We start from the raw sequence: 72089 nt of genomic DNA on the forward strand, positions 1-72089 counted from the left end.
CATAGTTAAAAAGAGGGGGGATAAGGCATGCCCCTGCACCTCTAATGCGTTTCACCCAAACGAGGGCTTTTTCAAAGAGTGACATTAACCCGTGTGCAGGCGACTGATATACCGGAAGTGAACCGGAAGTGACGTCATCCAGCGAATGGGCTGTAAGTATGCTGCGAGCTGCATGATGGGTTGTCAGACTCGTGGCTTGGCGGCGCTCACACATAGACTGCCACCTCCAATTGAGGAATCTTCCACCATATCTTTCAATAGTATACATTGGACATATCATTAACTGTGCTCCCCCATCCTCTTTTTGTATCACATTGCCACCAAGGATCCTGGATAGATCCTGCTGGGATTCTGAGTCACAGGAGGACAACTTGAGAACATTTCTTCCAGGCTGTATTATATTTCTTTTTATATATTCTACATACGCCATATAGAGATAGCGCCCGGGCACCTTTCCTAATCCACAATCCTAGCGTTGAGTCACGCAATGGTTTTCAAGGGGAGATTTTGTTTGCAAGGGGAGTAATGGGTCTCAATGTATTTGAGAATCCAACCTGATTCCCAGGTACATTTTTGGGGTATCCAGCAACTCTGGTACCCCGCTACCTAGACACATTCTGACAAGACTTTCTCATAACCCCCACCCCCCCACTTGAAACTCATAGCCCAGCAATCTCTGCTTGCTGGCACACCTGGAATGGTAAAGAACAGAAAATTATTTATTGTCGCATACTTTCATACTAGGAATGGTCCACTGCACTATAGCTTCCACCTTCTGGCTTAAGGTGCCAACCACCCACTCTGTGCTCTAAATATAACAGTTCTGCCAAACTCACCAGACACTTTGCAGGTTTCAGTGTCAGCCCCACTTCCCTGATCCTATTCAGCACTGCTGCTACATGTTCTAAGTGACTTTCTCACAAATTACTAAATACAGCAATATCGTCCAGGTATGCCCTTGCGTAACCCTGCATCCCTCCAAGTAACCGATTGACAGGTGTTGGAAGGTAGCTGGGGCATTCTTCATTCCAAATGGCATCAGTAAAATCTCATAGAGACCACTTGCAGTAATGAAGGCTGACTTCTCCCTAGCCTCCTGGTTCAGGGGGATTTGCCAATACCCTTTAGAAAAATCCAAATACTTTGCACCCGCAAGCTCATCTAAGAGCTCATCCATTCGAGGTATGGGATAAGCATCTGACACCGTCTGAGCACACAGAACTGCGTGTTTCCATCCTTCTTAGGTTCCAGGACTACCAGATATGCTCAAGGGCTCTGAGACAGTACAATTACCCCTAGGGCCAGCATCTCCTCTACTTCCCTCTCTATACTGCCCTTCACATCTGCTGATGCTTATGCAGTGGTATCTGATCACCACTAGATGGTCAGTAATACTGTATGTGTTCTGCTGGCTTGTCCTTTAACAGAACTCTATGCTGCTCTAATATAGCCGTAGCGGCAGCGGAAGAGCCGCGATTCTGGCAAAGTGCCGGAGCCTTTTCTGAGTGGGTGGAGGGACAGGGTTTATCCATGAGGACCTTGGACCCGTGTCCTGCACCGTTTGCCCTGTGCCGAACCCGGGCGCTGTTGCGGCAGTTGCCCAGAGCTCATTGGCCAAGATGATGCCGGCGGCAGCCCCTCCAGTCCCCGTGCAATCGGGACCTACGAAAGCGGCGATCTCTGCGGGGACCAGCGAGGTAAGCCAGACCAAGTCGCAGACTGACCCTGACTTATTGTTTCCTATGACTGTACTCCTTTATTCCCCTGTAGGAGTGACCTGTTGGTGGCAGGAGATAGGGCTACCATGGGAGGGGAAGGAAGGGCAGCTTGTAGGGTTGGCTTTCCCATTACCCTGGTGGACCATCAGGGGGCTCTCGGTTTAGAGCCCCACTGTTGTCGTCTGGCTATGGGCTTGGGGTATCAAGGGCAGTGGCCAAGGAAGGTGTTTCTGCTCCTGTGCCCCTGGGCTCCTATCCGGTAATGGGGAGGCAGTGTCAGGGAGGTAGGTGCACTCAGGTAGCTCCTGTACATAGGTTGGGATTGCCTAGGGGGGGGGCTGAGTGGAGGTGGGCTGCAGGGAGATAGGCAGCAGGAATCAGTAGCAGTAGCTGAGAAGTTGAGCATAGGGGAGACTAGGCAGGGAGGCACTGTGGAGCAGGGGGAAATAGAAGGTCAGTGGGGTGTGAGGCAACTGATAGAAGCTAGGGATGGGCTAGGAAGGCAGGAGTTCCCTTGTTCTGACTTGCCAGAGAAGACCCCCATGACAGATTCCCCAGTGTTTCCAGAGGTAGGGCTGTGGTTAGGTAGGCAGCCAGGAGCAGTAACCAAGGCTAGGGGGGTACAGCAGAGGGTTCTGTCCCCAGGTCAGCCAGAGCCAGCTACAGAGAGTAAGGGCAGCATAGTGGAGGAGAGAGGAGAGATGCTGGCCCTACTGATGCAGCGGCCGTTATTTTAACACTTCACGCGGTGTGTAGATCGGAATACCCATTCGATGGCGCGTAATTTGATCTAGTCGTGCCGAGTTAAACACGCGGTTTGATTATCATTTTGTCCGGATTAGAAAATGGCATTTTAGCGTGTTCTGCAATACCGTCATGAAATTCAAGTGGGCAATCGAGAGTTGTTGTCATCAAAATCCAATAGCAATTCTATGTCACGATTAATATGTTGGCTGAAATCGCTGAGCTTCCTGCCACGCATGCGCAAATTCCAAAGCCCTTCTACTGTAAGCTGTCACATTTCATTCATGTCTGCGGTACTGTAGTCCAGTACAATCAAATCATTAATAATAGACATCCCGCTTATTGTTTTCTACATGACTTTCCTTGGTTAAAGTGAACTGCTTATTTAAAAAAAAATGCTGATTCGTAATGCTGCAGTCCATTAACAGAGTGAACCAGGGTTCGATTCTTGCCTCAGATGTTTTTGTTTTTCAGATGTTTTTTTTTTTAATTTTATTTTCATTTTATTTCCACTTTAATGCAAATAGCCGAGCGGCTTTTTACAGTATGCTCGAGTGCGAATAGCAAAGCAGTATCTATTTTCAAATGCTTTGCTTTGTGGTTGCATTAATATTCCCAAGCCTGCTCTCACCGTTCTGCGCCTGCGTGTAATTCTCTTTGGTTGGAACCTGGGACCTTCTTCATTATTAATGCGCATGCGTGTATAACTTCCCATTCATTTGGAAGTTAGTTCAAGTTTTAAAAATATATACTGTACTGTATGCCGTGATTTTTTTTTTTGGTTATCGCGCCATGGCATGGTTTTACAAATGCAGTATATATTTTTGGGGGTTATCACCATGGGCTTGCATACTATAGCAATTATGGATATTATGAGAATCAAACAGTACTGTTGCTTTTTAATTCCACACTAGTCCTGTATGTTCTTTCAGAGGTGGATGGCATACTGTAGTACTGTTTTTTTTTTATTTGGGGGTGTGAGGAGCAAACCATTATGATGACCTGTTGAGAATACTGTACTGTATGTCTTTGAACTACAGCTTGGAACTTCATACAGCTAGCAGAGCTCGCACCCCCTCCCCCCTCTTATCAACACCTCTGACTAACCATGCCACGCATGCGCGCCATAAGCCAATCAAAGCTTCTTCTATTGTGCTGTCCCAAGTAATCTTGGAGTTCACCGCTTATCAACAACCCAACAACAGAGCCATTAACGTAAATGTACTGTTGTGTGATTATCATGAGCTGGGCAGAAGACATGTTGGATAATCCTTAATGCCGGAAAAAAGTATTTTTCGACAGCATTTTGTTGCATTATTAACAGAAATTATTGATTAAACAATAAAAAATAATAATTTTTATAAAGCATTTTTTGTCTTTATATATATTTTGCATAGACTAATGTTAAGTGCAATGCTTTGTTTGTTGAACTGTTCATAAGAATTTTAGGTCTGCAAAGGGGGTTTAAAAAATAGATTTTATTTTTTAATGCATACAGTAATACAGTATAAAAAAACATTTTTTTTTTGGCAAACACAAATTTATATACAGTAACTACTGAGAGAGATGGGAGAGAGGGGGTTTGTGTAAGATACAGACTGGTTTGTACAGTACATGAACACCGTACTATTATCTTACACACACCCTCACCCTTCCTTGCTTGCTTGCGGCAGTCCTGAAAATGAAAAGGAACAATAAATGCAGACATGGTTATTATAAGGGCCATACTTACCTGTATCATACTTACCTGTGCCTTATTACTTTCCTGAAACCTGGCCATTACGTTGTATAACAATAGGCAACACAGTCGCAATATGATCAATATAGTTATTACATCTGGCTACTGTGAGTATATTGTTCCAGAAATTCAGTATCCCCTTTTCCAATTCTTCCTTTTAGGACGGTTTCCACACTTTTCTGATATAATCCTTCAACTCATGCCATACCATTTCGATGGGATTAAAATCTGGTGATCTGTAATTCAGTAGGAGGGGAGGAAAAAGGTGAATTACATAAGGAGATATACAGTAAACTATGTAAAACAATGCAAAAACGTTACCCAACTTACTCCGCTGGCGTCTTAACCCAGTTGATACCGCTGGCAAGAATGTGAGCCGTCGACGCTGTGTGTTTTGGATCATTGTCCTGGAAGAACCGGTGACCAGATTTGGAAATCATTCTTTATGTATTCAACAACATGTGTAATTATGTGATCTTGGAAAAACGCTTTATTCATGATTCCTGGAAACAAGAAAAAAAATGTAACATTAGGGTACAAAATACTGAATACAGTACAGCTGTCCAGTGCGTAAGGCCACAGCTTGTGTATTTGTGCATTATTTTACCCTCAAAGATAATGATGCATCCTGGTCCTTGTCTAGAGATGGCACCTGACACATGCATCTTCACTGGGTGCTTGGGACGCGGCTTCAGAGATAGGCGTTCTATTTTGTAGAATCCAAAACGGGTAAACCTCTCAAGTGCTACAGTTGTCTCATCTGTAAAGATGACATCATTGAAAGTTTTTCCACTTTCAATCCATGTTCGAGCCTGGTCCACTCTTTTATTTTGTTGGCTTCCCTTATCATAGGATACGGTCTGTAATGACAAGGAAAACTGTTAGAGCCACAAAATGCTGGACATACTATACAGTACAGTATGATACTGTATTAGGAGGGAGCCTAACATACAGTAAAAAAAGAGGGCATGGGTGACGTACTGTATACTGTACTTACTTAAAACGCCCATATTTCCAACCCAATTTCCGTCTCATCAAATTGATACTGGTCTCTGATACTTTTATTTTGTGAGTAGCCTCTAGTGCATTCTTTACCCTTGTGGCACACGTCTCATCATTCGCATCACACATTTGGTCCACCAGAAGAGTGTTTGCCCTAATGTGTAAAGAAAACAAGAACAATTTGTTACAGTTGGCAAATTAAGCATCCCAATAGCGCACAGATTTCTTATTGTCTGATGTTTCTGCTGCACTTACTGTATTGTATTGTGAGTACACTTTGGGCGCTACAGTATGATTATATTAAATAAATAGCCCCTCAAACTGCAGGATTATTAGTTCAAAGAAAACAGAATCTTGTGACTGATTGTAAGAATGGCAAAAATGTTATACTGTTCAGTCAAAAGGTACTGTAAATATTAATAAAATATTGAACACAGGCATACTAGTACTGTACAGTTCAGTACAAGACGTTTGTAGAGTTATGGAGGACAATACAGTAAGTACTTACTCAGTAGTGACAGTCGGCTTTCTTTGGACGTTTTTTGCCTTCCCATGTGCATGATAACTAACAGTGCTTTTTGTTAAACTGAAGCCCGAAGCAACTAACCGTTGGATCTGTAAAATGCGGTGTCCATTCTGGTACATATCCTTTATTCTCAAGCTGAGATCTTTTGAAATCCTTTTCTTTGGCATCGCTGCTGATAGAAAAAAATTGCAAGCACACACAGAGCAATTCGATGTTAATTCGATGTGTATTGAATGTGCATTGAATACACAAAATGGATGGTGTATTTATACTTTAATTTAATGTGCCTCAACGTCACTCGATAGGATTAGTACACAGTCCGCCCACTTTTAACACCTGCACCCTGTGTCCATGCCCGCGAAAAAAATTACATAAAAGGTGAGACAAATTGCATAGACTCTCACACACTGATCTCTATCTGAACTTGCTCCTGTCCAAATACTGCATTGTGCATTCGTCCGTCAGTTTCCATGGATCGCCCACGATTCTACGAATGCAGGAACCAGCTTGGTTCTGCCGTGCCGGCCAAGCGAAAGGCGGAAGCTGTTTCCCTGCCAAAACCTAAGCGAAAACCAAAGCAGAATAAAGAAAATGTTCCGAAGGCTCCCAAGGTTAAGACCCCTGGGCCTTCTTTTGTAAGGAAGAAGATCTGCGCACTTAGCACTGTGCAAGTCAAGTGGAATCCCGATTCTCTCCTTGCACCCCCCGGCTCACTTGCTCCACAACCCATCCCCGACGCTGCTGCTCTCCTGGCACCCCCCGGCTCACCTGCTCCACAACCCATACTGACGCTGCTGCTCTCTTGTCAACCCCCGGCTCATCTGCTCCACAAACCATCTTTGAGGATGCTCTCCTCCTGACAACCCCCGACCGACCTGCTCCACAACTCATTCTCTATGCTACTGCTCTCCTGTCAACTCCCAGCTCATCTGCTCCACAAACCATCTTTGAGGATGCTCTCCTCCTGGCAACCCCCTGGTCGCCTTCTCCACCACCCACCTATGAAGATGTTTACAGTACGGACCAAAAGGTTGATCTTATTTTGGAGACCATGTTGAGTATGGATATGCGCATGGAGAAAATGGAAAGCAACATGGAGAAGATGGCAAGTAACATGGAGAAGATGGCAAGTAACATGGAGAAGATGGCAAGGAAGATTGTGGGGATGTATTCTCGAGTTCCTGTCCCTGTCCCTGTCCCTGTAGGTTCCACGCAGGAGCAGGAGGGTGGCCAGCATGACGTTACCTTCACGCTTCCCTCATCACAAAGCATCCCATGCTCACCCCATCCATCAGAATATGTGAATGAGTATGCCTTTGAGGACGAGGTGACAACCCCGGTAAGGCCACAACAGGAGGAAAGCATCCTCCCACACCGCCTAACCTCGACCGCTGCCAGAAGTACCCCAGCACCACCCAGGCTTCCAGCGATGCCGGACATCATCTTGACCGACCAGACCCAGCAAGACAGAGAGAAATATAAGACTGGATCTGCTGGTATAGCCCAGAAATTTGCCCAGGCAATATTTAAACACCATGTCAGTTTTGAGATGTACAGTGGTTGGACCCACAGTGTAAATTCTGAAGTAAATAAAAGAAAGAGCGCTCTGCCAGCAAATTTAAGAAAGACTATTCTGAATGAATTGGAGCGTTATGTCTGTGTTACCCCTACATTTATGAGAGCTGTGAGAAACACTATAAATGGCCTGTTGAGGCATACAAGGGCTCGTTCTTTGAGTGGCATCCCTCTTGCTGACGACTTTTCCCAAACTCTACAGTAGTACAAAAGTTTTTCATCCCCCCCCCAAAAAAAAATGACAGTAGCATTGTTTTATTGTGTAATGTGTTTAATCATTTTTAGTTTGTTTTTTGATATTGTCTAATCATTTTTTGTCAATCAGGCACAGGTAAGTACTGTATGTTACTGTATAGAATTTTGTTTGTGCAAAAAAAAAATGTTTTTTTTTAAATACTTACTGTACAGTATATTGTCTAATCATTTGTTGGCAATCAGGCACAGGTAAGTATGTTACTGTATAGAAATTCGTTTGTGCAAAAAAACAAAAAAAATTAATAGAAGGTGTTTTTAATGTGTTGTTTTTAATCAAACTAACCATGTGTGTTTATTTACAGTATACGGGATTTTCAGCTGCTGCAGTGCAAAAAAGGAAGGGGGGGGGGGGTAAGATCATAATACTGTGTTTACTTTAAGTACAAGCAAGCCTGTATCTTACACAAACCCCCCTCTTCCACCCTCTCTCAGTGTTCCAGTACAGTACATTTTTAGAAATCCTGTTGGGGGATAAAAAATGTTTTTTTTTTTTTACAAATCTTTTGAAATGTTGTTATTGTTTAATCTTTTTTTACCAGTAATTACTGGTAATTTACCAGTAATTACCAGTACTTGTTTCTTTCTACCGTATTTTCAGAGCTGCAGCCCCCTCTCTCCCCCTCTCTCGCAATGCCATAACGAAGAGAAAGACCACAGCAACTGTTTTTTTGTATTACTGTATGCATTAAAAAATACAAGTATTTTTTGACCGAGCCCCTATTGCAGACCTGAAATTCTTATGAACAGTTCAACAAAGCATCGCACTTCACATACAGTACCAGTACAGTACAGTACAATACGGAAAGAAAGGGCAGTTTTCTTAACGGTTATTAAAAAACATGTCCAAATGAGACATACAGTACAGTACCAGTACCATTAAAAGAAAACAGTATTTACTGTTGCACAAGTAGAAAGCATTCAATAATAAGTAATACATACAGTATGGAATAAAAGATATACATTTTTATTTTTGGTGTTTAAAGGAAAAGTTGTGCAATGAAACGTACTGTAAAACAGTAGTGGGGATTGGGATTGACGAATCTTGTATGGGTTAAACCCCACTTTTCTTCTTTTGAGATTGCCATGATCAAACATACTGTGAAATTCTGGCATGACACCCCAATGAATGTTTGGACTGGGGCTCTCCCTGGGATGTTTGGCTGAAGAATGTTACAATGCCTGTACTGTATTAAAATATTAAAAAATGTGAAAATTATGTTACGGTGTAAAAGAGTATAAAAATATATACTGGCCCTTTTGATGGTTTTTTTGGCTGGTGCTTGACCTTGAAGAAGGGAACCCCGTGTCCTTCTTAACGTGGCAAATGGAAGTATGAAGACATTCAGCGCAAACCTCATGGACCTCACGAAGTTGATGGATCAGGATAAAGTTGAATAAAAATGGAATAAAAAATGGAATAAAGCACAGTATTAATGCATATCATCCACATGTGCGGAGGATGGGAGGGGGGGGGGGGGAGAGCGGGTGTGGGTGGAGGATGCGGTGGGAGGGATGAGAGTGGAATTCCACTAAATACAATCAATGAAACATAGACATATAGTTTCAATGACTCACACGGGCTTGTGTGAGACTTCGCCCTCAACGCAGACTGTAGTTTGGTAAATGCAGACTCCTAAGATGGAGTCACAGTAAACATAAAACTCACACGGCCTAATGTGAGTTCTTGCCCTCAGAGGGTGATGTCAGTCTGTATAGGTGATGTGGGATCGTCACAGCAAACAATCTCCCAATAGGTGTGGTGTGTGAGTGGCTCCTCTCCCCGTTGCCCAAAGACCAAAAATGTGTGCAAAACCAGGGTTAGCAATATAACAAGTCTTTATTGGTAACAGGTGTAATATGGACATAAACAAGCATGGCTGTTAAAAAACACATAAACGTTATAAAACAAGGTAAACAGAATGAATAAACAGAAAGCACACTCACACTTAAAAGCAACTCTTGTTGCCCAGCATCAGCCGCGCAGCTTGATCCTGCAAGATCTCCTCCTCCGTTGCTGTTCTCACTGGCGCGTCCGGCAGTGGAACAGGAAGAGAGGATCTAACCGGATGTCCTGCGGTGGCTGGGTCCCTCTCTCAATGAGCTCCGGCAGGGAACAACGCGTTTCGCAGTAAGCTTCATCAGGTTCCTGCCGGATGCTCATTGTATGTAGTTTATATAGGCGCTGTGTATCAATTAATTAATAAAACATTTGATTTCCCATAAACGTTGTCTTATTCAATTTAGATGCTGGAATGGAACCCATCTTCCCTAGCCTTAGGTATCAGGGACAATCGAGTGAGTTTGAACCTTTCTAAAAGTTAATTCAGTACAATAAATATCAAGACATTTAATATATAATTTAAAGCAAACTTAAATGCGTAATTTGAAACATTATGTGGTGAGTGTCATAATTGTTTAGAGCGCACACAGCCTGAACTCATGATTCTAAGAATGAATAAACCTAAACGCTGTAACACTTATGCTATCAGTGAACTTTTCCTCATTTGTTATACAATGCTGCCCTCATGTGGCTGAGCTCGGAATAAACCTAAACGCTGTAACACTTATGCTAACAGTGAACTTTTCCTCATTTTATATATAATGCTGCCCTCATGTGGCTGAGCTCGGAATCTACATGGATTTGTTCCCTAATGATGATTCATGTTAGTAACAGCTAGCTGTGAGAATGTGAGCAGTAAATCAGTCCCTTTTAATAGTGATGTGACTACCCAAGTTAATACACATAGATTGTAGTTAAAATTAAACATACATATTAATTAAAAATCTGAAAATATAAATAAATTTAAATATAAATAATTTGTTACAGATCATCTAAAAATACAATTTTATACATCAATATAATTTATAATGATAATCTTGTTGGTTAGTTGCCCCGCTGATATGAGTCAATTTGGTCTGAAAGAGCTGGTTCAAGGTGGATTCCCATTGAAACGTGAAATCCTATTAAAAATGATGGGGAAAAAAAGTGGGATATGGGGATGGAAACGGATCAGTGTGTGTTTAAAGGAAGGCTGCAATATCGATCTCTACATTGAGGCCTGTGGGGGCCAAGCTTTTTAATTTATAGATCCAAAACGTCTCTTTTCTTGATAAAGTTGTCAGTCTGTCCCCACCCCTCCAATGCGGTGGGACTACTTCGATGCCCCTAAATTCAAGGCCAGATGGATCTCCTTGGTGGTGCAGTGCAAAGTGTTTGGATACACTATGTGTCATGAGTTTTCGTCTAATGTTACCTAGGTGCTCCAGTATGCGTACCCGTAGTGGTCGGCTGGTACGCCCTACATATTGGAGTCCACAGGGGCAATTGAGAAGATAGACTACGAATTCAGATTTACAGTTTATAAAATGCGTAATTTTGAACTGTTCCCCTGTTGCTTTGGAACTAAACTGAATTTTCTCTTTTGTTCCCTGTTTACAGGCTTTACAGGCGTTACATCTGTGAAAACCTTTTGCTTTCTGTAGCCAGTTTGAATCCTGGCCTGTTTTCTTACTTTCTGGCTGGAAAAGGCTAGGTGCTAGTCGCCTTTTAATATTGTCTGCCCTCTTATAAATCACCTTGGGTTTCTCTGGGAGGTGTTCTTTCAAGGTGGGGTCTCCCTGTAGGAGATGCCAGTGTTTATTCAGGATCTGTTGAATGCTACCAGCATCTTGACTGTATTGTGTTAGGAAAGCGATATTAAAATCCTCCCTAGGTTTTGGTGGATTGTTTTTTAGAATTTCGCTACGTTTAAGCCTCCCTACTTCTCTAATCGCTGCATCCATTTTTTCATTATCGTAATTCTTTGCAATGAAGCGGTTCTTTAGAATATTAGATTGTTCCCTGTAGATGTGATCATCGCTACAGTTTCTCTTAATTCTACGAAACTGTCCTGGTGGTATATTTTTCAGCCACTTCTTGTGGTGGCAACTGGTATTAAGCAAGTAATTGTTGCAGTCAACTGTTTTAAAGAAGGTTTTTGTCTTGAGTCTGTTATCTTCTATGTAAATTGTTAGATCTAAGAAGTCTACCGAATTATTTCCGATACATGTTGTGAAAGCTAGGTTCCTCTCATTGTTGTTAATATAATTCAGAAAGTGATTTAAGGTCTCACTATTGCCTCTCCAAATAAAAAACACATCATCGATGTATCTCCGCCATAGTACCAAATCTGCACTGAATTCGTGTTCTGACCAGATCGTATCGGTCTCCCAACTGTCCATAAACAAATTGGCATAACTCGGTGCAAATTTTGTACCCATGGCTGTTCCACACTTCTGTAGGAAATATGTTCCATCGAAATTAAAAAGGTTATGTTTAAGAATGAAATTAATACTTTCTAAAATAAAGCGTCTTTGATCTACGTGTACGGCAGCATCATTTGTTAGCGTCCGTTCGATGGCCTTAATTCCATCATCATGTTTTATGGATGTGTACAATGAAGTCACATCGCAGGTGCACATTTTAAAGCCTTCTTGCCAGTCCACCTGTTCTAGTATATTTAAGATTTGTGTAGTGTCTCTAAGGTAGGATCGCATATTCGTAACGTATGGCTGCAGAAAAAGATCAATGTACTCCTACAGTCGAGACGTGAGTGAGCCTATCCCAGAAATAATGGGTCTACCTGGTGGTGCTTTAATGTCCTTATGGATTTTGGGTAGAAAATAGAATATAGGCATAACCGGAAATTTCACATTAAGATACTTGTATTCCTTTTTGTTCAGGACTTCTGTTGAGCTGCCCCTATCTAGCAGAGTGAGGAATTCTTCACAGAATTCTTTGTGGGGATTAGTCTTCAGACGTGCATAAGTGATGTCATCCGACAGTATCCTCTCTGCTTCACCCTTGTAGTATTCCGTATCCATAATGACTACCCCTCCCCCCCTTTATCTGCTTGTTGAATGTAATGGCCTTATCTTTCTCTAAATTTTGTAGAGCGATTTTTTCTTTCAGGGTTAGATTGTTTTTTGTTATCTTTGTAGAACCTGTGGTTAGTCTATCAAAGTCCTCCTGGATTTTCTGATGAAAGACTTCTAGGTTATGGCCTTTCGCCCAGCTTGGATAAAATTTGGACTTATTTTTCAGGTTTGACTTCATTGTACACATCCATAAAACATGATGATGGAATTAAGGCCATCGAACGGACGCTAACAAATGATGCTGCCGTACACGTAGATCAAAGACGCTTTATTTTAGAAAGTATTAATTTCATTCTTAAACATAACCTTTTTAATTTCGATGGAACATATTTCCTACAGAAGTGTGGAACAGCCATGGGTACAAAATTCGCACCGAGTTATGCCAACTTGTTTATGGACAGTTGGGAGACCGATACGATCTGGTCAGAACACGAATTCAGTGCAGATTTGGTACTATGGCGGAGATACATCGATGATGTGTTTTTTATTTGGAGAGGCAATAGTGAGACCTTAAATCACTTTCTGAATTATATTAACAACAATGAGAGGAACCTAGCTTTCACAACATGTATCGGAAATAATTCGGTAGACTTCTTAGATCTAACAATTTACATAGAAGATAACAGACTCAAGACAAAAACCTTCTTTAAAACAGTTGACTGCAACAATTACTTGCTTAATACCAGTTGCCACCACAAGAAGTGGCTGAAAAATATACCACCAGGACAGTTTAGTAGAATTAGGAGAAACTGTAGCGATGATCACATCTACAGGGAACAATCTAATATTCTAAAGAACCGCTTCATTGCAAAGAATTACGATAATGATAAAATGGATGCAGCGATTAGAGAAGTAGGGAGGCTTAAACGTAGCGAAATTCTAAAAACCAATCCACCAAAACCTAGGGAGGATTTTAATATCGCTTTCCTAACACAATACAGTCAAGATGCTGGTAGCATTCAACAGATCCTGAATAAACACTGGCATCTCCTACAGGGAGACCCCACCTTGAAAGAACACCTCCCAGAGAAACCCAAGGTGATTTATAAGAGGGCAGACAATATTAAAAGGCTACTAGCACCTAGCCTTTTCCAGCCAGAAAGTAAGAAAACAGGCCAGGATTCAAACTGGCTACAGAAAGCAAAAGGTTTTCACAGATGTAACGCCTGTAAAGCCTGTAAACAGGGAACAAAAGAGAAAATTCAGTTTAGTTCCAAAGCAACAGGGGAACAGTTCAAAATTACGCATTTTATAAACTGTAAATCTGAATTCGTAGTCTATCTTCTCAATTGCCCCTGTGGACTCCAATATGTAGGGCGTACCAGCCGACCACTACGGGTACGCATACTGGAGCACCTAGGTAACATTAGACGAAAACTCATGACACATAGTGTATCCAAACACTTTGCACTGCACCACCAAGGAGATCCATCTGGCCTTGAATTTAGGGGCATCGAAGTAGTCCCACCGCATTGGAGGGGTGGGGACAGACTGACAACTTTATCAAGAAAAGAAACGTTTTGGATCTATAAATTAAAAAGCTTGGCCCCCACAGGCCTCAATGTAGAGATTGATATTGCAGCCTTCCTTTAAACACACACTGATCCGTTTCCATCCCCATATCCCACTTTTTTTCCCCATCATTTTTAATAGGATTTCACGTTTCAATGGGAATCCACCTTGAACAAGCTCTTTCAGACCAAATTGACTCATATCAGCGGGGCAACTAACCAACAAGATTATCATTATAAATTATATTGATGTATAAAATTGTATTTTTAGATGATCTGTAACAAATTATTTATATTTAAATTTATTTATATTTTCAGATTTTTAATTAATATGTATGTTTAATTTTAACTACAATCTATGTGTATTAACTTGGGTAGTCACATCACTATTAAAAGGGACTGATTTACTGCCTCACATTCTCACAGCTAGCTGTTACTAACATGAATCATCATTAGGGAACAAATCCATGTAGATTCCGAGCTCAGCCACATGAGGGCAGCATTATATATAAAATGAGGAAAAGTTCACTGTTAGCATAAGTGTTACAGCGTTTAGGTTTATTCCGAGCTCAGCCACATGAGGGCAGCATTGTATAACAAATGAGGAAAAGTTCACTGATAGCATAAGTGTTACAGCGTTTAGGTTTATTCATTCTTAGAATCATGAGTTCAGGCTGTGTGCGCTCTAAACAATTATGACACTCACCACATTATGTTTCAAATTACGCATTTATGTTTGCTTTAAATTATATATTAAATGTCTTGATATTTATTGTACTGAATTAACTTTTAGAAATGTTCAAACTCACTCGATTGTCCCTGATACCTAAGGCTAGGGAAGATGGTTTCCATTCCAGCATCTAAATTGAATAAGACAACGTTTATGGGAAATCAAATGTTTTATTAATTAATTGATACACAGCGCCTATATAAACTACATACAATGAGCATCCGGCAGGAACCTGATGAAGCTTACTGCGAAACGCGTTGTTCCCTGCCGGAGCTCATTGAGAGAGGGACCCAGCCACCGCAGGACATCCGGTTAGATCCTCTCTTCCTGTTCCACTGCCGGACGCGCCAGTGAGAACAGCAACGGAGGAGGAGATCTTGCAGGATCAAGCCGCGCGGCTGATGCTGGGCAACAAGAGTTGCTTTTAAGTGTGAGTGTGCTTTCTGTTTATTCATTCTGTTTACCTTGTTTTATAACGTTTATGTGTTTTTTAACGGCCATGCTTTTTTATGTCCATATTACACCTGTTACCAATAAAGACTTGTTATATTGCTAACCCTGGTTTTGCACACATTTTTGGTCTTTGGGCAACGGGGAGAGGAGCCACTCACACACCACACCTATTGGGAGATTGTTTGCTGTGACGATCCCACATCACCTATCCAGGCTGACATCACCCTCTGAGGGCAAGAACTCACATTAGGCCGTGTGAGTTTTATGTTTACTGTGACTCCATCTTAGGAGTCTGCATTTACCAAACTACAGTCTGCGTTGAGGGCGAAGTCTCACACAAGCCCGTGTGAGTCATTGAAACTATATGTCTATGTTTCATTGATTGTATTTAGTGGAATTCCACTCTCATCCCTCCCACCGCATCCTCCATGACACCCCAATACCCGCATATCTCCTCGGCAGGAGGGGCAATACGAAAAAAACAATCATCGCTACTTAAGGTTCTTCTTATCGCACGCTTCCACCCATGAACGTCAGTTGAAAACTTGTAAAAATCGTAGTTCAATATAAAATATTCATATATTTCAGATACTGTACAGTCGCCATCTTTTCTGCTGCAGCATTAATCGCTGAATATATTAAAAACGCATAACTTCAGTCAGGTTTTTTATACGTCTGTGGTGCAGCCATAATGTCCACTCAGCAATTGCGCGGGGAAAGAATGTTAAAAAAAAGGCACATATTGAGGGGGTTATGCACTAAGCAGTGATACGTGATTTTAAGTGAGATAAAAAGCCATTATAGCGTGATACTGCCTTCTATCAAAGCAGTGATAAGTGATATTAAGTAGCCATATTAGCACGATACTGCACTGTTATCACTGCTTTGTGAATCTCACAGCTGGCAGTATCACGCTATAAAGGCAGTTATCTCACTTAAAAGCACTTTTCACTGCTTTGTGCATAGCACCCAGAAAACCCACTTATCACTGCTTAGTGGATGACCCCCCGAGTATTTTAATGCTTTTTATTAAGAACGCCTAATTTGATAACGTCTTCGAAAAAACAAAGTCAATTCACAATGGGCCACTATAAATTTGTACAACAGTATCTGTTTTAAACACCTGCATCCTTACAAAGTAGAGAAGCAGTGTAATGGAACACATTCCAAATCAATCCAATTAATTCATTGCATTCATTTCTGCCACCTGGCGGATACGCAAAGAATAGCAGCCAAATTATAATTCATTAACTCTGCCACATGGTGGATACGAGAAGAATTGCATCCAAAGAAACAATAAACCATTAAATTAAACAGATCTGCCGTGTCCGGTTGCCCGGTGCCGGATTGCGTGAACGCGGCATGACTAGTGATAAAACGAAAAAATGCCGAATGGAATACAGCAGTCAACACGAAAACTGATTTTTGATTTGTGATGTGTTTGAATAACGGCCGCTGCATCAGTAGCAGCAGAGGTGGTAGCAGGTGCTTATCTCCTGGCCTTCAGGGTTGAGAGGGCAGGAGCAAAGCATCTGGGTACCAGGAACCCCAGTACAGGTTACGGGGGGATTGCCTTGTCCCAGGGGGCAAAGGAGAGGGTAGTAGTCAGCATCCCATGTGGTTTCTGGAACACAGAAGTGATGCCACTCTGGATAGGGACTGCCCTAGAGCCAGGGAGGAGAGGCATAAGGATAGCAGAGCAGTTACAGGAGGGGCACAGGGCCAGGGCAGTTAGAGTCCCTACAGGATAGTGACATAGCCCTTTTACAGACTGGTTTGACGGAGAAGCAACGATCTGTGCTTGTTATCTGGTCTCCCGCTGGTACAGAGACATGTCAGTCTCTGGGCAACATGCAGCCTGGTCTGCAGAGGTGCCCCTTCATAGGGATTTTGGTTCACCAGGCACTGGGTGGGGGCAGAGGGTGGCAAAGGAGAATGTCAGCGGCCACATTGGAGCCCTGCTTAGCAGGACCTGGACTTCACAATCCAACATGGCCAGGACAGTGTACTGGACAATGCCAGAAGACAATTTTGCCTGGAAAACCCCTCTGGACTTATGAGCTGTAATGAGGCCAGTAGTGTCCCAGTGCCAGGGTGGGAATCTGGGCCACAAGGCACCCATTGAGAAGGGGAGGTGTGATGGGGGAGGGGTGCTACACGAGTAATAAAGGAGTCACCCCCATTCGGCAGCCCCTTCCACCGCCTGGGAAGTTAGTTAGTTAGTGTACAATGAAGTCACATCGCAGGTGCACATTTTAAAGCCTTCTTGCCAGTCCACCTGTTCTAGTATATTTAAAATTTGTGTAGTGTCTCTAAGGTAGGATCGCATATTCGTAACGTACGGCTGCAGAAAAAGATCAATGTACTCCTACAGTCGAGACGTGAGTGAGCCTATCCCAGAAATAATGGGTCTACCTGGTGGTGCTTTAATGTCCTTATGGATTTTGGGTAGAAAATAGAATATAGGCATAACCGGAAATTTCACATTAAGATACTCGTATTCCTTTTTGTTCAGGACTTCTGTTGAGCTGCCCCTATCTAGCAGAGTGAGGAATTCTTCACAGAATTCTTTGTGGGGATTAGTCTTCAGACGTGCATAAGTGATGTCATCCGACAGTATCCTCTCTGCTTCACCCTTGTAGTATTCCGTATCCATAATGACTACCCCCCCCCCTTTATCTGCTTGTTGAATGTAATGGCCTTATCTTTCTCTAAATTTTGTAGAGCGATTTTTTCTTTCAGGGTTAGATTGTTTTTTGTTATCTTTGTAGAACCTGTGGTTAGTCTATCAAAGTCCTCCTGGATTTTCTGATGAAAGACTTCTAGGTTATGGCCTTTCGCCCAGCTTGGATAAAATTTGGACTTATTTTTCAGGTTTGACTTCATTGTACACATCCATAAAACATGATGATGGAATTAAGGCCATCGAACGGACGCTAACAAATGATGCTGCCGTACACGTAGATCAAAGACGCTTTATTTTAGAAAGTATTAATTTCATTCTTAAACATAACCTTTTTAATTTCGATGGAACATATTTCCTACAGAAGTGTGGAACAGCCATGGGTACAAAATTCGCACCGAGTTATGCCAACTTGTTTATGGACAGTTGGGAGACCGATACGATCTGGTCAGAACACGAATTCAGTGCAGATTTGGTACTATGGCGGAGATACATCGATGATGTGTTTTTTATTTGGAGAGGCAATAGTGAGACCTTAAATCACTTTCTGAATTATATTAACAACAATGAGAGGAACCTAGCTTTCACAACATGTATCGGAAATAATTCGGTAGACTTCTTAGATCTAACAATTTACATAGAAGATAACAGACTCAAGACAAAAACCTTCTTTAAAACAGTTGACTGCAACAATTACTTGCTTAATACCAGTTGCCACCACAAGAAGTGGCTGAAAAATATACCACCAGGACAGTTTAGTAGAATTAGGAGAAACTGTAGCGATGATCACATCTACAGGGAACAATCTAATATTCTAAAGAACCGCTTCATTGCAAAGAATTACGATAATGATAAAATGGATGCAGCGATTAGAGAAGTAGGGAGGCTTAAACGTAGCGAAATTCTAAAAACCAATCCACCAAAACCTAGGGAGGATTTTAATATCGCTTTCCTAACACAATACAGTCAAGATGCTGGTAGCATTCAACAGATCCTGAATAAACACTGGCATCTCCTACAGGGAGACCCCACCTTGAAAGAACACCTCCCAGAGAAACCCAAGGTGATTTATAAGAGGGCAGACAATATTAAAAGGCTACTAGCACCTAGCCTTTTCCAGCCAGAAAGTAAGAAAACAGGCCAGGATTCAAACTGGCTACAGAAAGCAAAAGGTTTTCACAGATGTAACGCCTGTAAAGCCTGTAAACAGGGAACAAAAGAGAAAATTCAGTTTAGTTCCAAAGCAACAGGGGAACAGTTCAAAATTACGCATTTTATAAACTGTAAATCTGAATTCGTAGTCTATCTTCTCAATTGCCCCTGTGGACTCCAATATGTAGGGCGTACCAGCCGACCACTACGGGTACGCATACTGGAGCACCTAGGTAACATTAGACGAAAACTCATGACACATAGTGTATCCAAACACTTTGCACTGCACCACCAAGGAGATCCATCTGGCCTTGAATTTAGGGGCATCGAAGTAGTCCCACCGCATTGGAGGGGTGGGGACAGACTGACAACTTTATCAAGAAAAGAAACGTTTTGGATCTATAAATTAAAAAGCTTGGCCCCCACAGGCCTCAATGTAGAGATCGATATTGCAGCCTTCCTTTAAACACACACTGATCCGTTTCCATCCCCATATCCCACTTTTTTTCCCCATCATTTTTAATAGGATTTCACGTTTCAATGGGAATCCACCTTGAACAAGCTCTTTCAGACCAAATTGACTCATATCAGCGGGGCAACTAACCAACAAGATTATCATTATAAATTATATTGATGTATAAAATTGTATTTTTAGATGATCTGTAACAAATTATTTATATTTAAATTTATTTATATTTTCAGATTTTTAATTAATATGTATGTTTAATTTTAACTACAATCTATGTGTATTAACTTGGGTAGTCACATCACTATTAAAAGGGACTGATTTACTGCCTCACATTCTCACAGCTAGCTGTTACTAACATGAATCATCATTAGGGAACAAATCCATGTAGATTCCGAGCTCAGCCACATGAGGGCAGCATTATATATAAAATGAGGAAAAGTTCACTGTTAGCATAAGTGTTACAGCGTTTAGGTTTATTCCGAGCTCAGCCACATGAGGGCAGCATTGTATAACAAATGAGGAAAAGTTCACTGATAGCATAAGTGTTACAGCGTTTAGGTTTATTCATTCTTAGAATCATGAGTTCAGGCTGTGTGCGCTCTAAACAATTATGACACTCACCACATTATGTTTCAAATTACGCATTTATGTTTGCTTTAAATTATATATTAAATGTCTTGATATTTATTGTACTGAATTAACTTTTAGAAATGTTCAAACTCACTCGATTGTCCCTGATACCTAAGGCTAGGGAAGATGGTTTCCATTCCAGCATCTAAATTGAATAAGACAACGTTTATGGGAAATCAAATGTTTTATTAATTAATTGATACACAGCGCCTATATAAACTACATACAATGAGCATCCGGCAGGAACCTGATGAAGCTTACTGCGAAACGCGTTGTTCCCTGCCGGAGCTCATTGAGAGAGGGACCCAGCCACCGCAGGACATCCGGTTAGATCCTCTCTTCCTGTTCCACTGCCGGACGCGCCAGTGAGAACAGCAACGGAGGAGGAGATCTTGCAGGATCAAGCCGCGCGGCTGATGCTGGGCAACAAGAGTTGCTTTTAAGTGTGAGTGTGCTTTCTGTTTATTCATTCTGTTTACCTTGTTTTATAACGTTTATGTGTTTTTTAACGGCCATGCTTTTTTATGTCCATATTACACCTGTTACCAATAAAGACTTGTTATATTGCTAACCCTGGTTTTGCACACATTTTTGGTCTTTGGGCAACGGGGAGAGGAGCCACTCACACACCACACCTATTGGGAGATTGTTTGCTGTGACGATCCCACATCACCTATCCAGGCTGACATCACCCTCTGAGGGCAAGAACTCACATTAGGCCGTGTGAGTTTTATGTTTACTGTGACTCCATCTTAGGAGTCTGCATTTACCAAACTACAGTCTGCGTTGAGGGCGAAGTCTCACACAAGCCCGTGTGAGTCATTGAAACTATATGTCTATGTTTCATTGATTGTATTTAGTGGAATTCCACTCTCATCCCTCCCACCGCATCCTCCATGACACCCCAATACCCGCATATCTCCTCGGCAGGAGGGGCAATACGAAAAAAACAATCATCGCTACTTAAGGTTCTTCTTATCGCACGCTTCCACCCATGAACGTCAGTTGAAAACTTGTAAAAATCGTAGTTCAATATAAAATATTCATATATTTCAGATACTGTACAGTCGCCATCTTTTCTGCTGCAGCATTAATCGCTGAATATATTAAAAACGCATAACTTCAGTCAGGTTTTTTATACGTCTGTGGTGCAGCCATAATGTCCACTCAGCAATTGCGCGGGGAAAGAATGTTAAAAAAAAGGCACATATTGAGGGGGTTATGCACTAAGCAGTGATACGTGATTTTAAGTGAGATAAAAAGCCATTATAGCGTGATACTGCCTTCTATCAAAGCAGTGATAAGTGATATTAAGTAGCCATATTAGCACGATACTGCACTGTTATCACTGCTTTGTGAATCTCACAGCAGGCAGTATCACGCTATAAAGGCAGTTATCTCACTTAAAAGCACTTTTCACTGCTTTGTGCATAGCACCCAGAAAACCCACTTATCACTGCTTAGTGGATGACCCCCTGAGTATTTTAATGCTTTTTATTAAGAACGCCTAATTTGATAACGTCTTCGAAAAAACAAAGTCAATTCACAATGGGCCACTATAAATTTGTACAACAGTATCTGTTTTAAACACCTGCATCCTTACAAAGTAGAGAAGCAGTGTAATGGAACACATTCCAAATCAATCCAATTAATTCATTGCATTCATTTCTGCCACCTGGCGGATACGCAAAGAATAGCAGCCAAATTATAATTCATTAACTCTGCCACATGGTGGATACGAGAAGAATTGCATCCAAAGAAACAATAAACCATTAAATTAAACAGATCTGCCGTGTCCGGTTGCCCGGTGCCGGATTGCGTGAACGCGGCATGACTAGTGATAAAACGAAAAAATGCCGAATGGAATACAGCAGTCAACACGAAAACTGATTTTTGATTTGTGATGTGTTTGAATAACGGCCGCTGCATCAGTAGCAGCAGAGGTGGTAGCAGGTGCTTATCTCCTGGCCTTCAGGGTTGAGAGGGCAGGAGCAAAGCATCTGGGTACCAGGAACCCCAGTACAGGTTACGGGGGGATTGCCTTGTCCCAGGGGGCAAAGGAGAGGGTAGTAGTCAGCATCCCATGTGGTTTCTGGAACACAGAAGTGATGCCACTCTGGATAGGGACTGCCCTAGAGCCAGGGAGGAGAGGCATAAGGATAGCAGAGCAGTTACAGGAGGGGCACAGGGCCAGGGCAGTTAGAGTCCCTACAGGATAGTGACATAGCCCTTTTACAGACTGGTTTGACGGAGAAGCAACGATCTGTGCTTGTTATCTGGTCTCCCGCTGGTACAGAGACATGTCAGTCTCTGGGCAACATGCAGCCTGGTCTGCAGAGGTGCCCCTTCATAGGGATTTTGGTTCACCAGGCACTGGGTGGGGGCAGAGGGTGGCAAAGGAGAATGTCAGCGGCCACATTGGAGCCCTGCTTAGCAGGACCTGGACTTCACAATCCAACATGGCCAGGACAGTGTACTGGACAATGCCAGAAGACAATTTTGCCTGGAAAACCCCTCTGGACTTATGAGCTGTAATGAGGCCAGTAGTGTCCCAGTGCCAGGGTGGGAATCTGGGCCACAAGGCACCCATTGAGAAGGGGAGGTGTGATGGGGGAGGGGTGCTACACGAGTAATAAAGGAGTCACCCCCATTCGGCAGCCCCTTCCACCGCCTGGGAAGTTAGGGGTTAACCAGAAATGTACTGATAATACATATGTTCCCCTGCTTCATAACCAAAAGGTATATCCTTGGTTATCCTATTCCCACATTTAGAGGGAATTCCTGTATTTTTATTCCCCTGCCTCAGGGCAAACTGTGTTCTATTTGATAGAAATATATATGGGTACAATTATTGGTGTTTGTACCTTTGCAGTGTATGTACCAACCACATACACTGGGATCCAGACGGAAGGGAAAGGGTTAATGTTAATTTGGTGTTTACAGCCCTTTGTTCCTTTTCCCGCCTTTGCAGGCTCCATTTTGCAGTCTCTCCATAGGTCGCCATTGCAGCCCCATGTAACCTTATGGAGATTCCGCCGATTTGGGCCTGATATCGCAGACGACCTGCAGGTGGCGCCCGAAAGGAGAAGCAGCGGTTCCCCATTGAAAATGAATGGCATAATGCATTTCAATGGGGATTCCTCGATGCCGACCTCTGGAGACGAGCTGTCATCCAGCCAGACCGCAAGACCGCAAGAGTGGAAACAATGTCTAAAAAGAGCTTTGATCAGGTCCCGGTCAAGTTCACGGCCAATTGGTGAGAACTTTTGTTCTAGGGCACCCAGGAATAAAATTATTTTTGCCCCTAGATCCTAGGAACCCCCTCACTTGACCCCAATAGGGTCCGACAATTAATTGCTGCGAGAAAGGGTCGCGCCGGCCATGAGAGTCCTACCATTGACCGTAATGGCGGAGAAAGCCGCGTGGCTTTCAAACACTAAGGGCCTCATGCAGAGAGCAGCGCAAAAAGTGAAAGCGGCATTAATTGGCGGATTCTGCCTTCAGAAAGGCAGAAACCGGCAAGTTTAAAAAAAAGCGCCATTTTTTTTTCCTTCAAATTCGCCGCGCGCCTGGAGAGTTTAAAATCTCTCCAGTTTTTTTCTCTGCCGTATGCAGAGAGCCGCGATCGCCATCTAGTGGCTGTTCGCGCCAAAAAAATGGCGCGATTTTCAAGATTTTCCCTCTCCACCAAGCAGCTGGCGCTCCGCGGCCGGTAGAGAGGGGAAAAAAAAAAAACGCGATTTTTTCCCCAGTAGTTTCAACAGCGCTTATAGCGCTGGTTGAAACTCTCCATATGCAGAAAGGCTTGTAAATGCAGTTTTCTGCCCTTTCTGCATATGGAGATAAAAACTCTCCAAAAAAGGTAAAATTTTTCCCCCTCTCCAATTCTGCATAGCGCTGCTCTCTGCATGAGGCCCTAAGTGTAAAACAATGTAAACTGAAAACCCATAATTCCGGCTCCGTGGGGACCAGAGGGTTGGATTGGCAAGGATGTAGTCACTGCTCTGGCATGACTACATGGCAATTTTCAGCCCTCTCCCCTCAACCGGACGGAGTAGGGTTAACTGTAAAAAAGTTTGTGTTTCTCATTGACTTCAATAGTAGCGGAGGTCCCATTGAATCTTATGGCTGCGCTGGCCCTATTGATTCTAGTGGAAGAAAGCCTTGCGGCTTTGAAACGGCTTAGTCAAAATGTGCAGAAACATGAAACCCATAACTCCGGTTCTGTTAAGCCTAGAGAGCTGAGATTCGGCCACCATGTAGTCATAGTTCCGGCATGACTGCATGGCAAATACAGACCCTTTCGGGGCAACAGGACAGAGTCAGGGTAATGCTTACGTTTGGGTTTCTGCCATTGACGCATGGCAGAAAAAAGCCACTTTTGTAAATGTGCTATTAAAACTGTGTTTTTGTATCTCCGGTTCTGGGGGTTGTGGAAGGCTGATATTTGGCCACTATGGCAAGGGTTCTCCGGCATGAGGACCTGGCAAATTTCAGCCCACTCAGACCAACAGAACAGATTATTTTAATATATGTTTAATATTAAAATATTTCTCAGCATCCATGGTATTTAGAAGCCTGGGAAAGCTAGAGCCCATATGGTATGTTAATGCTCAGGGGGGAGACAAGTGGTCTACAATAAGCCCCCTGATCAAAGGCTCCCCCACCCTGCTTGTGTATGCTAGAACAAAGAAGAGCAGGGCGTGGGTACTTGTGATAAGTGTTGTTTTTCACACCTTGAGACAAAGGTTTTCCTGTCCCAAGCAGACTAGGCGATGCCAGTCTTGTGGGAGGTGGGCTAGGGAAATGAGCCCCTGATTAGAATAATGCCCACCCTGTGGGCAGATACTACCTTGCTTCTCACGTGAGGTGGCAAGGGGTGATTGGGTGCAGGTAATTGTTAAGCAATACCTGGCACCCAATGTTATGGGATAGGGCTGAAACTCCATATAAATGAGTGTAAGCTCTTTGCCCAATGTCTTCGTCGTGACTTCGTTTTGTATCCTGATTCCTGAATGAATTGCCAATCCTGTACCTGATTGCTTCATTGTCCAACCCCTAAGTAAGTGTCCATATTCTGTATGTTATTTGTGCAATCTTGTGTGTTCACCTTCTTTAAGGAATAAACTTAATTTATCATATCTTAGTCGTGTTCAATTCAACCCAGAGATTTTGTGTATATTATAATCCTTCACAAGTTACTGTGACAGTGCAGTGTAGCTGATAGCTCTCCTTTTAGTGGAGATTTGAAGAGACAAGGAGCTTTTGGCAGGCTTCTCAAATGTGCTTCTGGATGAAAGAGCTATGCACCTCCCAGAGGGGCATAGAGGAGCCCAGCCAGCAGGCTGGAACCAACGGGAGCGAACAGGGTAACACCTTTTTCTGAAGCAGGCACACTGCAACTAGGAAAGGGCTAGATCTCAACCCCCAGACCCCAGTAAGTTTGTATATTTTCTGTATTTTGTCTTTCTGTGTGTTTCCAAGGTCTTCATCCGAATAAACCTCATTTAATTTGACTGCCTTTTTTGCTTATTGACTGATCCCTTAAATATAAATGTGTTAAAAGACCAGGTCAACCGTGAAAGTGACTCATTAAAAAAAAGTCGTTTCACACATAATCTGTTTATTTGTTTATTGAAGCACAGATAGCATCTCTCCCAAAAGCATCAGTTTTCTTCTGGAAAAGGTCTATGTTAATATAATATTACCCACAATATTCATAACTATACAAAAAGCACCTTTTATACTGCAAGTCAGCAGGATTATAAACGTACTGTAGCAGAGAGGAGAAAAGGAGAGAAGGAGAAAAGGGGGGGAGAGAGAAGAGAATGAGGAAGGGTATGGGGGAGCAGGTAATATGAGAGGAGGGAAAGAATTAAGGAGGGAGATAGAGAATGAAATATGAGAGAAAGAGAGGGGGAGAGAGAAGGGGAGGGGAAAGAAAGAAGGGGAGAGAGAGCGGGAGGGGGAAAGAGAGAATGGAAAGAGAGAAAAGAGAGAAGGAAGAGGGAGATAGAGAGAGAAGGGAGAGAGAGAGAGAGACCCCCATTGAATTTTAAACTGTACCCATCAAAACATTCCTTTATTCAACATGTGAAGATACACCTGTGGCCACCTCAAATACTCTCTCTTACTTCACTCTTTCATATCCATAAACTTTATCAGGATATATTTTCTCTGGTGAGATTCAAAGTTTAATGAAAATTTAGGAACTTTTATAAGGAATTTAAAAAAAGGCACTTTGGATTTTTCAATTAAGATCAAACTTATTAGGTAAAAAAATTCTTGCAAAGTTTTTAGAACTTTTTTCATTTTATTTTTAGAAAGTTGGCGCAATATAGCAATAGCAAATGTTTTCTAGTTTGTACAGTAGGTCTTTTAGAAGATTATCCATTTCTCTTCCCAAGCAAATGTGTTTTTGTGTTCATCTCAGGTCTAAACAAAATGATGTAGCATTTTGGAAAAAATATACAGCCTAAAAGTCCAGCGCTTGAAGTCAATATGGCAAATATCTCTACAGACACCATATTTTTACCTTTGGTGCTCAGATAAGCTGGGATCATTGCCACCCAAACACTGCAAAACACCAGCATGCTGAAGGTGATAAACTTGGCCTCATTAAAACTGACAGGTAATTTCCTAGCAAAGAACGCTATAATAAAGCTCGCGCCTGCCAGAATCCCCATAAAACCCAGAACTAAGTAAAAGGCAATATCTGAGCCTTCATTACATTGAATGATGATCTTTCCAGGATCAGAGTGCATGTTGAGCTCCTGAAATGGGGGAGAAATAGACAACCAACTAATGCAAATTGTGACTTGAATGGATGAGCACAAAAACACAACTGAACTGGACAGTTTGACTCCCATCCATTTTCTCCATACATTTCCAGGTTTGGTTGCTTTAAAAGCAATGCAAACCATGATAGTCTTGGCCAGCACAGAAGAGACCGCTATGGAGAAGATAATTCCAAAAGAGGTTTGTCTCAGCATGCAGGTTATATCCACAGGACGACCAAGGAACAAGAACACACAGAGGAAGCTCAGCATGATGGAGACAAGGAGAATGAAGCTGAGACTCTGACTATTAGCTTTGACAATGGGAGTGTCCTGGAAGGAAATAAAAACTCCCAATATCAGTGCAGTTATAAGACACAGGAAAACCGAGACAGATGAAAAGACTATGGCAATGATATCCTGTTTGTAAGATAGAAATTCAATCAGTCTGGGAATACACCGATCCTTCTTCTCATTGGGCCATTCATTGTCCGGGCATTTTATGCAATTCTCACTGTCTGCAAAATAACAAAAGAAAGAGAAATGTAAAAAAGAATAAATGTATATTCAAACTAAAAAAAAATATATATAATAAAAATACAGGGTGATAACCATAATTAAGATCTGTTGTATGTACATGAATCTCAATGGGAAATGAAATGCAGAAGTATCAGCAAATATACCAGGGCATATTACTAAGCAGCGCCCTGCAATGGGTCACCTTCCGGTGCTGAAAGGCGCCTTATAGCTCATTCACTTGACTTGGCCATAATGCTTCTTCCAGAGTCATAAGGTGTCTTATAGAATTGCACAACTTAGTAAACATGGGCCACTATGCCAGGCAATGTAAATGAAAGATACAGTATCATACAACATGGATGTGACAGTAATGTATTACACAATATCTGCACTGTATGTGTTGATCTTCATCCGAATACTAATGCCAAATAAAGCCCTATTTATTCCTGGTCAGTGTTCCCTTACTTTCCAGGTCAAATGATCACGTCGCCTCCGGAGAGTGAATGTGACATACTGTATGTCCTGTCTTCTGCCAATGTTAAATCCATCTCTTGAGCCCATGAGGTGCAGTAAATTTATCATTGGTTTTGGAAAACTAATTATAAGAGTGTATTGAATAAAACAAACATTATTTGAATAAAGTCATTGGCGGCATATGTTAATGTGCTATTATTCACGCTGTAACATTTGATGTTCACATTGTCCTATTCTTTGTATGGTCTGCATCACGTTCATATACAGTATATACATGCATTAAACAATGTGTGTGTTCTTATTTCTTTATTTTGTCTAGAAAGACACGATGGACCATTTTTAAAGCACTTATCCTGCACAAAGTGCCTTATGCTAGTTATTTGTTATTATATATAAATTGCATATGGACGTCATTGATAACACTCAAACTCCACTGCTAATTTTTGACTTTGGCACCCTGACATGCACGCATTTCTTACTTCCATTGGATATTCACCAAATTCCATTTTCCTTCTGTTGTACTGTGCCATTTTCATATTTATTTTTTGGGGAGTAAATGGAAGATGATAGTAAGAGAATGAAGGGGAAGTGGAGGAGGGGAAACAGATGGGAAGAAAAAAAGCATAGAGGATTGTCACGGGAGACCAGGACTTTTAACACATTAATTTCTCTAGGCAAAACAAGGTAGTGGATCAAAATGAAGTTTATTTGGGTAAACTCACGTATAAATAATGAATATACAAAATACTGACGAAATACACACTTACTGGTTGTTTTGTTGTCAAAACTAGGCTCAAATAAGTGCAAGCGCCTGCTTTGGAAGGCTTACTCTGTCACGGGAGACCAGCACATTTAACACATTTATACCCGGGATCATATGATTGAGAAAAGCAAGGAGATAAAATAAATTGTGATTTATTTCACGAATGGACATTCACACAATGTTACACAATTACACTCAAAATACACTTACTGGGACAGGGTCAAGCAAAATAAAATGTTCCCAAAACGAAATCTTGAAAACCAAAGTCTCTAGGAGCAATTTCCCAGGAGCGGGAGTTGCTCGCAAAATTGCTTGAAACGGTCAGCAGCGCTAACTGCAACTGCTGTGTACTGTACTCCGACGGAGCTGCTACTTTCATTCTGCCACCACTGTAATGGCACTGGGAATCTTTAACCCTTACGAAATCTTAGCGGGTTCTTGCATGAATCTTGTTAATCTTGAATGAATCTTAGATGGAACTGTGAATCTGATTCCCAATGGGCTGCATGAATTCTTATAGAGTTTAAATTCCTATCGCTAACCAGTGCAGACAATCCCTCCATGGGAATTAGTTTTCCCACCTATCTTGGAGTTGCTAATACTTTGGAAACCTGGCAGAGGGTGCTTCTAATTTTGCTAAGAGCATGCACCAACCTAGAACCTTTTCTCCTTAGCATATGAGACCCAGCCCCTCTCCCTGGTGACACTAAGTCTGGGCTGGCCACCATTTGTCAAACTGCCTGGACTTTACACTAGGATGGGTGTACTTGACGATCCCCTCCCCAACTAACGCCTTGGGGACATTGAGCCCTTTCAACTCCGGGCTTTTACATATACTGCTGCGGCAGAGTTTATTCGAGCATTTGCCCGTTCTCTGCCGCAGCAGTAGCCTGGCGCGCGCCCGAGAGTGACGGGCGCGCGCCGAAGCAGCGGAAGAGCGCCCTCCGATCGGGGCGCTCTCCCTACCGCTGCCGGGTCCGCCGGGTCCCCCGGAACCCCCTGCCGCTGTCCCGCGATCGCGGGACACCAGGGCTCCCTCGGGGAGCCCCTGGACGCGCGTGCAGGGGGCGCACGCTCCCGAAGACGCGTGACCGCGCGTCTATGACGCGCGGCACGCCGAGGGGCGGCCACTAGCAAGCCGGGAGATTTCCCGGCTTGCGGTACCGACCACACTCGAATAAAGTGTGTCGGTACTGTATTGTGAAACCAAGCCAGCGGGAACCAAGCCAGCAGGATGTCTTAGAAGTCCGGAGCTGCACCTCCTTAGCTCATTTAGTGAGTCACTAGACGCATACTAAGTCGGGGCTAAAATAAATCAGTATTTACGGTCCCCGGTTGTCTGAATGAAAGCCCAAATGTGCCTAACATGTTTCATACACTATTTGAGGGGGACTTTCATTCATCAATTTTTATATAAACTTATAAAAATTACGCTATGGGTGTTTTTCATGTTTCTGACTGAGCTGCACGCACAGCAAGTTTGTAAAAACATTTTTCCTCTCGCCACCTTATACCTGGTGTGACAGACACTGAACCACTATACTATACTGGGGGTTTGTGTATATACCGGGGGGACCCTGGAATGTGATTTCCCCCTGCCCGGTCTTACTGTTCTGGTCTGTGCTGAAGCAGGGAGATCAGGCAATGAGCTGCAAACTGTTTCCTGAGGAGGATTTTGTCCGGTGGTGTGTCCCCCCATGTACCCAGGAATCTGGTAGGATTATAGAGTACATGTTTTGGGGTAAATAGCAAGTCTGGCCCCGTCCTACCCAAACACACCCTGACAACACTTTACCATAAAATCATCCCTGAAACCCATGCCCTGCGAATCTCCGCTGGTTAGCACTCCTGGAACAGTAACACACACACACACACAGACATATATCTTTAATGAAATACCGTGCACATGCCATAACTGGGATGCAGAGCTGACACTTCAAACTCCCCAATATGGCAGGGGCACCCAGCCAGGCATAATACCCTTATTATTGAAATATACCATAAGAGAAAGAACTTGTTTCAAATAGCACTCAAATATCCGTGGTAGTGTGTGTTGATATTCAAATTAATCTTTGATCAAATTGGTTAAAATAAATGGTGCAACAAAATGAATAAAATAAGAGTAGCACCCGAGGAGAACCTAATAATTAACACTTGCAACTGTTGGTGTCAATATAATAGTGTAATACAGTTACTAACAAAAGTATTGCAGTTAGTCTAATGACTAAGTCTATAGGTACTAAGTACTAGTTAAGCCTCTAAGATGAGCTCTATATGATAAAAAGACTCTATGGGAGTCTAAACTGGAATAATGCCAGCAGTTTATTGATCACAGCTTAGATAGCAGACCCCTAATGTCGGTCTATATTGTGGTAATATCCAATCGCTTATAGTCCTAAGAGTATGGACCGCAGCTAGCAGGTACTAGTGCACCCCAAAACTGGAACAACCTACCGGAGACTCTCACATCCACCACCAGTCTAAGTTCTTTCAAATCTAAGGCTGTCTCACATTTTAATCTGGTCTGTAACTGTTCCAAACGCCTATAATATATTTTTTTTAACTGTGCATGCAATGTCTTGCATATAATGTATACCCTGTTCATTTATGTAACTGTATTTGTAACCATGTATTATTTGTCTTAACTCTGTGCCCAGGACATACTTGAAAACGAGAGGTAACTCTCAATGTATTACTTCCTGGTAAAATATTTTATAAATAAATAATTCCGATCAATCTTTTTGAGAAGTTTTTAATTCCAGCCAGTAAATGTTATCATTATTACATCCACTAGATGGAGTGTGTGTACTTGCTTTGAGGAGAATGTTTATGACCTGGCATATTTTGCTAGTGATCCAGTATGTATACAACATAAGTGCCTGCGTTAATATCTGTACAATGTATATGCACCTGTCAAAATTTTTGACTGTGTATCAACTGATACCTTTGAAGTATTTTAAATAGATGTAAAGATCCTTTATTACAATATTCTTAATATTTATAGTTCTGAAATTCAGATGAAGATATATGTATACTATACTACGATCTGACATACTTTGCCAATATGGTGATTTATGTGTTTGTGTTTAAATTTACTATCTACAGTGGCGACACTGTTAATCCTCATACGGCCGTCACCGCGGTTAAAAAAAACGCGGGCGCCGCGCCGCAGTATCCCGCCGCGAACCGGGAAGGTTCGCGGCCGCTTTCCAGCACCCCAGGGCGCTTTCAATAGAAAGCGCCATAGCGCTTTTCTATTGAGCCGCGGGAAAGTCAGGGGAACGTGCAGGGAGCGCGCACGCACCTTTCGGCGACATGCCCGTCACGTGCCCGGCCATCTCCCGTCTTTTTTTAGACTAAGCTGTACCGGAGCAGTAACTGTTTTACTACATAACTTTTAAATATTTGTATTATTCATATGTAACGGTGTTTATTCCTCCTCGCCCCAATCTCAGATTGGGGCCATTACAGGGTGTGTGTGGTGCATATACTGCTGGCAACAGGAGGGCTGAGTCGTCCGCGATGACTTGGGGACACAGGAACAGGCTTCTGGGGTTTATTCCCAACATGATACTCAGCAGTGCAGCGCCTCCATCTGCCGTAGGCTCCAGGGATATACTGTATGGAGATGATCTCCCACGGTAGAACTGATTACCTCTCCCCCCAGTTACATCACACACCAGGCCAGAGGTATATTGCAAACAGGAACGATTTATTACTACGGTCTGCAGTAACACAACATGTACATGTACAGTCTTCTGCCGGATACAGTCTCTTGGCTCAGTTATCACTGAAGATGGTCGCTTGACCGCCACTACAGGCCAAGGGCACCCGCAGCCTTCCTAGCTCTTCGCCATCTCCCTAGCGGAGGCGGAGGTATTGGTTCACACTCACTCCTCTCCGCAGGTAAAAGCACATCAGTAGGCCCCAATCTCAGACTCCCAGATGTGTGATCTGCCTTCCTCAGGGAGCAGGAACAACCTCTCAATTTAGGGCGGTCCTGCCCTTACGTACAGCCGGAAGGCGGGCACCCCGTTGTCCCAGCTACAACAGGATGTGCCAACCTCTGCTGTCATTCAAGTGCAGTACCAAAGGTGAAGGGGAAACCCCTATACCAACTAGTGACAAGCCTGTTAATACCAGGGTTTACTGCCAGCCCAATGGGTAGAATAGTAGCCAGGGGGTTCCCCGCTACACTCTCCCTCAGGTGGATTCCAAACGACCCTGTTTGGGACCTACATTTTTGGGTACCATCTCTGAACCTGAACAAATAAATAACATTTCATATGATCATCCATATATTACTATGCATGATATACTGTACATTTTCAATGGGAAAGGCAGCACATGTCATGTATTCACTAAACACATATAAAATGCTGTAATATTAACACAGGTTCTTCCAACATGGAGAAACCTTTATTTAGTAATAGTGCTCAGGATCAGGCTTTCGCACTAATGCTCCTGACTCATCAGTGACGGTAATGGAGAACACCCTTTTTGGATTTCTTTCTGGGATGTACTTCACCCTGTCCAAATGCACTGATCTCCCATCCTTCCAAACATGCACTAGATACGCTACCCTCTCATGTATATTGTGAATGGTACTTCTGTTGTGCTCTAGTACATAAGCTTTTACAGCTTCCACTAGCCATTGTTCCCAGTTGGCATCAATTTCCCTCATTATCAGCTCAGGTAGGTATGGATACTCAAACCCATGAGAGCTCTGGAACTTCTGTAATATATGCCGTTCAGCTGGGCTAATCTTAGTGAGCCGATGATCTTCAGCTCTACCTGGCAAGACCCAGTACAATGATTCCTCTAGCAGCCAGGGGAATAGTTCCTCCAGCACAGAGGGGACTCAGGATGCTCAGATCCCAAGAAAGAATGTGGATGTAGGTGACTCCATTATTAGGAAGGTACAGTAGATAGGGCAATCTGTTGCCGGGACCGCATGAACCAAACAGTTTGTTGTCTCCCGGGTGCTCGGGTTTGGCACATTGCGGATCGGGTAGACAGATTGTTTTGTGCTAGGGGGAGAATGTTAAAAAGGTTGGAGGAGAGTTTAAACTAGGATGGAGGGGGGAGGGGAATGAAACATATAACGAACTAAATAGAATTGAGGAGGATACAAGGGAGTATGGAGGTAGAATGGAGGCAAGTGCGCATTTGACAAGCAGTGAGATACCAAAAGTACATACAGATAATACTAGAAATCTTTTAAAGACTAAACCAAGTGGGCGCAGAAAGGAAGGAGCAGATAAGATAATAGTACAGGCTGAAAAAAAACTTAAATGCATGTTTGCTAATGCAAGAAGCCTGACAGATAAAATGGGGGAGCTTGAATTAATAGCTGCAAGGGAGCAGTATGATATCATAGGCATTACTGAAACATTGTGGGATGAAACTCATGACTGGGCAGTTAATTTAGAGGGTTATTCCCTTTTTCGGAAATGATCGAGCAAATAGAAGGGGGGGTGGAGTATGTTTATATGTTAAACCGGATATAAAACCTATAAAAATTGAAGATGTTTATAAAGGGAATGATATCACTACCACGATCCTGCGAGCAGCCTTAGCATTGCAGGCTCTCTCCTACAACAAGGGTTTCTATTATTCATTGCTGTTTAGAATTAGGCATGTCCTCGAGCACATCAGCATTGATATCCAATGATTAGTGCTGATGTAGGGGACAGTGCATGCTTAAGTCAGTGTCCTTTGTTGGCTCCGGTTGCGCTCGATACAAAGTTACAATTTTGTTACTGTGTGTAATCTCTGTGTCACTCTCCCGAGCGGTCTCTGCAGGAAGCTGCTGAGTCGTCCTACTCACGGCAGTATTTGCTTGCTGTGGATCTGCAGTCAGCTGTGATCGATCGGGCGATCGGACTATACCCACCTTACACCACAGCCGTCTACCTACAGTGGGTTACTGTGCTTCGGTAACAGGTCGGGGATTGACTAACAATCACCGTTATGTACATCAGGTTGCTGTGTTTCCTGTGATCGGTGAGGTGTCGGGATTCACATCCCTTTTCACAACACAGGCGCGCACACCAGGCTTCTGTGCCTTTGGAGCTGACACTTCACATAATTCCTACCTAGGGACACTACTTTATGCAAGACATCCTTTGCCCTCTTCACTGGTGATCTCGACGGATACCTATGTGATATATACATTAACTGCCCTTTTGACACTTATCCCCTGCAGCAGTTAACACTGCCTAATCCCTAATGATGGAATAGTGGCTACTTACCCCTATTAAGGGATTTCTTCTGCAAGGAATTTTCTGCCAGATTCCTCTTCATATATTTTGAGGTATACATGCACTCACTTTCAGTCAGGGTATGAGTAGGCTGGTTTCTGATACTCTAGCCTCCAGCTACCTTTACCACTGGCCAACAGGGCAGTTATTATACAGCAGTGATTAATATTAGTCCCTTTACTCCAATTATAATTAGGTGTCAGGAATCGGCATTCTCCACGCTCCCCACACAGAGCACTCCCTCACCGCAGGAGGCCCCTGGACACACAAAACAATCCTGCCTTACCGGCCTCCACGGCTCTCCGCCCCTACCGCCCTCGCGGGATCACTCCCCTCGGCGATTCCTCTGCTCTGCGCCGGGTGCACCCACACCCTCCTGCAAGCACACCTGCACCATCCACTGGCTCGGTTCACGCGCGTACACGAGTTACGGAGCACGCTCAGTCTGCACACTCTTCTTCCCGTCCCCCGGACCTCAGGCTCCGCCCCCGCACACTGCACGAGCATACTCAGATTACGAACAAGTCTCACCTGGCATGTTATGTCTGCACCAATCTGCAGTGTCTCCCAGTAGCTCTTCCTGTCCCGCCTCCGTTCCTAATTGGACCTTCCTGCTTTATCTAGCTCATTTCTGCTCTCAGTCTTTGCTCGACATAGTCTCTGTATGGAAGTACTTCTGGATTCTCTCAGTGTTTTCACAGGTTTTGACGCAGCTCGTCCGACTACCCCCTTTGGCTCTCGATCTTGGCACTCCTTGGACAACGCTCACTCTGGTAACCCCTTGAACACGGCTTGGACTACGACCTATCTCCACTCTCCACTCCCTGACTTCGGCAAGGCATCATTCTCTCTATCTCTACAACCGGTACCGGCAAGTATTGTCTACCTTACTACACCTGGCCTGGCAACGCTTATACCACACTCTGGACATGCTCCCTTTGCTGCGGGTGCGTGTATTACCACTTCCCCCTTCAGCTCAGGGGACAGGTCTGGTCTGCGGGCAGCACCGGCGTAACATTATGTCGAGCCCACAAGATGCAGACAAGACCGAACTTCAACAGTTTCTCTCCAATCTGCTTCAGCAAAACCAGGCCATGTAGTGAAAATAAAGGTGAACAATAGCGCTCGTGCAAGCAATGAATTACAATGAATTACAAAAAACCTGTGATATAGAGTCCAAGGTAGTCCTGGAGCTGCCCAAAGAAGTGAATCTGGAATCTCCTACCCAGATTTGGTAATGTAGGGGAAAGACACCTCCTGTGGCGCTGAGGAATGATTTAATTGTGATTGTAGACAAAGTTCTTTTCTTGATGGATTCCAAAAGTGACTAGGACATAAGCGTTATTGAAATGGTCTTATCAGCATATGGGACCGCTTGCTGCAAGGTGAAATTGCGTCAATCCACGGAAGAGGATCTCCTTTTCTGCTCGGGTGTCTGCTTGCTGCACACTGCTTGCTGCTTTCTCCCAGAGTTCAGCCGATCAACTCCTCCTGTGACGTCACCGCTTGTTCTCCACAGCTACGGTGTCTCAGTAATGCCAAAAGACCTCCTACATGTTTCGAAACTCCTACTAGTGGGTTTCTTCCTTAGGGATCCCTGAGGAAGAAACTCACTATTAGGAGGTCTTTTGGCATTACTGAGACACTGTAGCTGTGGAGAACAAGCGGTGACGTCACAGGAGATGCATTCCCAAGGTCTTGGTCGTTCCCGACAACAAACACTTTGTACCATCCAAATTTGTTCCAGAGGTCCTGTCTTGGGATCACTTCTCTAAATCTGCAGGTCATCCAGGTTTTAAGAAGACTACTGATCTCATTTGTCGGAAAATCTGGTGGCCAACGATTTCTCAAGATATTCTGGAGTTTACCCGCGCCTGCCCCACGTGCGCTCAAAGCAAGACTCTCCATCAAAAGCCTCAGGGTTTTCTGTTACCCCTTCCTGTTCCCGACCGCCCCTGGTCTCACATTTCGATGGACTTCATCGTGGAGTTGCCCAAGTCCAGAGGAATGAACACTATCTTGGTGGTCGTGGACAGGTTCTCGAAGATGTCCCATTTCATTCCACTTAAAGGATTACCCACCTCCCCCGCCCTTGCTGATATCTTTACGGAGCAGATTTTCCGGATTCATGGGATCCCTTTGTCCATTGCTTCTGACAGAGGTTCTCAGTTCGTATCCAAATTTTGGAGAGCTTTCACGAAGAGATTGGGCATCTCTTCTTCTTTCTCTTCCGCCTATCATCCTCAGTCCAATGGACAAACGGAGAGAATCAATCAATCCCTGGAGAAGTACCTGAGATGTTTCATATCCGATTTCCAGGATGATTGGGCTCAACTCCTCTCTTGGGCAGAGTATGCCATCAATTCTGCCAAAAACGAGTCCCCCCGGGAGTTGCACTTCTTTATAAATTATGGGTTCCACCCTCCCTGTCTTCCCATCCCCAACATCCCTTCTGGAGTACCAGCCGTAGATGAACGCATTTCTTCCCTCCAAACCGCATGGTCCAGGATTCAGTCTACCCTTCTCAACTCCTCCCGCAGATCGAAACTACAGGCCAATCGTCGTCGTCGTTCGGCGCCCAGTAACAAACCAGGGGATTTGGTATGGCTTTCCTCTAAGCATATCCACCTCAAGGTACCATCTCCTAAACTGGCACCTAAGTTCCTGGGTCCCTTCCCTATTTGTGAACAAATCAATCCCGTGGCATTCCGGCTCCAACTACCACCCAGTATGAAGATTCCCAATGTCTTTCATGTGTCCCTCTTAAAACCATTTATCTCCAGTCACTTCTTTCCGGATCAGACTCGTAAACCGGATCCCATTACTGTACAAGATAACGAGGAATACGAAGTTCACTCTCTTTTGGATTCTCGCCTATCCAGGGGTCAGCTCCAGTTCTTGGTGCAGTGGAAGGGCTTTGGCCCTGAAGAGAGATCCTGGGTACTCTCAAAGGACATTCATGCCCCGGCCCTTCTTAAGTCCTTCAGGAAAAAGTTTCCAGAGAAACCGTTCTTGGACCGTCCTGAGGCCGTTCCTGAAGAGGGGGGTACTGTCAGGAATTGGCGTTCTCCACGCTCCCCACACAGAGCACTCCCTCCCCGCAGGAGGCCCCTGGACACACAAAACAATCCTGCCTTACCAGCCTCCACGGCTCTCCGCCCCTACCGCCATCGCGGGATCACTCCCATCAGCGATTCCTCTGCTCTGCGCCGGACGCGCCCACGCCATCCTGCACGCACACCTGCACCATCCACTGGCTCGGTTCACGCGTGTACACGAGTTACGGAGCACGCTCAGTCTGCACACTCTTCTTCCCGTCCCCCGGACCTCAGGCTCCGCCCCCGCACACTGCACGGGCATACTCAGGTTACCAACAAGTCTCACCTGGCCTGTTATGCCTGCACCAATCTGCAGTGTCTCCCTGTACCTCTTCCTGTCCAGCCTCCGTTCCTAATTGGACCTTCCTGCTTTATCTAGCTCTTCTCTGCTCTCAGTCTTTGCTCGACATAGTCTCTGTATGGAAGTACTTCTGGATTCTCTCAGTGTTTTCACAGGTTTTGACACAGCTCGTCTGACTACCCCCTCTGGCTCTCGATCTCGGCACTCCTTGGACAACGCTCACTCTGGTAACCCCTTGAACACAGCTTGGACTACGACCTATCTCCACTCTCCACTCCCTGACTTCGGCAAGGCATCATTCTCTCTATCTCTACAACCGGTACCGGCAAGTATTGTCTACCTTACTACACCTGGCCTGGCTACGCTTATACCACACTTCGGACGCGCTCCCTTTGCTGCGGGTGCGTGTATTACCACTTCCCCCTTCAGCTCAGGGGACGGGTTTGGTCTGCGGGCAGCACCGGCGTAACATTAGGCTGTCATTTACAGCATGAGATTTTGACTATCTGTCACTGATCTCCCATATGTACTATCAACATAGCTTTTATAGCCATGTTATTTTGACTACAGTTACGTTTAATGCTGTTCTATTTTAAACCCCTATATTTTATATTCATGGATGACAATAAAATAATTTTAATACCAACCATATTACATTTCTGGGACTGAGTGCTCACTCATTAGGTTTTCTTTCTCTTTTTGTTTATTGTGAATGTACCTGACCTAGAGAGCACCTCACCCCTATACCCTTAGCTGTGCGGGGGCACCCCTTTCTCTGTGTGTAGCTACTGCTGCGGCAGAGTTTATTCGAGCATTTGCCCGTTCTCTGCCGCAGCAGTAACCTGGCGCGCGCCGGAGGGTGCCGGGCGTGCGCCAAAGCAGCGGAAGAGCGCCCTCCGATCGGGGTGCTCTCCCTACCGCTGCCGGGTCCGCCGGGTCCCCCGGAAACCCCTGCCGCCGTCCCGCGATTGCGGGACACCAGGGCTCCCTCGGGGAGCCCTGGACGCGCGAGCAGGGGGAGCTGACACCCGATGACGCGTGACCGCGCATCGGTGACGCGCGGCACGCCGAGGGAGTGGGGCTAGGAAGCCGGGGCATCCCCCGGCTTGCGGAACTAGCCCTACTCGGATAAACCGTGTCGGTACTGTATATACAGATATTGCAAGACTTGTTCTTCCCCGTAGTCGCGGGTGAACAAGCAAAAATCCGTGACATTCAGGACAGGGTCTGCCATGGTGGAGTGCATGTTTCTGAATGGGACACTGTGACGGTGAGGGGGTAACCAGGCCATCGGTAAAGGTAATATGCCCGGCTGATTACATCTGAACCATATTTGGGGTTTTAGAGTGTCAGCATTTGAACCTGTTTATTGTATCTGCAATGTATGTACAGATGCCGCTACGAGTATTCTAACAATGCTTTGAAAAATCTGGGGCATTCTCCCACTAAGAATACAAGGAGAAGATTCGGGAGTGATCACAGGGCCGCACTAATTGAGTGAAGTAATAAAGTATATAATAGGGGTAATTATAAATGTGGGTGCAAACTGTGAACTGAAAAGTGAATCAGGCAAAAGAGGGGGGAAGGGGAACACAAAATGGATGTGTCCCCTAAAGAATTCACTAACTGCACTCCTACATAATGTAAAATATTACTTTTAATAAATTTACTTAAAACATATATTACCAAACGTTGTGTACTAAGTATTAAAAATGAATTAAATTGACAATGTCGTACATCCCTGTCAATAAATGTGTGATTATACAATCCCAGAATCAATATTCCTGGGGTTGGAAGGACAGAGGATGCTGTAAGTCAGGGTGTTAACCCCTCTGGAGCAAGTATGCAAACTGTAGGTAAACGTATCCTACACAGTGAGCCTTTGAATGGTCAGAAATCCAGCAATCCTGCTCAGTTATATACCAGCAAGCACCTACAGTGGTAGTAAATGTTATGTTGCATAAGCTTAGAAGGTAACGCTGACACAGGCTCTATTAATGGAAAATAATTCACAACATAGTAAAGCTGGGACTCACAGTATCATTAACAGTGAGTTACCCAGCAGAGAGGCTCTAATTGTGCATATATCATATAGAGCAGGAAGGCAAACTCACTGCCTGTTGTTAAAATTATCCAGCTAATGCCGTCTGCATATATAGAACCAGGAGACTTAAAAGCACTACATTAAAAACAGCTCCAAGTAGGAGACTGACACAAATGCGCGTCCAACGCGCGTTTCCCTCCAGCAAAGGAGCTTCTTCAGGGGCAATTTTACTGGGGGAGAGAGGACTGAGACCTTTTATACCCCTGCAGTACCTTGATTAAAGATTAATGGTTAACCATTAATGCACAACTAGAGCCTCTCTGCTGGGTAACTCACTGTTAATGATACTGTGAGTCCCAGCTTTACTATGTTGTGAATTATTTTCCATTAATAGAGCCTGTGTCAGCGTTACCTTCTAAGCTTATGCAACATAACATTTACTACCACTGTAGGTGCTTGCTGGTATATAACTGAGCAGGATCGCTGGATTTCTGACCATTCAAAGGCTCACTGTGTAGGATACGTTTACCTACAGTTTGCATACTTGCTCCAGAGGGGTTAACACCCTGACTTATAGCATCCTCTGTCCTTCCAACCCCAGGAATATTGATTCTGGGATTGTATAATCACACATTTATTGACAGGGATGCACGACATTGTCAATTTAATTCATTTTTAATACTTAGTACACAACGTTTGGTAATATATGTTTTAAGTAAATTTATTAAAAGTTAAATTTTACATTATGTAGGAGTGCAGTTAGTGAATTCTTTAGGGGACACATCCATTTTGTGTTCCCCTTCCCCCCTCTTTTTGCCTGATTCTCCCACTAATGCTGCAACATTTCTGTGACATTTCTGCAGAAAGACTAATGGCCCATCGGATTAACATAGCAGGGATTCCTGGTCAGTTTTAATGGGACTGCCAGGGATCCCGGCTGTGTTAATCCGATGGGTCTTTAGTCTGTCTGCAGAAATGACACAGAAATGTTGCAGCATTACTATGGGAAAATGACCCAGATTTTTCAAAGCAGTGTTAGAATACTCGTGGCTGCATCAGTAACTGTGCAACAATAAAGAATTTATATGTGTTTTTTTCTTTCCAGGGGTGCCAGCAAGCAGAGATTGCTGGGCTATGAGTTTCAGGGGGTATTTTGTGGAGAAAGACTTTTCAGATTGTGCCTAGATAGTCGGGGTCCATAATTGCTGGGCACCCCAATAATGTACCAGGGTGTCAGGTCAGGTAACACGGATATGAGGTTGCGAGGGTTTTTATGAAACCTAAGTCCAGTTTTTAAAGGGATTGAGATAGAGCCCTGGGAATGAACCTAAGCGTTTTTTCATTCTACATTGGGACTTAGAAAAAATATGGGGAAAAATTCTCAGAATAGAACGTAGCGTTCACGGCTGGTATTGCAAGCCGAAAAGAGTACCAGGACGTTTGGTACTACAGATGCAGCAACGAGTATTAGAACTCTGCCTGGGTAGATTCTTGGGCAGTCTCACATTAAATGCCTCAAAGTTGCTGCAACATTGCCTCAACATTTCTGTTTGATCCTTAATGGCCCATAGGATTAACACAGCAGGGGGTCCCTGCAAACTTAATGGGACTGCACGGACCCCCCGCTGTGTTAATCTGATGGGCCATTAAGAATCTCACAGAAATGTTGAGGCAATGATGAGGCATTTACTGTGAGACTGCCCCAGAATCTCCCAGGAATTTCGCAGGTAAGTGTTCTAATACTGGTAGCTGCATCAGTATCTCCCGCTCAAGGGTTTTTTGGCAGCTCCGGAGCAGATACAGCGGTGGCATCAGGATCTTCATGCCAATTTGTGTTCCAGGACATTTCGGGACAAACCTAAAGACTTTGTTTGACCTCTTATTTCACTATTTCTTCACGATTTTGTAATCCACTTTGTGCGTCTGTTTCTATGGACTAAATGACAATTTGTTTTACTATCTTGTTTTGCTCAATGAATGCTCCCAGTAAAAATGTGCAAATACCTGGTTTCCCGTGATAGACACCACACAACGTTAACACTTTGGTTTCACTACCGGGCGTAGCACCAGCACTGAAGACAGTAAGTCTTGGTTCATGTTTAGGCTTCAATACTGTATGTTTTGAATAAGTGATCTCTCTTGTGACTTTCTGACCAGAGTGTAAACAGCTTCAAGTCAAATAGATGTAGCCAGACCTTATGTCCCAGGAGCTGTGGGAAGCAGAACGAAGCGACTCTGGGGACAGTAAAATCTGCCGGAGGGGCGTCTGTTCTTTCGAAATGGACCCCACAGAGAATTTCTGGCTGGCAGGTGACGCCGTGGGATAGAACACTGAGCCTGGCTACATTAGTACATTATTTTGATCTCTGTTTCCAATTTCCTATTGTTCTGTAATAAAACATGTGTACCAGATGTATTAGAAATCTCTCCCTCTGAACACAGGACACAGTCGTAACAGCAGGCTTGTTGTTCTCCTCTTATCGGGACTTTTCTGGTCCCGGGAAGACAGTTGTCTGAGCATTGAGATCTTGGAATCTATAAAAAAAGAAAAAAGAAATGACACAAAATAGCACAGACTGTAACGTTTGTGATATTAACTCAGAACCAAGACCATTGTTTCTCAGCCAGTGTTCCGCAGTACCCTGGGGTGCCATGGGATTTCTCCTCTTCTAGAGCAGGAAATAAACAGAAGGGCTATTACGGGGCTAGGCAGTTTCATGTGAAGAGAGAACACACAAACAAAAAAACCCAGACAAACAAACACATCCAAAGTGGCCACAAAGTCTAGTTGATGTTTTCACTTTTTTGCACTTTACACACTCATCCAATTATATTCTACAGATAGCCAAATGCTTAATTAGATAATGTTTCCTGTGGAACCAAAACTAATTGACTCAAATCCAAATAAGCACGTTAGACATGATTGGTGACCATACTTGATGCAGCCGTATGGTCTATTTGGGAGCCACATAGTGTTCCCCTTTGTCCCCGAACCTCTTAGTGCAGTTGAGGCTAATATATATTGTTAAAAATGTACTATTCCTAAGCGCATCAATAAACATTGTGAGTGAGGGAGGGGGAGAAAATGGAGTGAGGGGGGAATGGAGTGAGTGGGGAAATGGAGTGGGAGGGGGACACAGAGTGGGAGGGGGGAAAAAGGAGAGAAGGGGGATAGAGAGAGTGAAAGGGAGAGAAAGTAGAGAGGGGAAGGGAGAGAGACGGGGGAGTGGGGCGGGAGAGAGCAATGGGGGGGAGAGAGAGAGCAATGGGGGGAGAGATAGCGCAATGGGGGGGAAAGAGGAGAAGGTTGTATAGGGAAAATGGAGACACAGAGAGACACACGGAGACAGACACACAGAGACAGACAGACACACACACACACACACACACACACACACATACAGACACAGAGATAGCCCCTATCCAGAAATAGACACGCATCCCGCTCCTGCTCTAAAAAAATTGCAGGGCAGCCGATCGCTGATGCTTGGATAGCTGGTGACATCACCGCAGCGTGAGCTCAGTGGCAGCGTGGCCGCAGCCTAAAGCAGCGCAGGGAGATGTGCCGTCAACAGTGGTGGGGGGGGGGATGGGGTGGGGAGGGGGAGATGTGCCTGAAGCGGGGGGGAGGGAGGAGCGGGGAGATGTTCCGGCAGCGGGGGGAGATGTACCAAACGGGGGGCGGGGGGTGGGTGGGGGATGTGGCGGCAGCAGGGAAGATGTACCAGCGAGGGGGAAGGGGGAGACAGGGAGATACATTGCCCGGGTATAAAAGCTAGTATATTATACAAATAATATACAAAAACCTTTAACAATCAAGGAGAGTCTGGAGCTTGTTAGAATGGATGGCGCAATCATCACACGCAGCACATGTAAAAGAGGAAAAGAACAAAGCGCACGACTCTCATAGCGTAAAAAAGTAATTATATTGTGACAATAATAAAGTGTAAATGATTGCACGTACAAGAAAGACTGATCATATAAGCATGGCGTGTTTAGGGTACATGTTACCAGTCTGGAAGATGGGACTTGCTTCGTTGGGCTCCTTCAGCATACACTGCTCCTGATCCAGTATTTTGAATAGCAGCAGGGGTAGCCAAACAACGCTAGCACATATTGTCCGTAACACAGTACCCAATAAAGGTTATATTGAAGAGACAAATGGAAACAAATCTCTCCTGCTACGTCCGATCCGCTTCAGCTCTAAACCAGTCAAGGAACAGCAAAGCTACCGACTTGCCACACTCACAGACCGGGACTCTGACATCACCTCAACACGTCGCAGGTCCACAACGGGCCCCCCAGTGATCAGTGAAGTAAACGAAAGTCCAGTGGGTAGCGCAAGCAGGAACAAAGATGCTGGTAGTATTGCAGGAGAGTGTCCAATGTAGTATAAACAATCCTACATGTTTCGTACCGAACTACTTTGTCATGGACCTGTGTTACTGACAATACTTGCTAGTGTTGTTTGGCTACCCCTGCTGCTACTGTATTTCATATACTGGATCAGGAGTAGTGTATGCTGAAGGAGCCCCACGAAGCAAGTCCCCAAGTCACCCTGAACCTGGTATAGGGATAACGTGGGTGCTCCAGCTATAAGATAAATCTGTGAGGTTTATCTGGTATAAAAATGTAAAGTCAGGTTTTTGCAGTGTGGCAGGAATATGGATAGTGAGAATAGAAAGTAGGAATTCTTATTCTATCCCTGATACCAAAGAAGGACTTAGACATTTTTAGTAAGACACAGTATCCAAGTATATCTTATTAAATGCTTGGTGCACTGTTTATGAGCTGGGGACTTCTAAGTCCATGGTTCTGAGAGATCAGCTGGCTACCAATTTGGTGCCACTAAGTCTACTCGGGTCCCGGACTTGAAAGCCACAGAGAACCCAAGGCATTAGGATGCGAGGAGTACCAAAGTTCTCCTTGAGTACTCATGTCCTGGCATGAATCAGGGTTATCAGGCGATCATTTGCCTGGCCCCAGATTCTGAGGAGCCCGGCCCAGTTGGGAGAACACTATGCTAAGAGGCAGAAGTGCCACATATGCACATGCCCCTTTGCAGAATTGAAAACCATGCCCACCTGGCTTCAGGGTACCGGCAAAACGCTGATAGGCTGGTGGCAAAATTCCCACACTCTGATTGGCTGAGGTATTCTGTGAATGGTACTGAAATCCTAAAAGAAACCTAGCAGCCATTCAGCTCAGGAGATTCTAAGCGCCAAGACAGCAGCGACAGATTTGCACCGACCAAAAGATGCTCTGTTAGAAATAGACGTGAGCCGGCTTCAGAAATTTCAAGGCAAGAAATGTTCTAAGCCCCACTTTTCAGGGCCAAGTTCTGAGAATAGAACGTAGCAGTCGCAGCTGGAACTACAAGCCGAAAAGAGTACCAGGATGTTTGGTACTCGCTCCCGGTCAAGGAATTTCAGCACTCCCAGAGTGGAAAGAGCGGTGGCGGCAGAAACTGCATTCCGAGATCAGTTACAGGACTTTTAGGGCTTAGTCCCGGTCAGCTAAAGCAGGGGTGCACAAACTGGAGGGCGCGCACCCCAGAGGGGTGGGAGATTTGTCTGAGGGGTGGCGGGCAGTTGCAGAGATCCCACACTCTTCCCCCAGGTATTTAAATGAAATGCCGGGGGATTGCTTAAGACCTCTGCAACAAGAAAACTTACTGGGATTCAGATGTTGTAATGCATCTCCATGACAACTCGGCGTCAAATGATGCCGCAGGGTCATGTGACGTGACTTCATAGGCATCAAATGATACCATGGGTCCTGTGACCTGACGACACGTGACGTCGGAGAGTCATCTGTAGGAAGGGGGAGGGCGCGAATCCGGAGCAGGCCAGACAGGGGGGCGAAGCAGGAAATGTTTGCACACCCTTGAGCTAAAGGACTTGTAAAGACTTTGTTTTCTTTGCTATTTTGACTAGGAAAGGTTCGTTTTGTAGCACAGACTCCCAGTAAGTGTGTTTTCCTCTGTATAATTGCAATCCACTGTGTGTACGTCTGTTTCAATGGAATAAATGACAATTTGTTTTACTTCTTGGTTTTGCTCAATGAATGATCCCAGTAAAATTATGTCAATACCTGGTCTCCCGTGACAACCCCCAGTAAGTGTGTATTTCATCTGTATTTTGTGCATTCATTGTGTGTACACGGGTTTTGCCTAGTGAATGATCCCGGTATAAATTTGTAAAATGTCCTGGTCTCCCGTGACAGCCAGCAAGCGGGAAATTTGAACTGGCCAATGGGAACCATGACTACCAACAATGGCTTCCCCTTGCCAGCCCTATATCCCCTGCTGGGTTGGCTCCACCGAGTCTGGGAGAACAGATTCTCCCCCATTAGGAGCCTTTGTCTCCAGCACCAGTACTCCGCCCTTCCCCGCTCACCAAACAGCTTAACACCTTTCGACTTCCCGTCTCCCCTTTGATACCACATCTCTATGCAAACGTCCCGGCTGCTTATCAGAATACCAGGACTGTCTGTATAGAGATGAATCCACAATTTAAAACTTAACATTTTTAAGATAATTTGGGCTCAGGACGGCAACTGTTATATTAAGCATTGCAGACTGAAAATACAATATTCTAAAGGGAAGATATTAAGGGGACAATATGCAGATGCATACCCTGTTTCGGGAGACCAGGGTTATTAACACCTTTTCCTATCGGGATCTTTTGATTGAGCAAGACACAGCAGTAAAATAAATTGTAATTTATTCCAGTATTTGACATACACACAAAGTAACACAATTTACACTGAAAACACACTTACTGGGAACGGGGCTAACAAAATAATTATTCCTTAAAAAAAAAAAGTTAACAAACGACCTCAGCAGGAGCCATTTCCAATGACCGAGAGGTACTCGTGAAAGTCCTGGAACGCAACTCGGCATACAATCCCAGCCACGACCGCTACATCCTCAAAAAGCGGGAAATTTCTGGAGTCAAAATCCAGTATACTGAAGGCGGGTGGGCACCGATTTGAATTCTGCTAAGGGCATGCACAAAACTGGCACCTCTACCTCTTAGCATATCGAGCCGAACTGCTGTCCAGGCTCCTCTGAGTCTGAGGAAGGGCAAATGGTCACCGGATAGCCCTTTATTAGCCCAGGATGGAGGTACTCAGGATTAACTACAGTATTCCTCCTGTTTTAACACCTTGGAATCCCTGAGGCTTTCAACTCTGGATCTTGAGTAGTCTCAGTGGCGCCAAGCTTGGGAGCCATCTGGTCTCTCGCAATCACAGACTTGGAATCCCACAGCCACATATACAATGTTACACGCATTCATATTTGTTAAATAAAACTTATAATAAAATTCTCTCTGAGTACAGTATGTGTCTTTGTGTTTAAACTGGTATAAGTCTTCTGGTCCGGTGACAGGGATAGAATAAGAATGTGTTCCCTACTCTTACAAGCCTTATCCCTGGCACCTGCACAACCCTGACTTTAACTGTTCCCACACAATAAAAACCCTCGCAGCTTTCCTACATAGCTGGAGCACCCCTGAAACCCTATACCAGGTTCAGGGTGACTTAGGCATGGTTTGGACATCCCACCTAATGCTAAGGACCCCAGGACTGTCTGGGGATACCTTGATCCCCATGCCCTCTTTACCTTTCCAGTTTGTGCTGAAGCAGGGAACCCTGGCGGTGAGTTGCAAGAATGTTTCCAGGGTAAGCTGGTGGCAAAATTCCCACGCTCTGATTGGTTGAGGTATTCTGTGAATGGGACTGAAATCCTATAAGAAACCTAATGAAGAGAGTACAGGGAAAACGGCGGTACATCTGCTGCTGCTGCTGATGAAGATTGGAAACCACAAACTGCAAACCACAAAATATCCTAGGTGCAAAAATTTATTTTAGGGCATAGTAACAGCCAAAAAGAACACTCTGATGCGTTTCCCGTGGTATCCCACGCTTTATCAAAGAGTAAAATCACTTACAACGATCACATACTTAAATACCCACAATTCCCTCTCCTCTCCTATGACGCTGTGTAATTTGGGCCAATCGGAAGCGTGGGAGGCGTCACTCCCCTCTAGCTGGTGTAAGGCACATTAGCCTAAAGCAAACCCAGCTGTGCTTCACAGTGCAATTGCATGGGAGGTGAATGTATCCTCCCCTTGAAGACGCGACGGCCCTTCTGGCCAATCATAGGCCTTAAAAAACAGGACGTCCTGAATGTAAACAAAGACTGACTGACAGCTTTATCCAAGAAAAGGAAATGGTGGGTATACTCCTAAGAACAAATAACATTAGGATCATCGCTCAAGACACATTAAATCAGTATGTCTAGCACTGTTCAACACTGCAATATATAAAGGAACAATGATCCATATAATGAAGTAAGACAATTAAAAAACCACTATCAACACTATAGTGGAGTAATACATAAAAACACACAAATTGCTGTGTATTACCCTCACAGTACACAGAGAAAATATATACAGTTAGAACCTAAGTTAGGAATAATTGCCACATATGCATGATATCTAGATCATGCTAAATCTTTCTAGTTAAACATAATGATATTCAAAATGACATTGTAGTTTAACAGGATAGGGTCCTATGGACTATATGGTTGCAAAAAGATCAAAAATGATTATACCATCAAACACGGATATAGGTGCAATACAATTTACAAGTTTAAGATAAGGAATTAATTTCAATAAATTTGTATTCTTGAAATAAGGACACTTAGCCTTGAATATCATTTGATTAAAATAATCAATTTGATAAACTCATTATACCATGGTGTAACTTTCAATATTAGGTATAATTGGATCAAACAATATTGCACGTATTCCAAACTTGTGTCTTTTATAATCACAGACTCTTTACTTAAGTAATTCTTTTTTTATAAAAAAGTGCTGCAGTTCCCAGTCTACATTGAGCCCTTGAGGGGTTCTGGTATTAAATTGAAACATCCAATACATCTTACGTTTATTTAAGATGTTTAGCCTGTCACCCCCTCTTTTTAACATTTCTACACACTCAATTGCCATGAATTTGAAATTTAATAGCCCGCCCTGGGGACATTCTACAAAATGTCTTGACACTGGATATTGTATGTCTTTGATTCTGATGAATCTCACGTGTTCCATTATTCGCTGTTTTAATGGTCTTATTGTCCTGCCAATGTATCCCTTAGAGCATTTACACCAAATATAATAAACTACAAATTGTGTATTGCAATTTATGAAAGTACTGATCTCATAGGGTTTTTTTAATCTGTAAACTTCAATGTTTTTGGCTGGCCTTGCATATTTGCAGATCTTACATTGGCCACATCTGAAAAAGCCTTTTGTTTTTATCAATGTAGTAGTTTGAACATTGGGAGTAAATGTTCAAACTACTACATTGATAAAAACAAAAGGCTTTTTCAGATGTGGCCAATGTTAGATCTGCAAATATGCAAGGCCAGCCAAAAACATTGAAGTTTACAGATTAAAAAAACAGCGAATAATGGAACACGTGAGATTCATCAGAATCAAAGACATACAACATCCAGTGTCAAGACATTTTGTAGAATGTCCCCAGGGCGGGCTATTAAATTTTAAATTCATGGCAATTGAGTGTGTAGAAATGTTAAAAAGAGGGGGTGACAGGCTAAACATCTTAAATAAACGTGAGATGTATTGGATGTTTCAATTTAATACCAGAACCCCTCAAGGGCTCAATGTAGACTGGGAACTGCAGCACTTTTTATAAAAGAAGAATTACTTAAGTAAAGAGTCTGTGATTATAAAAGACACAAGTTTGGAATACGTGCAATATTGTTTGATCCAATTATACCTAATATTGAAAGTTACACCATGGTATAATGAGTTTATCAAATTGATTATTTTAATCAAATGATATTCAAGGCTAAGTGTCCTTATTTCAAGAATACAAATTTATTGAAATTAATTCCTTATCTTAAACTTGTAAATTGTATTGCACCTATATCCGTGTTTGATGGTATAATCATTTTTGATCTTTTTGCAACCATATAGTCCATAGGACCCTATCCTGTTAAACTACAATGTCATTTTGAATATCATTATGTTTAACTAGAAAGATTTAGCATGATCTAGATATCATGCATATGTGGCAATTATTCCTAACTTAGGTTCTAACTGTATATATTTTCTCTGTGTACTGTGAGGGTAATACACAGCAATTTGTGTGTTTTTATGTATTACTCCACTATAGTGTTGATAGTGGTTTTTTAATTGTCTTACTTCATTATATGGATCATTGTTCCTTTATATATTGCAGTGTTGAACAGTGCTAGACATACTGATTTAATGTGTCTTGAGCGATGATCCTAATGTTATTTGTTCTTAGGAGTATACCCACCATTTCCTTTTCTTGGATAAAGCTGTCAGTCAGTCTTTGTTTACATTCAGGACGTCCTGTTTTTTAAGGCCTATGATTGGCCAGAAGGGCCGTCGCGTCTTCAAGGGGAGGATACATTCACCTCCCATGCAATTGCACTGTGAAGCACAGCTGGGTTTGCTTTAGGCTAATGTGCCTTACACCAGCTAGAGGGGAGTGACGCCTCCCACGCTTCCGATTGGCCCAAATTACACAGCGTCATAGGAGAGGAGAGGGAATTGTGGGTATTTAAGTATGTGATCGTTGTAAGTGATTTTACTCTTTGATAAAGCGTGGGATACCACGGGAAACGCGTCAGAGTGTTCTTTTTGGCTGTTACTATGCCCTAAAATAAATTTTTGCACCTAGGATATTTTGTGGTTTGCAGTTTGTGGTTTCCAATCTTCAGCAGCAGCAGCAGATGCACCGCCATTTTCCCTGTACTCTCTTCAATTGTTCCTTGGTAGGAGCATGCAGGACAGGACCAGGATATCCCCAAGGTCAGCAGTGAGTAATCCATTTACTTCATTTATGTGATCAGTCCTACACACGGTTACCTAGACCACCACATAAGACTTACCTATATGGCTAGTGGCACAATCTATGGGAGTGTGTTTTAACATTGGACTATCTGGAACCCTGAGTCTTATGAACTGTCATATGCTATGAAGATGTTTATATTTTTATATCATGATCAAACATTGCCTACTCCTGGTTAGCATCACAAGTGGGAATTAACCCTCCCCTTCCCTTCCACCTATAAGAAACCTAGCAGCCAATCAGCTCAAGAGATTCTAAGTGCCAAGACAGCAGCAGCAGATTTGAACTGACCAAAAATTGCTCTGTGAGAAATAAACGCGGGCCGGCTTCAGAAATCTCAAGGCAAGAAATTTTCTAATTTTTCGGGGCCAAGTTCTGAGAATAGAACGTAGCGGTCGCGGCTGGAACTACAAGCCGAAAAGAGTACCAGGACGTTTGGTACTCGCTTCCGGTCTAGGGATTTCAACACCTCCAAAGTGGAAAGAGCGGTGGCGGCAGGAGCTGCATGCCGAGTTCAGTTCCAAGACTTTTCGGGCTTAGTCCCGGCCATCTAAAGGACTTGTATAGACTGTGTTTTCTGTGCTATTGCGACTAGGAAAGGTTAGTTTGGTATCCCAGACCCCCAGTAAGTGTGTTTTCCTCTGTATAAATGTAATCCACTGTATGTACGTCTGTTTCAATGAAATAAATGACAATTTGTTTATTTCTTGGTTTTGCTCAATGAATGATCCCGGTAAAAAGGTTTAAATGCCTGGTCTCCCGTGGCAGTATCATGGCAAAATTCTGGATCCTGTAGTTTATCTGAAAAAACATAGCTTTAAAAAAATAGAATAATATTTTTCGGACCCAGAAGAAAAAGCTCATAAGAGGAACAAATGTTATTTTACATCTAAAGTTGGAAATGTCAAAATAACATACTCTCTTGTTGCCAAACTTCCTCTAATTTGAATTAATTAATTTAAAATTGCTTCTCACCTGGTTGATGTTATTCTTCCATATTATCGCTCTTGCGTTTAAGTTAAACTGCTGATCTTCTGGAAGCCATTGCGTGAATGTGCCAACAATGTTGAAAAGCATGGTCTTGTTAGGTAGATTTATCCAGTTATTGATCCTATACATGGTCTCCAATTCTCCATTTTCATCAAAAAACACATGTGCATCTTTATAAGGAATTTTGTTAACATAATGCTGCAACTTTCAAATAGAAAATATATTTATTTACAACATTTCATTTGTACTAGATAGTTACTCTGACGATAGGGTTTAGCCGACCTCCATTAATAAAGGTCACACCCAGATAGTTACCCTTTAAACCGTACGGCAAAGGCAGAGAGTGTCAGCTCTTGGGTCTAATATTGCACCTTATCGTGTCACCCAGTAATTCTGTTCACCCTTATAATGTCCCCAATAGCGTTATAAGCTAGGATACATGCGTTTGGGGTTAACTATGTAAGCCAAGTGGGCCAGTTAATGCATTCTGTGCTGTATTCCCTTTGACTCATGGCCCCGTACTGTCCTGTGCGAGCTTATTAGTGGGTTACCTTGTTTGGTTGGCCCCTTATGAGAAATCGCTGCAGGACAGAGACTTCTGGAACATGAGGAAAAAGGGGGATATTTTGGGGGGGAGGATTAACCTGTATTGCCTACAAGCAAGGTATTAGAGCTGGGTCTAGAAGGTTTGTATCCTAGAACTGGTTTTAGAGCCCCAGTTCACAGAACCCATGTTGTAGTTCAAAATGTAGACTGCAAGTTTTAGTGTTGCTGTGTTTTTAAACTGTAATGCGTGTTGTGTTTGTGCTGTGAAATGCATGCAGAAATACCAGTTTTGTGACAAAAGGCAGCCTATTGTGGATTAGCATTTCAATGCCACCAGCCCAAGTATAGGACTCCCTGTGCTAATTGCAAAAGACATGCACGGGTGTGGCACATGATGAGGGGCAAGGGCTATGGACTTACTATCTGGAGTAGAAAGCCTTTGTTCCAGCTATTCATTGAGGACCTGTAACGGATTGGGGGACTCACGCTTCCCAGTGTGTCCCCATCACCCCAGTTCCTATGACACCCCTCTTCCATACACTCTTGCCCCTTCCCTGCCTCCGCTCGTGGCCGTTCCTCTGCGGCGCGGTCTGCGTGCTCTGACGCGCGTTCGGGTCATGTGCGTGGCTCCCGCATTGTGTGCACACGTTCCCGGTCACTCCTTACCCCCCGTGGTGTGTGCATTGCTCGGCATGCCTCTATCACCCCAGCCCTTGTCTTACCGTGCTCCTCCGCCTCTCCTTCCCTTCCGCCTCCACTGTCAAGCGTCTGCCCGGCGGTACGCCCCTCATGCCTGGTGACACGCGCGGTGTGCGCGCATAGCAGCCTTACAGAAGGCGTGCGCACACACTCCAGTTATAGGGCGCCCCCGAACGTTAGCTCCGCCCCCCGTGGCTTACAGGCCATCTCTCTTGATTATTTCCCTGTCTCCTCCCCTGCTCTCTCTGACATATCCCTACAAACACTCACTCAACCCTCTGCTCCTCCCCTCGTCCCTATTGATCCTCCTTCCTTTGTAACCCCACTCTGTCCCTTCAGTCATTGCTCTGCATATAGTAGCTTTCCTGTAGCTCCTGTGTGTGCAGTCTCAATGCTTAGCTCCCTTATCTGTTGCAGCTTTGGTTCCTGTCCCTGCTCCTGTTTGGATTTCCCTGGTTTGAACTTGAACTCTGCTTTGGATTTGACTACTCTACCTTCTCCTGCCCTTGAACCCTGGCTTACGGACATCACTACGCTGCTATCTTCAACCCTTGAACTCTGACTTACGGACATAACTACGCTGCTCTTTCCAATCCTTGAACTCAGGCACTTGGACATTACACTCCGACCTCTGTCACCCCGGACTCAGCAAGTATACGTTAACCCTTTCTTACCAGGCCTGGCAACGCAATACCACACTCCGGGCACGCCCTCACTGCTGTGGGTGGGTGTTATACCCTTACCCACCTTAGTACTGGGGACTGGCCAGGTCTGCGGGCATACAGGCATTACAGGAGCCTACTCAGCAGGGGTTATGGTTCTAGCCAGGTAAACGGTTGCTGGGTTTCAAACTCATAGGCACAATTTTCATTGGCAAGTTTTTGAATTTTCCCATTGAATTTACAAACACAATGTGACGGGAGACAAGGCAATTTACACTTTTTTTTAACACTTTTTTTTACCAGGATCATTCATTGAACAAAACAAGATAATGAAATACATTGAAATTTATTCACAAAAATTTGCATATATACATTGAAACACAAAATACAGACGTAAAGCACACTTACTGGGGTCGAAAACTGGACTGTTCTTGGCGCAGGTGACTCTAAATAAGAGTTATCCCCTGATCTGGTCTTATCCCTATGGCGAGAATAGGGTTAATCAGGCCTTAATAAAGGTATTATACCCGACTAATTAACCCCAACTTGCATTGGGAATGAAGGGGTTAAAAGTATTTGCACTGTCCCAGCCTTCTTAACCCCCATTTGCAGGCTATTCCCTGCCTGCTGTAACAGAAGTAAATGCAATGCCTGCTATATTCTTTTGAGACACAAGATGGAGTAGTGAGCACCACCGGCAGCGCTGTATATGGGAGGTCTGCTGTATAACATGGGGATTAAGCTCTTGACTCTGCAACTGCAAGGCAATTGAATAAATGGCCTGTGGTTAGATTTGAAGTGTTTTTACCGATACAATGTATCCGTAACTTGTTATCCTGCAGAACTTGAAAGGCAGTAAGTCAATGGCCGTGAGAAGTAGGTCAATTGGTGTGGGAACCGAGGGAACTTGAGTTCCCACAAGAAGGCGAGTTCAATGAAACAGGCTAACTCGTGAACGGAGACAGCCAGCAACCTGTTTTTTGGTGTGCAAGTACAAATAAATAAAACACACACCTACATCCAAAAATTACAGTTGTGGTACACCCAGAACATAAGGTTTTAATAAAGTGTGTAAAAACTGTGAATTTAAAATGTACAGGCAGGAACTGTTTTCTGTAAGCCCGAGAAGAATTCCTTTGGCATGTAAATATGCTAAGGGTGAATGAGCTGAGGGTATTTTACTTCCTGCATTTCAAAGAGGTCCCGCTGAGTGCAAGCCTCTAAGTCTAGGGAAATGCAGGGATGAAAAGCCTCAGAGATCCAAGGTGTGCAAATGGCCGGGATGTTGCAGAGTGCCAGATCCTGGCACCCAGCATGAGTAGTCAAACCTTTGGAACAAAACTCCAGACCCCACGTCGCCAGGAAAGTGGTCCCAGGTATGCTAAATTGCATGGGTGTCAAGTAAGCACATGCGCTTTGCAAACCGGAAAGCCTTTTTTGCACAATTTGCAAACTGCGGGCAAAACAGAGATTGGTGGATAAAATATTACATTTTAAGATAGTCTGGATCACCTTGTTTCACCCTATAACTGTGCCCGCCGGACTATCCCCAGTGTGATCAAGATACCATTCTTGATGTGACTACGCTTTACACAGGACATTGTTCAAGCACAGCGGCAGCAGTTCCAGTACCCGAGGAGTTAATAACATCGCAACCAAGAATTTACCCCAAACATCGGAATTCGTTAGCCCTGGGTACTCCCGAACTAATTCCTACTAACTTTTACGAATTACTTTGATTTGGCCAAGTTATTTGATTGGCAATTTGCGATCTAGCCACGGGACCTTTAACAGAGACAGCATTTCTTGCGCTTTCTTGCAAAGGACAATTTATTTTGTTTCCCCATCCCAGTAAGTGTTGTATTAAGTGTATTCTGAAGTTGTCGTGTGTAGGTCTAGTAAGGAAATAAATCACAATTTATTTTGCATCCTTGTTCTGTTCAATCAAGTACCCAATAATATAAAAAGTGGTAATAAGTTTGTGTCCACCGTGACAGGCTTATATATTAACTGGTGGTAGGGGTGGGATACTGATTGAACCTATACTATAGTCTCCTGCGGGATTCTGTAGTATAGTGGGGACCTCGTAGCTTGCGAGCTCTTCAAACAAGTGGCAACATACACACACTTCTAAAAAGCATGAGACACTTCACTGTCCCTTTACCCATACCCCGATAGCACCATGAGTAATCGCTGAGGAAGGTTCTGATCCTGGACCAGAGAGAAGATCATGGAGATATGTGCGGGATATGGCTTACCGACAGATGGGCTGATAATGTGCATATAAGGGGGGACTCCATTTTGATTGCTAGATAACCATTTTTCTATAACCATTATATACTAACACTTATTCTCAGGAACTAACCAAATGCCATATGCCATACGTAATTGTGCCTTCTAGTCAGATGTGAGGAGGTGACCTCTCACCCACTTATCACTAGCTGAACTGTATTTGTTCAGACTTATTTTTTGCCCTGTAGAAACAGGAACTTGTTCCCAGCCATATTGAGCATGAGTTACACAAGAATGCATTACACAACATACTGTCCTAAAGACTGACATTTCCTTTAACTGCCTCCAAGTTCGGTATTAAGGCCCCTTCCCAGACCATAAACTGTCTATGCTGTCTAACTGTCATTCTGCTGAGATAGACAGACTGTGAATTAAAAGGGGAAGTATGTTCTCATATGTGTGTTTTTTTCTATGCTCAAGTTTGCTATATAAACTGGCTGTATACCCTTCAATAAACAGGAGAACAGTTTTTGACAAAGCTTCACTGTCTGACTCAATTACTGCTTTCCTCCGAGCTCGTCCACCATTTTGTTTTCCCAGGTCAAAGGTACAGCTGGAGGAGGAATTGGAGCATCATGAGGACCGCATGGTCGCACCAGAAGGGCAAGTCCCCGTGGCTGCTGTGGCAGCGGACACTATTCAGCCCGGAGTGCAGGAAGTCCCTCCAGCTCTGGGGTTGCAAGGACATGAGGACTTTGCTAGTGACCCCCTGGATGTTGGTGGCGTGGTGCCAGGGAGTGCAGACGAGGCGGCAACTACAGATGCTGAATGGGCCGTCTCTGAGCTCACTGCACTTCTTGCTTCATGGGGAGAGGGGGTTAGCACTGCGGAGTGGGTACAGCTCCTTATGGCAGCGCTCAGAAAAGCCCACTGCTCTCACCTTGTAAACGGGAAACAGGAACTTCCCCGGGCGGACCATCCCAGCTTCAGCAAGTTCATGGAGGCACAGATGACCTCGATGCATTCCTGAATGACTCGAGAGCCAGTGTTCCTGGTTCCGGATTCCAAGGAGGAACTGGGTGGTCAGACTGCGAACACTGTTATCTGGGAAAGCCAAGTGGACTGTGCAGGGTATTCCACACGTGGATACCGATGACTACGGTCATATCAAGAGCAAACTGCTGACCCAGTATGCCCTGACCCCAAGAGCATACAGGGGCAAGATCCGAAAAAGGGGAGTTCTCCCTGGGGAGTCATTCAGTGACGATGCCGGCCATATGGCCTTACACAGGACTCAATGGGTGGAAGGAAATGGGGTTACAAAAAAACATACCCTGCTGGACTTACAGTGGCGGCCGAGCTGAGTCTTCAGCGTCCGCCACCGCGATGTGGGGGAAATGTGCGGGCAGACGGCGGCTTGTTTGGGGTTTTTCCTGGCGTGTGCCGCGCATCACTGTGGTGCCGGTCACACGTGACAGGGTTCCCCGGCATCCCCGTAAGGCTGCAGAGGAAGCAGGGGTAAGTGGGAAGCTGCGCAAAGCTGCGCAAAGCATGAGCAGCCAGGGGGAGCAGCCAGAGGGTCGGGGAAGGGGAGTGGAAGGATTTTAATTTTGCACGCGGGGAGGGGAAGATGCGGCTGGTGCGCGGCCAAGTTTGGTGCCAGCCGAAAAAAGCCGCGGTCTATTACGGGGAAATGTTAGACTCACTCACTGCTGGCCGCATCAGTAATGTTCAGGAGCAGTTACTGCAGCAGCTACCAACGGACGTGAGGGCATGGGTCTTTGACCACAAACCAAAGACCTATGAGGAGACTGTGAATATGGCCGATGAGTATGTGTCCAGCAGGACAGCAATGGATGAAGCAGCAGCTCCCAAAGGAAGGGCCTGTGTGGCCAAGGGATCTAAAACTACCCCTCAGTGGACAAAAAACCTGCAGCAGCCATCAACACACCCAAGGCTGCAGAGTTTAAACATGAGAGGTGGTGTTTTTCCTGCAAAAAGGTCGAACATCTCAGGCCAGACTGTCCGGACCAGGACCGGTCCAAGGGACCCCATCAGGGGCAACGATCACCAGCTGCGAGACCGGTCACCCGTGTGCGACTGGCACACACAGAGGAGCCAGGTACAGCCATGGAACCAGCCCAAAGAGGGACATCCAGCAGAGAACCTGCACTCACCACCTTAGGACCAGCAGCGGAGATCAGGGGACATCAGTTTGCACCAGTCGGGATTTAGCCCAACGATGTCCAGCAGAAGCATCTGCTGAAGGTTACCATCAGGGACCAGCAGGTGGACAGCTTTCTGGACTCCGTTGCCACCGTTACTCTGGTTAACCCTGATATGATGCGGCCAGAGGATTTTCTCCCGGGCACCGGGATGCAAGTGACCATGCCGGATGGAAGACCGCGGTCACTCCAAGTTGTCCTTGCTTTATGGACTGGGGTGCCGGACGTGGCATGAGGGAGGTGGGGGTTTTGCCTGGGCTGGATGCCGAGATCTTACATGGGAACGACCGGGGGCATGCATCCTGTTTTTTCATAACTGAGCTGGTGCCTGTTGCAGCAATCACCAGGAGTCAGTCAGCAAGGATTGCAGCAGAACCAGCCCCTGTCTCCCTGTATTTGGGACCTACGTTTCCAACAGTCTCTGCGGAGACCAGACAGGTAAGCCAGATGAAGTCGCATTCTGATCCTGACACTGTTCTCTATCCCTGTTCACTGTACCCCTGACTTAGGTATGACCGGGGGGGGGGGGGGGTGGCCAGAGATAGGCACCCAGTTTAGAGAAGCGGTGTGATCTGACCCAGCTTGGCGGGCATGATACTTTCGAGTCTAAGCCAAGCGAGGGGTCTGATTACTTCTTGTTGCACCGCAGGCTCCTGTATAGAGAGCAGGGGACCACCAAGCTAGATAAGGTATGGACAGGGAAGAGGAGAAGGGGGGTCATCGGGAAGCGCATACCATGTTAAAACAAAAGACAAATGCTTATAGTGCAATAATGTAAAGTCAATACTGTGATATTAAACTGCTAGCTTGAATGAATGTACAGAATACTCACAAACGTGAGATAGATACTGGCACATAAAGGTATCTTTAAGGGGTGGCTGTAATCCGTGCAAACGGGATATCACCAGACCGGTAGTCTCCAAACAGGACCTTAATGCAAGACGATACTGGACATAGTGTAGACTGTATAACACATTTAATACGAGATGAAAACAAATCCAATCAACTCACATGATGTGTGTAATAAAAAAGCATTTAGATCACGCATGGATCTCTGCAACCACTGCAACCGGATGGGACTTCTCTTGGGTTTCCCTCTGTGCTAGCGTGCGTTCCACGAATGCGTGTCACCGGCAGCCGGAAGTGACGACATCCGCTTCCAGAGGTTCCGGATGGACAGGGAATAGACAGCTAGTGGTACCAACTAGTGTATAGGCAGCAGTTGTTGCGGGTAGCCAACTCCATTCCACTAGCGGGGCATCAGGGGGTCGCTCGGACGCAAGCCCGGCTGTTGCAGCATTACTACTGGACGGGGGCTTACAGTGCTGTGGCAGATTTCTGCCGGTCCTGTGCTAGGAGATTGACCGCGTGAAGGCACCCTGAACCCGTTACCGGTAATAAGGGAACCCTTCCAGGGGGTAGCCATGGACCTTGTGGGACCCTTCATGATTCCCAGCTGGTCCGGGAAGCGCTACATCCTCACGGTGGTGGACTTTGGCACCCGGTACCCTGAGGTGGTAGCGCTTGACACTATTGATGCTAGGGAAGTAGCTAAAGCCTTGTTAACCATTTTGTCTAGGGTAGGTTTTCCCAGCGAGATTCTAACTGATCAGGTGTCCCAATTCATGAATGACATGCTCCAGTGTCTCGGGGATGCGTGCGGGGTGAAGCACCAGTGCACAATCCCTTACCACCCCCAGACCAACGGACTATGTGAGAGGTTCAACGGGACAATGAAGCAGATTCTTAAGACCTTTATATAGGCAGTGGGAAAAGACTGGGAGATTCACCTGCAGCACTTGCTGTTTGCGTACCGAGAGGTATCGCAAGAATCTACAGGCTTCTCTCCCTTTGAGCTGTTATATGGGCGCAGGGTACGGGGACCTCTGGACCTATTCCATGGGTGGGAAGGGAAAACTACCAATACTGATGCTTCTGTGCTTCAGTACATGGTAGATCTCAGAGACGGGTTAGAGATGCTTATGGGATTGGCACAGGACAACATCAGGGCTGCTCAGACAATGCAGAAGACTTGGTATGATCAGAATGCCCGTAGCAGAGAATTCATACCAGGACAGCAAGTATTGGTTCTCAAACCCACTCAGGAGAACAAATTAATGGCTGCCTGGTCGGGTTCGTATCCGATGCTCCGAAAGATGAATGAGTGCAACTACATTGTACAGGTAGATGCTGAGGCAGGAAGGAATAAGACCTATCACATACACTGGCGACACACTTTATTCGAGCTCGGCTAGTCCCACGAATTCGGGTATACCCGGGTGTATTGAGGTTTGTGACTGTTTTCTGCCCGAGTGCATTGCGTTATTTTCCAGGCAGGGATTGAAGCATTTTATTCTCGCTGGCTGCAATACTGCACAGTATATATATATATACTGCATTACAATTCATGAATTTATGCCATCTGGTAGACACGCGAAGCATTGCAGCCTATTAAATCCTAATCATTATCATTTAACAGATCAGCCGCCCGTCAGCCAGGCATGAACCCAGGCTGGGAAGGCAAACGCAACGGGGCTTGTCAGAGGTGAGGAGCGGCGCATTTAAGGTATCTGCCAGGTACATACTGGGTATTTGCTCGAATAAAGTGTGTCGGTGCAGTAAACATGCTCAAGGAGTACATAGCTCTGAGTGTGGCATCAGTGCTGGTCATTTGTAGCCCACTGATGGGGGATCCAGCAAGCAATGCTCTGCCAGATCTCCTCGGGGGACTAAGCAGGGGGTACAGTAGTACAGGTGGAGATATGGACTCAGCTGAGTTTCAGGCAGAGAGCAGAGGCCAGGGCTATGCTAGAGAAGTATAGGGCTCTGTTCTCCGATAAGCCAGGCAAGACACACATTACAGATCACTTAGTGCTTACAGGGGATCTGAGACCTTTGCATAAGCATGCTTACAGAGCATCAGCAGAGATTAAGGGCAGTATAGAGAGGAAGGTAGAATAGATGCTGGCCCTAGGGGTAATTGTACCATCCCAGAGCCTTTGGGCTTGTCCGGTAGTCCTGGTACCTAAAATGGATTAGGAAAGCGGGACTCACCTTGAAACCCACCAAGTGCTTAGTAGGGATGGCAGAAAAACTGTACCTAAGGTGCAGGTTGGGTGGCAGGCATCATAAAACAGAGCCAGCTAAGGTGCAGGCAATAGTGAAGTGGCCCATTCCCAAAACCATGAAGCAGGTTATGGCTTTCTAAGGCACTGCAGGCTACTACAGAAAGTTTGTCCCCCAGTATAGCACCATTGCCAAACCCCTGACTGACTTGACACAGAAGCGACAGTCTGTGCTTGTAGTCTGATCTCCTGCCTGTGAGGTCTCCTTTCAGGCACTGAAGACTGCACTGCCAGCGCTCCCATACTTGCTGCTCAGACTATGCAAAAAAGTTCTTGGTGCAGACTGATGCCTCTGACTATTGCATTGGGGCTGTACTTAGCCAAGTGGGGGAGGAGGGCAGTGAACACCCAGTGGTGTATTTTAGCCTCAAGCTGCTGCCCAGAGAGGTGGCTTTTGCCACCATTAAAAAGGAATGTCTGGCCATAGTATAGGCTTTAAGAAAATTACAGCCATACTGTATGGCAGAGCTTTTACGGTTGCAGAGGGTGTCGGGGGAAAATGCTAAACTCTTGCGCTGGAGTCTTGCGTTACAGGAATTTGTCTTTACCATGTAGCACAATAAGGGTAGTGAGCATGGCAATGCTGATGGCCTTTCCCACCAGGACAGTCCCCATGAACTAATAACTTCAAGAGCTGGCAGCCAGCCCAACCACCGGACGAGGTGGTCAGGGCAGACCGTGCGCTTTGAGTGGGGGAGGTGTGGGGATGGGGGGGTTAATCAGGCCATTAATAAAAGTATTATACCCGGCTGATAACCCCAAATCGCATTGGGAGTGAAGGGGTTTAAAGTGTATGCATTACCCTGATGTATTTGCCCCTGTCCCAGCATTCTTATCCCCATTTTACAGGCTGTTCCCTGCCTGCAGTAATAGAATTGCATATAAATTGTGTGTTGCAGGCTACATGCAATCACACATGCGGGTTCTCTTGATTAGGCTTATTTATTGAGCCTTAAAACATACAACACACAAAAACAAAATAGCTTCTCATCAGCAGACTAAAAGAAAATAGCTTCTTGTTCAGCAGTCAAAACAAAATAGCTTATTTTTAGCAGACAAAACAAAATAGCTTCTCTTTAGCAGACAAAACAAAATAGCTTCTCTTTAGCTTAGAAAACAAGGCAGCTTCTCTTTTGCATGAAAGACACAGACAGTTCATCACACATGTACTTTGCAACACAGACCTTATAGCAGTAATCTCTTCAGTATTTTCAGTCCTGTCTCCTGACCAGCTAGCTTACATGTGTGTGTAGCCTGGGGGTTTTAAACATCTTGATTATGCAGCTGGGGTCAGACTAATTATGCAGCCCTTCTCCACTGAAAGTTAACCTCGTCACTGCTGAACTGCAAACTTAGACATAGGTATATGGCTGGTGACGTTCATTGACACTGTCACACTGTGCTATTAGGTTTTTAGGCACAAGATGGCGTTGTGAGCCATTCACATCTTTGGGCCAAACCCCAGCCTAAGTGTCATCAGTTAAGGGGTGTATACCAGGTATGCTAAACCGCATGGGTGTCAAGTGGGCACATGCACTTTGCAAACCAGAAAGCCTTTTATGCCCGTTTTGCAAACTACGGGCAAATCAAGGATTGGTGGGTTAAATGTTCCCACGGAGGGGATTGGGCACACATGTTAGCGATAGGTTTGTGAACCCTATAACCATGCCTACCGGTCTATCCCCAGGGTGATTCATGATTTGACTAAGCTCTATGCAAGATTTAGTTCAAGCACAGCGGCATCGGTTCCAAAAACATTGTAACCAAAGATTTACCCTTACTTCAGGAATTCGTTAGCCCTGGTGACTCCTGAACGAATTCTAACGAATCAGAATAAAATTCAATCAGTTGGCGGAGATATTTGATTGGCAACTTGCGACCTAGCCAAACAGACTTGAAACCAGAGACTTTGTTTTTTGCGCTTTCATCCAAAATACATTTTATTTTGTTTCCCCATCCCAGTAAGTGTTATACAGGCATACCCCGCATTAACGTACACAATGGGACCGGAGAATGTATGTAAAGCGAAAATGTACTTAAAGTGAAGCACTACCTTTTTCCACTTATCGATGCATGTACTGTACTGCAATCATCATATACATGCAGAACTGATGTAAATAATGCATTTGTAACAGGCTCTACAGTCTCCCCGCTTGCACACAGCTTCGATACAGGTAGGGAGCCGGTAATGCTGTTCAGGACGTGCTGACAGGCGCATGCGTGAGCTGCCGTTTGCCTATTGGGCGATATGTACTTACTCGCGAGTGTACTTAAAGTGAGTGTCCTTAAAGCGGGGTATGCCTGTATTAAGTGTATTCTGTGGCTGTCGTGTGTTTGTCTATCAAGGAAATAAATGACAATTTATTTTGCCCTCCTTGTTGTGTTCAATCGAAAATCCCCAAAATATAAAAGTGTTATAAGTACTGGTCCACCGTGACAATCCCCACAACAGTCCCTGGGTCCCTATTATAAGATAGGATTCCCAGACCACGCCCAGGCACCCTGAACCTGGTATAGGGGTTCAGGGGGTGCTCCAGCTATGTCTAAAAGCTGTGAGGGTTTTAATTATGTGGGTACAGTAAAGTCAGGGTTGTGCAATGTGCCAGGAATAAGGCAGATAAGAATAGGGACCACATACTGTATGCTTATTATATCCCTGCCACTGGACCAGAAGACTTATACCGTTTAAACACAAACACATAAGCAGAAAATATTTTATTAAAGGTTTTTATTTAATAAAGATAAATGCTTATAACAATGTATCTGTAACTGTGGGATTCAAAGTCCGTGGTTCCGAGAGACTAGACGCTAACAAGTATGACGCCACTGGGTCTACTCGAACCCCAGAGTTGAAAGCTTCAGGGATGCCAATGTGTTACAACAGGAGGAGTACTGCAGTTATACTTGAGTACCTCCATCCTGGGCTAACAAAGGGCTATTCGGCAACCATTTGCCCTTCCAGCCCCGGTGGCGGAGGAACGATATAGGGAAGGAGTGGGTAGCAGCAGGGACTTTGCTGGGGAACCAGTTGGGGGAATGTGGCCGTGGTAGCCCCAGTGGCTAATGGACTTGACAAACTGGAATCGCCGCACTCCTTGCCTTGTGACGGGGAGCCAGAACTTATCAACACTTAATATATTTTTGGCAAACAAGTTGAGCAAAATAAATTGTGATTTATTTCCTTGATAGACAAACACATGACAGCCTCAGAATACACTTAATATAACACTTACTGTGATGGGGAAACAAAATAAAATGTCCTTTGCAAGAAAGCGCAAGAAATGCAGTCTCTGATTTCAAGTTCATTTGGCTACATCGCAAGTTGTCGATCTAATAACTTGGCCAAATAAAGGAATTTCATTCTGGTACGGGAGAATTCGTTCTGGAGTCACCAGAACTAACGAATTCTGAAGTTTGGGGCAAATCCTTGGTTGCGATGTTATTAACCCCTTGCTTCTGGAACTGCTACCACTGTGCAAGAATTCTTGCGTAGAGCTGGTCACATCATGAATCACATCTGGAACACACCGGGGATAGCTCGGCAGGCATATTTATAGAGATTACAGTACTATTCCTAACATGCACCCCCAATCCCCTTCGTGTGAAATTTTACCCCACCAATCCCTGATTTGCCCCTAGTTTGCAAGACTGGCAAAAAAGACTTTACGGTTTGCAAAGCGCATGTGCTCACTTGACACCCATATGTTTTAGCATACCTGGGATACACCCCATACCTGGCACCCCTGAGTCTGAAATTTGGTCCCAAAGTGTGAATGGCTCATGCGGAGTACAAGGATCGGGCATTCAGCAACATCCCAGCCATTTTCACACTTTGGATCTCTGAGGCTTTTCATCCCTGACTCTTCCCTAGACTGAAGGTCTCTGAAGTGCAGGAAGGAAAAAACCCTCAGCTCATTCACCCTTAGCATATTTACACACTAAAGGATTTTTTCCCGTGCTCACAGAAAAAATGGGCTTGCTTGTACATTTAGAAACTGTTAGTATTTTACCCTTTAATGAAACAATGGGTTCTGGGTGTACCACGACTGTAATTTTTATATGTGTGTGCTTGGTTTATTTAGTTGGACCTGCACACCAAAAATTAGAGTGCTAGCTGGCAGCGTTTCCAAGTTAGGTCGCTTATTTGAAAGGTACTGGAGTGGAAACCTGAGTTTACCTACTTCTCACGTCATTTGACCGACTTCCCACGTCGATTGACTTTCTTCCGTTCAAGTTACGTGAGCTAAGAAGGTACGGATACATTTTGACCGCAAAACAACTTCAAATGTAACTGCAGCCACTTATTCAATTGACTTGTGTTGACGAGGTTGAATAGATAGAAATGGATACCCATAGAGTACTTCAAAAAGACTTCACAGATTCAGCCACGCTTCTTCAATCAGCGCTGGCTTCGGCGCTCACAACGCAATCTTGTACCTGAAAACCTAGCACAGCTTACATGTATTTCTATTACAGCAGGCAGGGAACGACCTGCAAATTGGGGTTAAGAAGGATGGGACAGGGCAAATACAGTTGTGTGGTGCACATACATTTAACCCTTTCAGTCCCAATGCAAATTAGGGTTAATCAGCTGGGGATAATGCCTTTACAAAGGCCTAATTAACCCTAATTTCTCCACACCGCCCCCACTGAAAGCGAAGGATCTGCCCTGGCCACCTTGTCTGGTGGTAGGGCTGTCCTGGCAGCTCTTGAGATTGTCATGTCCTGAGGGCTGTCCTGGCAGGGGAGGCCATCAGCATTACCATGTTCGCTCCCTTTCTTGTGCTGGATAGTGAAGTCAAATTCCTGTAAAGCAAGACAACAGCGCAAGAGTTTTGCATTTTCCCCCAGCACCCTCTGCAACCAACTCAGTGGGTTGTGGTCAGTATTGACAGTAAAGGGCCTGCCATAAAGATAGGACTGTAGTTTCCTCAGAGGCCATACTATGGCCAGGCACTCCTTCTCAATGGTGGCATAAGCAACCTCTCTGGGCAGCAGCTTGCAGCTCAGATACACCACTGGGTGTTCACTGCCCTCCTCCACCACTTGGCTAAGTACAGCACTAATGCCATAATCTGAGGCATCAGTCTTCACCAAGAACTTTTTTTCATAGTCTGGTGCAGCAAGAATAAGAGAACTGGCCAGTGCAGTCTTCAATGCCTGAAAGGATACCTCACAGGCAGGAGACCAGAGAACCAACACAGACTGTTGCTTCTTGGTCAAGTCAGTCAGGGTTTTGGCAATGGCGCTATACTGAGGAACAAACTTTCTGTAGCAGCCTGCGGTCCCTAAGAAAGCCATAACCTGCTTCTTTTTCTTCGGTGTATAAACGTAGAGATTGACGCTCATACAAGTGTATGGACTCACAAGCTGTATTACAGCATAAAGGTAGATAGGAACTTCTATAAATAATTCCAGCATGTATATAATACTAGGTCAAGGGGGGACATGAACATGGGACCTAGCGGTCAGTCAGCGCGACTACCGCAGATATGGTTTACCCTGCTTACCCCCCTTAACATATACACTTCCCTAAATAGGGACCAAGGTAACATAGAATGAGGGCTACTGCCCATTACCTTTCCATTGAGTGTATAGGGATACGAAATCCATCCAAGCGAAGTTCCACTGCGTGCAATCCTGATCAGAGAAACCAGAGTGTAGGGAAGCAAGGAGCACAGCTGAAGTAGAAGTCTGCAGGGAGAATCCTGTAGAAAAAATGATGAATAAAGGGCACAACTCCGTGCTAAAACTGAGGGTGATTTATTGGATAAATGCACAGGGACAGAAACACAGCCCACAGGTGTCACCTTGATAAAGTCCCGTGGGACGAAACATGTCGATGTGTGGGCTGTGTTTCTGTCCCTGTGCATTTATCCAATAAATCACCCTCAGTTTTAGCACGGAGTTGTGCCCTTTATTCATCATTTTTTCTACAGGATTCTCCCTGCAGACTTCTACTTCAGCTGTGCTCCTTGCTTCCCTACACTCTTCTTTTTCTTCGGAACTGGCCACTTCCCTATTGCCTCCACCTAAGCTGGCTCTGGTTTAAGATGCCCGCAACCCACTCTATGCCCTTGGTACAGTACTTCTGCCATCCCTACTAAGCACTTGGTGGGTTTCAAGGTGAGTTCAGCTTCCCTAATCCTGGCTAGCACCACAGCTACGTGCACTAAATGTGAGTCCCACAAATTACAAAAGAAAGTAATGTCGTCAAGGTATGCCCTTGCAAACCCTTGCATACCCTCCAGAAAACGATTGACAAGGCATTGGATGGTAGCCGGTGTATTTTTCATCCCATCAATAGAAATTCATAGAGGCCACCTGTGGTAATGAATGCCAACTTCTCCCTAGACTCTTGGGTCAGGGGGATCTGCCAGTAACCTTTACTGAGATCCATGGTGGTCAGATAACGTGCCCCTACAAGTTCATCTAGTAACTCATCCATGCGGGAGATGGGATAGGCACCTGACACCATCCCTGCATTTAGCTGCCGGTAGTCCACACAGAACCGGGTGGTCCCATCCATCTTAGGTACAAGGACTACCGGACAACCCCAACGGCTCTGGGATGGTCCAATTACCCTACCCCTAGGGCCATCATCTCTTCTACCTCCCTCTCAATACTGCCCTTAATCTCTGCTGATACTCTGTAAACATGCTTATGCAGAGGTCTCAGATCCCCTGTAAGTACTGGGTGATCTGTAATGTGTGTCTTGCCTGGCTTATCTGTGAACAGAGCCCTATTCTGTTCTAGCATAGCTCTGGCCTCTGCTCTCTGCCTGACACTCAGCTGAGTCCCTATCTCCACTTGCTCTACTGTACCTCCCTACTTAGCTTCCCCCAGGAGATCTGGCAGAGCATTGCTCACCGGTTCCCCCATCAGTAGGCTACAAATGGCCAGCACTGATGCCACACTCAGTACTATGTACACTTTAATCATGTTTATATGAAAGTTTGTATTCCTTCCTGCCTCAACATCTACCTGTACAACATAGTTGCGCTCATTCATCTTTCGGAGCACCAGATACGGTCCCAACCAGGCAGCCATTAATTTGTTCTCTCGAGTGGGTTTGAGAACAAGTACTTGCTTTCCTGGGATGAATTCTCTGCTACGGGCATTCTGATCATACAACGTTTTCTGCTTGGTCTGAGCAGCCCTAAGGTTGTCCTGTGCCAACCCCATGAGTATTTCTAGCCAGCCTCTGAGATCTACCACATACTGAAGCACAGAAGCATCAGTATTGGTAGTCTCCCCTTCCTATCCCTCACGGAATATGAGCAGAGGTCCCCGTACCCTGCGACCATATAGCAGCTCAAAGGGAGAGAAGCCTATAGATTCTTGCGGCACCTCTTAGTACGCAAACAGCAGGTGCTGCAGGTGAATCTCCCAGTCTTTCCCCTCTGCCTGTATAAAGGTCTTAAGCATTGTTAGGACTCGGGAGTTGCGCGGCCCTCCACATGCTCCCGCAAGACGTCGATGCATGCGCAGCCTCTCACCTGCTCCTGCACCCATTGCCGCCTCCCTGGAATACCGTGCTCAAACGCATATGCGCAGGGCTTCCCCCGCTGGAGTGGCACCCTCTATCCACGTGGCACGCATGCGCATTGGATCGGGTCCTAGTCGCATTGCGCGTCATCGGCGTGCACGCACGTCTGTGAAGCGTGCAACGCTCTCAAGTAACGGGTCAAGCAAAATCATAATTTTAACACCCTCACATGCCATTGGATCTTACCAGCCTATCGCTGCTCCAGCGGAGGCCACGCCTCTGCTCCACCCCCCTTGGGGATTGACTCCCTCTGCCTATTATGCTCAGCTGTGCCACTGGCACTTTGGCTGAGCATAAATTCTTGTTCCCTGTGCTTACCTCTCCTGTCTGCTAGATCCCTGCCTTGCCTTGCCTTGTCCTGCCTTGTGATTTCCCGTGTACCGAACCGGCTTGCCATTGGACTACCACTTCTCTGGACTACTGATCTCGGCTTTCATCGACCATCTGTCACTCTCCTACCCTGACCCTGGCTATACCTCATCTACGATCCGGACTTCTCCTGCACTGATCTCGGCAAGTATAACGACAACTCTGATCTCTCCTACCCCGACCTGGCTACCAAGACCACTCTACATTCGGACGTAACCCCTGTATCTGTGGCTAGTGTTAACATATTCCCATCTCAGTACCGGGTCTCGTCTAATTTGTGGTGAGTACAGCGTAACAAGCATCTGAACTTGGAACAGACTGCTGGAACTGTAGGTCCCAAATGCAAGGAGACAGGGGCGGGTTCCACTGAGATCCTTTCTGACTTGCTCCTGCTGATCGCTGCAACAGGGCCCAGCTCAGTTGTGAAAATGCCTGTCACGATGGACGGAACTTACCACCAATTTTTATATTTTGGTGATCTCGATTGAGCACACAAGTTGAACAAAATAAACTGACATTTATTTCCTTGATAGACAGACACACGACAACCTTAGAATACACTTGACAAACACTTTCTTAGGCCCACAGACCAGACCCATCCCTGTACAGAGGTGGGACGTATAGTAACACGCACCTGCAGCAGTGGGAGCATGTCCGGAGTGTGGTAAAGGTGTTATCCGGCCAGTGAGTATAGGTGTAGAAACAGATATTTGGCGGATCACGAATAGAGGTACCGTAGTAGATGCCGTGGCCGAGGGTCGGGGCAAGAGAGGTCCGGAAGGTTGAGGTCCAAGCTGAGATCAAGGGGCGAGAGAGAGAGAATGTAGTGAGGAGCAAGCCAGGGTCAAGAGCCAGAGGAAGTGAAGTAAGCCAAGCCGGGTCAAAACCTGAGAACACAAAGCAAGCACAATGAGATCCACACTAGGTAAGCAAAGGCTTGCAGAGCTAATATTCCAGGGAGAAACTGGGGTAATAAAGGTGGGAGAGCCTATCAGAGAGATAGGTGGAGCAGAGGTGTGCCGTGGAGCGCAAGTTGATTGCGCTGTAATCCTGAAGTGGCATCAGCTGTGAAGCAGGGGGGCATGGGTACGGCTGGAGCAAGTGCTGGGGCGTGATGGAGCTGCTAGTGCAGTGAATAAATTATAGCCGTGGTCGCGCATGGTGTAAGACCGTTCCGCGCGCATCCTGGCCAACATGGCGGCCGCGTGTGTCAGTGTCGGCTGATCCGGAACCTGCCTGCGGAGGGAATACCGCTGGGAGGGAGAAAGAGAAGAAGAGACAGTCCCTGGAACAGGTAAGGAGGGGTTTTGAGAACCCTGCTTCCTTACAGTACCCCCCTCCCCCTTGAGGATCGGCCCCATGACGATCCTTCCAAGGTTTCAGCAGGAACTTCTTGCAGAAACGATTAATAACATAGGAGCATGGAAGTATCCACGAGGAAGCCAAGTGCGCTCCTCAGGAACGTAGCCCTTCCAATGTACGAGAAACTGGACTTTCCCCCTGGAGAGGCGGGAGTCAACTATGGATTGGATTTCATACTCTTCGTGACCTTGGACCGATACAGGATTGGGTCTACGGAGATTATCTGAATAAAGAGTACTTCGCATAAATGGCTTTAACAAGGAGGTATGGAAAACATTAGGTATTCTCATGGCTGGAGGAAGCTGGAGGCGGAAAACCACAGGGTTGATTTGCTCCAGTATGGTGAAGGGGCCAAGGAATTTAGGAGCTAATTTGGGAGTAGTTTTCAGACGGATGTTCTTAGCTGAGAGCCAGACTTTATCCCCGGGTTTATATCTGGGGGATGTTTGGCGACGTCGATCTACCTGGAACTTAAACTTATCTGCAGACTTCTGAAGAGCTGACTGGATCTTGGTCCAGGAGTCCTGAAGTACAGTGACCCGTTCGTCGGCAGACAAAACTCCTGAGGAAGGAATGGAAATGGGAAGATGGCTTGGATGAAATCCGTAATTTACGGAAAATGGGGAATCTTGGGTAGACTCGATTTTCGAGGAATTGTTGGCGTATTCAGCCCAAGGTAGCAATTCAGACCAGTTATCCTGGGTCTCAGACACAAAACAGCGCAGGTACTGCTCCAAGGTCTGGTTAACTCTCTCAGTCTGGCCATTCGTCTGTGGGTGATAGCCCGAAGAAAAAGACATAGAAACGCCGAGCCTCTTGGTAAACGCTCGCCAGAATCTGGACACAAACTGGGAACCCCTGTTGGATACAATAGAACTGGGAATACCGTGAATATGAAATATTTCTTTTGAGAAAATATCAGCCAGGGCGGGTGAGGAGGGTAGGCCCTTGAGGGGGGTGAAGTGTACCTGCTTGGAGAAGCGATCAACTACCTCCAAGATGGTATTCATGCCCTTGGATCTGGGCAGTTCCACAATAAAGTCCATCGAGATGTCAGACCAGGGACGTTCAGGAACAG

The 72089-nt window shown here is 44.8% G+C and overlaps 1 protein-coding gene across 1 annotated transcript; it reads right to left on the reverse strand.

Annotated features, from left to right (window-relative positions):
* Positions 1-26489: 26489 nt before the first annotated feature.
* Positions 26490-53579, reverse strand: LOC142465091 (vomeronasal type-2 receptor 26-like). The gene is made up of 3 exons (XM_075569039.1): positions 53511-53579; positions 52228-52446; positions 26490-27212 (listed from the first exon to the last, which is right to left on the reverse strand). The coding sequence occupies exons 1-3, from the start codon at positions 53577-53579 to the stop codon at positions 26490-26492; spliced, it is 1011 nt and encodes a 336-aa protein (XP_075425154.1).
* Positions 53580-72089: the final 18510 nt, after the last annotated feature.

The sequence above is a fragment of the Ascaphus truei genome, chromosome 1 (assembly GCF_040206685.1).
Source record: "Ascaphus truei isolate aAscTru1 chromosome 1, aAscTru1.hap1, whole genome shotgun sequence".
Taxonomy (NCBI): Eukaryota; Metazoa; Chordata; class Amphibia; order Anura; family Ascaphidae; genus Ascaphus; species Ascaphus truei.

Bases quoted from the DNA above. Each gene is read 5' to 3' on its own strand.
- LOC142465091 (XM_075569039.1), bottom strand. From the start codon at position 53,579: ATGAGGGGCGTACCGCCGGGCAGACGCTTGACAGTGGAGGCGGAAGGG. The intron at 52,447-53,510 runs GTAAGACAAGGG...TCTATTTGAAAG, and splicing joins AGGAGAGGCGGAGGAGCACG to TTGCAGCATTATGTTAACAA. The intron at 27,213-52,227 runs GTGAGAAGCAAT...ATTTCCTTCCAG, and splicing joins GGAAGAATAACATCAACCAG to GACACTCCCATTGTCAAAGC.